Source organism: Eucalyptus grandis, chromosome 7, assembly GCF_016545825.1.
Source record: "Eucalyptus grandis isolate ANBG69807.140 chromosome 7, ASM1654582v1, whole genome shotgun sequence".
In the NCBI taxonomy this organism is placed as follows: domain Eukaryota; kingdom Viridiplantae; phylum Streptophyta; class Magnoliopsida; order Myrtales; family Myrtaceae; genus Eucalyptus; species Eucalyptus grandis.
In genome coordinates this window covers 27393486-27465574 of record NC_052618.1, presented here as the reverse complement: position 1 = coordinate 27465574, position 72089 = coordinate 27393486, and the positions used below count along the sequence as shown (strand labels likewise).

Here is a 72089-nt window from a genome sequence, read left to right as displayed (position 1 = left end):
TGGAGCTTCGAGCTCCAAGCGCAAACGCCCTAACTGGTTTGATAAAGGGAAAGGCAAGGAAGCAGGTCCTTCAGGGAAGAAACCCAAGTTTAACCAACATGAAAGAGGAAAGCGTCCTCGCATGAAGAAGCTAGTAAGGGTGAAGTGTTACAACTGTGACAAGAAGGGTCATTATGCTCGCGACTGTCATGAGCCAAAGAAGGTAAACACCCATTGTACTTTTCAGAACTTTGCTTTTGTGTCGAGTTCTGTGTTCTTAACTGAGTCTAATCCTTTGTGGACTGTGGATTCAGGAGCGACAGACCATGTAGCGAAGGATAAAGGATCCTTCGTGGAATTCCGACGAGTACCAACTGGAACTAAGTGGATCTATGTGGGAAACAATTCCAGAGCTGAAGTGAAAGGAATTGGCACTTGCCAACTGAACATGCGTGGTGGACACACTCTGTTCCTACATGATGTATTGTATACTTCGAAGATTCGTCGGAATTTGGTGTCTGTTTTAGTGTTGGTTAAACTAGGTTTTAATATGAACTTCTATATTAGAGGTGTGGATTTGTTTTTTGATACAAATTACTATGGTTGTGGTTATTTTCTAGATGGTTTCATTGTATTAGATATTGACTATGTTAATGCAAATGTTTATTATTCCCTTCTCACGTCTCCTAATACATATGATAATGATGTGAATGTGTGGCATGCTAGACTTGGTCACATTGGCCAACAACGTATGAATAGACTAGCCAAAGAGAGCTTGTTGGGCAACATTGAAAAAGTCGATTTGCCCATATGTAAGCATTGCCTAGAAGGGAAAATGACAAGGAAACCATTTGGAAAATGTAAAAGAGCTAAATTTCCTCTGCATTTAATCAATTCTAATGTATGTGGTCCAATGAATGTAAGAGGAAGGCATGGGGCTGTTTATTTCATCACTTTTATAGATGATTATACTCAATTCGAATATGTCTATTTGATTTCTCATAAATCTGAAGCAATAAGTTGTTTCAAAAGGTTTATGAACCTAGTAGAAAATCAATTAGACAAGAAAATAAAAACATTGAGATCCGATCGAGGTCGAGAATATTTATCTGATGAGTTCAGAAAATTATGTGATGAAAAATGAATAGAAAGACAGTTGTCTATTCCGTATACTCCTCAACAAAATGGTGTTGCGGAGAGAAGAAACAGAACCCTATTGGAAATGGTTAGGTCCATAATGGCGCATGCTAACTTACCTATTACTTTTTGGAGTGATGCATTGTTAACTGCTGCCTATATACTTAACCGGGTGCCTTCCAAATCAGTTACTTCCACTCCATGAGTTATGGACAGGTAGAAAACCGGATTTAAGTTTTCTTAAGCCATGGGGTTGTGCTGCCTATACACTTGAGTCCTCTCACAAGTTTGGGAAATTGGGTCCCAGAAGAAAGAAGAGTATTTTCATAAGATACTCGGAACACTCGAAAGGGTATGTGTTCATAGGTGAGCAGGAAAGTAGGAGTATAACTGAATTTGAATCACGGGATGTCACATTCTTAGAGGATGAATTTCCTAAGAATGGCGAAATAGGGGAAGATCACTCCCTATTTAAAACATTGGATCAAGATAATGATATTAGTGGAGTTCGTCCAAGTGGGAGTAATATGAGAAGTGATGAATTAAATTCAACTCATTCTCAATTGCAACCACATGATGAGATGACGTCATCATTATCTAATCCAAGTGGGAGTATAATGGGAAATGATGTGCAAAGTGTACAATCTCTCATACGGCGAACAAGTCGCCAAAGTATTTCCCGTCGACGTTTTGACATTGAAGGGGAAACTTTTATGGTTGCTCCACAAGATGAAGATGAGCCAAGAAATATTAATGAGGCTCTGAATTGCCCTAATAAGGAAAAATGGATTCATGCAATGGAAGAGAAAATTGAGTCAATGAAATCAAACCAAGTCTAGGAACTGGTTGATCTTCCAAAAGGACGCAGAGCTATTGGGAACAAGTGGGTTCTCAAAATAAAGCGAAAGGTTGATGGCTCGATAGAAAGGTATAAGGCTCGCCTTGTGGCGAAGGGGTATAATCAACAGGAATGAATTGATTATGAAGATACGTTTTCTCCTGTAATGAGATTTACCTCGATTCGCATTATTCTGGTAATAGTGGCTAGTATGGATTTTGAGTTACATCAGATGGATGTAAAGACTGCTTTCCTCAATGGAGAATTAGAGGAAGAAATATATATGGAACAACATGCTGGTTTCATAGTGAAAGGCCAAGAAGAAAATATATGTCGACTTTTGAGATTGATATATGGCCTTAAGCAGTCATTGAGACAATGGTATATACGTTTTCATAATGTCATAATGGCATATGATTTTACAATGATCGATGAGGATCATTGTGTATATATCAAAAGATCCAAGGATCAATTTGTAATCATATAATTATATGTTGATGATATACTAATTGCCGGAAGTAATATGGAGTTTGTTCATACTGTCAAGAGTTGGTTGTCATCCAACTTTGAGATGAAAGATATGGGTGAGGCTGCATACATTCTTGGAGTTAAGATTTCAAGAAATCGTTCGAAGAGATCGTTATCTCTTTCGCAAGAAACATATATAAACAAGGTTCTTGAACGATTTCGTATGCAAGATTGGAAACCCATAGACACTCCTATTGCAAAAAGTGAAGGATTGAGCCATAGATTGTGTCCAAGGACTTCACAAGAGAATGAACAAATGAAACATGTTCCTTATGCTAGTGCTGTTGGGAGCTTGATGTACGCTATGATGTGTACAAGACCCGACATATGTTTTGCAATTGGAATGGTAAGTAGATACCAATCCAATCCGAGGTCCAGCACATTGGAAAGCCGTTAAGAGAATGCGAGGTATTTGAAGGGGCGTTAATTACAAGTTGAATTACCAAGGAAAGGATCTGCGACTTGAAGGCTATTCAGATGTTGATTGGGGAGGAGATTTAGATGAAAAAAAATCTACCTCGGGATTTGCTTTCTTACTGAACAATGGCGCCATATCATGGAGTAGTAAGAAGCAAATGTGTATAGCCTTATCCACGATGGAAGCTGAGTTCGTGGCATTATCAGCAGCAGTACAAGAAGGAGTTTGGCTTAAGAGATTTTTGGATCATTTAGGTGTTATTGAGAAAGCTGCAAATCAATTATTGGTTAACTATGATAGCCAAGCAACTATAGCATACACCAAAGATCCAAAATATCATTGCAAGACCAAACATATAGATACCAAGTATAACTTTGTCAAAGATATGGTTGCACAAAAGGATGTGAACTTACAGTACATATCTACGCATAGAATGGTAGCAGATCCTATGACAAAGCCAATACCTAGAGATGTGTTTTGTGGTCGTGTAAAATCTCTAGGATTGCGTAGAGTCTGATGTACTGGATTGTAATTTCCCCGAGTTGTTCACATTTATGAATTTTTTTGTTTTTTCATCGTTAATGCCTATGAATCTTTGTTTGATCTTTATGCATCTTGATGCTCAGTGCATTATTTTAAGTTGAGAAAGTATGTCGGATAGATATAAGATTGGCCCACTCACACGGGTAATCGCCTCTATTTACTGTGTGATGAATAGAGATAATATTGTTTTAAAGCTTATTATCTAGGTGATAATCGAGAGCTCAAGCTTAAAATATATTTGTCGCCTTAACTGAGTGTTAAGATGAGGACATAATACTTACTATGTCCGAAAGTAAAATAACCAACATATTTTACTTTATTTGTCTATGATGCCATATGTGAGTTCTGATGAATTTTGTGAATGAATAGATACGTAAACTCAAGTTAGACATTAGGTATGTCTGAACTATCGTCTGTACGGTATTGAAAGTATAGACAGACGCTCCATGGGAAAGGAGTTAATACCGTAATACGTATTTCATATTACGTATGCATGAGACGACCAATAAGAGTGGCAAAAAGTTTGATGTCAACTTTTATGACGTGTAAGACTCTTGAGGAAAATAGTTCCTCAATTTTAGTGCCCTCATGACTTTTTACTTATTCTCAAGATTTCTATTTAGTGTTTACTATCTTAGGATGTTGCCAATGGTCATGTATTGATTCGATCTAATGGGACATTTCTAGAAAAGCAAGCTGAACTGAAATTGAGAGTTTGAAGGGAAGAGGAAGATCAAATTTGTAGAATCACATTGTAGTTTTGTATTCACTGGTCAACCAATTATGACTGTCTTTGTGATAATTATAATTGTGAATACAATAAATATATCATTGTTTAAAAGAGATCAAGAGAGTTATAAATGTGATTGATCGATCTAGGGTACTGCATACTAAATCTACTCAGAGTGCGATGCCCATTATGAGCTGCTATATATTCCTAACAGATTTATAGCAACAAGCTCTCAAAGTATGATGGTCGCACGGATTATTCACCGATATGAATGTTGAAGAGAGGTAAAGAGAATCATGTTCGGCCCACCATGTGCGAGTGGGAGATGATGGTTTTATTAATGTGATGGGCTTAAGGCCCGTCCACCCATGTTGGGCCTAAAAGCCCGGCCCATAAAATTAGGGCCCATGGATGGAGGGATACGATGAAGGGGTATGTTTCTATTTTAGAGGGGACGTATATAAGGGAGGAGAGAGAGGGAGGACGCACCTCTTGGAATCATTAACGTACGTACGTCCCTCTCCTTCTCTCTCTCTCCCAAAAAAGAAAAACAGTAAGGCACAAGGCGATGTTTCTTCTTCCCTTTAAGGCGAATTGGCGTCATCGGATCGAACAGGGCCAAATTCTCTTCCTCTTATCGGCGTCGGTGTTTAATCTGTGGCTATCAAGGTACGCTCGAATCCATTGTGTGCTTTAGGATCGGTGATACGTGATTTTCCCGGACTTGTCTTCCGCATTCGTTTTTAGCGGTTCGATTTAGTGTCGAATCCGATTTTTGGGAATCCGTTAATCCCAACACATATTATTGCAGGCGATGACCATGATGGGCCTTTATGATACTGCCTATTGGCTTTCATGGCTCACTTGGGAGGGCATTATAAACATTCTTTCTAGACATCATTTTGTAGCCAGTGAAAGGCCCACTAAGGCGACATTAAAGGTGTTGGTTGAGAAATAAGATTTACCGAAAGCATTGAGGACGGTTTATCTCCTGGATCTGGTGATGTACTACGTTGTTGCCTACTGTGGAATATACTCGAATGACGAATTCCTACTCTTGAGTTTGATCATGACCAATAATCCATGGGGGTATTGCAAATTCAAGATGCTACTTGTGAAGGGTATAGTTTTAAAAGGGGTTGTTTAGTTGGAAACTCGAGGAAGAAGCAAGGCGCAAATTTTGCTTAATGGTCATAGTAATGCAAATTTTGAGGATGAAATTTCTTTTAAGGAGAGTGAAATGTGATACTTTGATTGTCAAAGGGTAAGCCCACAGAAAAGAGAGAGAGAGAGAGAGACAAGAAAAAGAAAAGTGAAAGGTTAAAAGAAGAGGAAAAGAGTGGAAGCTTGAGCAAAAAGAGAGAGAGCTTTCGGGAGAAAGGAGGGGAAAAAAAGAAGAGGATAGAAAAAAGGAAAGAAAGGAAAGGGAAAAAAAAAAAACAAGAGGGGGTAAAAAGGAAAAGAAAGAAGCACGTTAGGGCAAAAGGAAAAGAAGAGAGGAGAGAGAGGAAAGAGAAAGAAGAAGAAAGAGGAGGAAGAAAGAAGAGGGTTTTATGCAACGGGTCCTCGCCAAGCTAACTCAACTATGTAATGCAATGCCCAGTAAGTTATCGTCTCCCTCGTTCATCCAGTCAAAGTATCTTTTGGGTTTAGGGTCCAAATTCAAAATTTTGGGAAAAATTGAGCAGCGAAGTTCGATTTTTGAGTCATTGAGCCACGTATTTTCATACAAATAATAGTTTAGGGTGTTGTGAAGCCGTAAGATTTTACAAATCGTGATTTTAGTTTACGGTTTGTTCAAAACAAAACTACAAAGTCTCCTGCACCGTGCAACTTCAGGCCCATATTTTTCTGTTTTCAACTTGATTTTGGGATGGTCAAGTTAGGATTCTTATAATATGTTTGAAGAGCTTTTTATTGACTATAAGTAAATCCGGAACGGGATTCGGTGGAGAAAGTTATGGCATGGACAAGTTTTGCGCTTAAATTTCACGTTGCCAATGGCTTAAATAATCACTTTGGATATATGATTTGTTAGTGCATAGTATGAGTGGTTTCTATTGTTGAGAAAACTCCGGCAGAAGTCCAGCACAAATGCCATAACTTGGCACGCCGGGACACTTAAGTGCCACTTTTTTTTTTCGAGTGGGACACTTAAGTGCCACCTCCGGCGACCCTTGCCGGAAATCCTACGTGGCAATATTTTATTATTATTTTTTGCCTACGTGGCTCGCCGGAGAGCTGAGTCAGCTCTCACTCACAGAAACGACGTCCCGCATAATAAAAGCCCCAAATCTTCCAAAAACGACGTCGTCTCCCCAAATGCCCCAAATCTAAAACCCTAAATCGGCCAAAATCCCTATTGAAGTGCTCGAATTGAAGTCTCGAACCCTAATTTTCATTTGCCCAAAATTCCTTCGTCGAATCTTGGAAATGGAGAGCAGGACTCGCAGCAGCACCTCAATTTCCTCTCACCGAAGCGAATGAGAAGGCCAGCGTTTCTGTTTTTGTGGGTTACCGAGTCCAAGAAGAACATCGTGGACTCAAATCAATCCTGGGAGAAGATTTTATGGATGCGCCCGATATAAAGAAGCGTCGAAGTGCAAATACTTCAAATGGATCAATGAGAAGTTCTCTAACCGAGCCACAGAGGTGATATTGGATCTACCTCATAAAAGACAGCAATCTCCATCTGTGTTCGTGGACGACTTGGACGATGTTGACTCAATGCAAGCTCAAGTGTCTTCAGTTAAACTTTTGAAGAATGAAGTCTCAATGCACACTCAAGCATCTTCAACTAAACCTTTCAAGAATGAAGTTCCAATTATGAAAATTGAACGAAAGTGTTACCAAGCGTGTATTATTGTGTTGTTTTGTTGTCTATTGTACTTTATGATGAAATATAAAGTACTTGAAAATGAGAAAAAGTTTCTCCGACTGCCATAGTTAAAAATGGTGTTGTTCTGGATTAAACGTTGGGTTTTTTCTTTTTGAAAGATGCGAAGAAGTTTGTGTTGTGGAACAGGATCATTGTTGCTTTGTTGTTGTTTGTGCTGTCGTATAGACTTGCCATAAGTTTACCATCATCTTCTCTATTTTGATGCAGACCAACATATACACAAGACAAACATGAGTGATTACCCGAGTGCCATAAGTTGTATTTAGTAATCACGTAAGTGCTAGTCGCGATGAAAAAAGGATCACTTAAGTGTCAAGTTATTGTTAAAGTGATCGGTTAAGTGTCACTTGTAGTTAAAAGTGAACAGTTAAGTGCCAAGTTTTTTTAGAATAGGATCAGTTAAGTGCCAATTTTTTTGTGGGTTTTCTGTAAAAATTGCGCCAGCCACCAACACCGGCGACACCACCAACCATCACCACTAGCCACACTACACACTAGGCGCTCCAGCCACCACCATGCTGGTGGTGTTGCTGCACAAGATACTAGTGCAAGCTAAGCCTTGCACTAGTTTGCACCAGTACACATGGTGTAAGATGTGCAAACTGCACACTTGTACCAGGTGTAGGTGCAGTTGCTTAAGCCTATAACCCCCACCACAAACCAATAATCACCAAGCATCACCACCAGCCACACCAGCACCCCAGCCACCACATTAGCACCCCAACAACAAACTGACTACCACCAAACATCACCATCCACCATCACCAGATACACCAGCACTCTAGCTATCACCACAAAACACCAACAGCAGCAGCAACAAGTAAAAGCAGAATCCATGCTAAACAACAACATAAATTGACAAGCAGCGCAAGATCATTTCATTGATATTTCATCAAGTCTGAGTCTGACAACATCAATGAATGACAAACTAAAGAAAAAAACAAAAGATGGTTATCCATAGACTTTCTATATGCACGACAACATCATCGTTTACATAACTGTTTTTACTCCTAAGCTCCACAAATCCTATCACATCTCATCTCATCAATCAATATACACGACACCCCATGTTCGTCCTCCTTTCGATGGGCCTTTCACTTGATTCATAATTCTGGCACTCTTTCTAACTGGACATGCAACTTCTTCTTCAACCTTCTCAGTATCCACTGACTCAGATGGAGCTGCAAATGTCCTAGGCCGAATTGAATCAAAAGGAGCTGAGCCGGGTTCTTTCTCTTATTTTTGTTGGCACGGTTGATGTTGATGTTTTCTTTTTGTTGGTGCAGCCGTCGATTCTTGAGTTGGGCCTAAGATAAGAACTTCTGAACTTCTCCCAGGCTACAAAAAAACAATAAATTGTTAGCAAAAATCTACAGCATAAATTAAATTAAATGCAGCCAATAAAACTTACATTGAGAATGACTGTTCCAGTACGCTCATCTGTATAAAGGCCATAGCCATATTGTCTTAACCTCTTCCCAAGTGCCCCTCTTGTTTGAATAGAGGCGTCACTTTCAGGAACTTGTGATTTGTTGCCCATTTTTCCTGCTTTCTTGGGCCCTTTAACTACGGCTAGGGGCTTCTTCGACCAATTGTGTTGGGCGTCTTCTAGATGGCCTTTGTGTACCTGCCCCTTCACCCGGCCTTGTTCTAGTTGTCCTTTCGTGTAGCCCTTCAACTTCGGTGACACCTCCTTCTATTGGGCCTTCTGGTGGTACTGGTGGTGGTACTTGTGGTGCCCCTTGCAGTGATTCTTCTAGTGGCTCCTGTGATGATCCTTGAGGTGGCTTCTGTAATGGCCCTTCAGTTGGCAGTTGAGTTCCAACTTGCTTTCTTCGAACCTGAGAAAGAGGCCAAAAGATACCATAAATATAATATCGAGACATATAATAATAAAAACTGAATACAAATTGGTTGAATTTAGCATTGGGTATTTCTTTCACTGCTGAAGAACAGTCGACTGCACTGGCCGTGATGCTTGCTTGGGCTAATCCTTCAACTAGCCCCGATCCGCTTGGGTGAATCCTTCACTGGCCGTGATGCCGCTTGGGCCAATCCTTCACCCGGTTTGTGTTCTACCTTGCCTTCTTCGAACAGGCTGTTCGGTTTCATGACTTCGAGGTTCTTCTTGTGACCTAACAAACACATTACATACAAGGCCAAATAGGATATTATGTACATTTTTATGATAAACGACAAGAAAGCAACATAAACATAAAATAAATTTCATGACTTACCGGGGTTCTACTTGTTGACTGAAGAACAGTCGACTCACTTGGCCCTACTGTGTGCATTTCTCCAACTCTCTCTTCACTAGGCCCTTCACCTTGCCTCAACCGTTGTTGCTTCCTCAATTGACAACCTTTAATATTGTGGCATGTTAGGCGACAATAAGAGCACGTGATCTTTGCACCCCGCCTGCTCATTCTTTCTTGACCCGAGACCTCTCCCTCCGCCATTCTTCGTCTTCGTTTTGTCCTTCCAATTGTCTTCTTCAAAGTGCAAAGGTTGAGGTGCTTCATGATTCGTGGGCTCCCAAAACTTGCTACTTCTAATTGGCTGCATCATGAACTGATAGGAAGCAAGATATTTTGATTTATGGTACCAATCATCGATGTAATCATCTGTATTGTCGCCCTTCAACTGGATGGCACATATGGCATGTGCACATGGAATTCCACTTAGGGTGCGTTTGTTTGCGTTTCTGTTTAAAAATTGTTCCGAGAACGAAATAGAAAAAAGTGTTTATTGGGAACAATTTTTGAACAAAAACGCGTTTGGTAAACTTGTTCCGAGAATCAAAAATAAACAGAAACACGTTTGGTAAATTTGTATAATTTTTTTTATTTCTTTTATTTTTCTATTTTTTTCTATTTTTTCCTTTTTTTCTTTTTTTCTTTTTCCTTTTTTTCTTTTTTTCTTCTTTTGGCCGGTCGCCGGCCTCGCCCGGCCACGGCGAGCCTCGCCGTCAGGCCGGGCGAGGCTCGGCTCGCTTGGCCGGGCGAGCTCGAGCTCGCCCAAATCCGGCGAGCCAAGCTCGCCTGGCCAAGGCGAGGCTCGGCCTCGCCGAGCCACCGCCCGGGGGCGACGCCGAGCTCGCCCGGCCGGCCGAGGCGCCCCGGGCGAGCTCGGCCTCGCCCGAATCGGGGCGAGATCGAGCTCGCCCGGCCCCGGCGCGAGGTCGGCCTCGCCGGATGGGCGAGCTCGAGCTCGCCCAGCCAAGGCGAGGCCGTCGACCCTCGTCGGCCGGTCGCCGGCCATGGCCGAGGCCGGCGACCGCGAAAGAAAAAGAAGAAGAAAATAAGAAGAAAAAGAAGAAGAAAATAGAAAAGTGTTCCTCAAATGTGTTTGAAATAAGAAACACAAATTTGTTGTTTCTTATTTCTGTTTCTTTTTTATTCAGGAACAAAAGAACAAAAAAGGAACAAAACGCACCCAAACGCGTTTTTGTTCCTTTTTGTTCCCAGGAACAAAAAACAGAAAAAGTGTTCAAAAACAAAAAAAGAAACACAAACAAACAGAGCCTTACTTGCCATGCTCTACATGAACACTTCCTACTTCCTAGATTGACAACATACTTATATGCACCCTTCATTATCTCATATCCGTCATCTCCATTCCAAATGGGATGACAATGCGTACTTGCAGCCAAGTTCTTATCCAATTTCTTCACAATCCTAGGACCATATTGTCTTGTCCACTTTGCAGCCTCATATCTTTGTTTCGCAGCCGAGTCATAACCGCAACTCGTATATCTTCAAGCATTGAGATGACTGGTTTGCATTTGGCATCTATTATATTCGAATTAAATACTTCACAAATGTTGTTGTCGACGTTATCGCACTTGAACTCCTCCTTTGAAGAATGCCCCGCACCAATGCTTGAGTTCTAGTTGAAATAGGGTAGCACAACCTTCCTTTGTCAACTAAAGCGAGTCCTTCTTTGGCTATTCTAAAGTCAGCCATGTTTGCACTCTTTGCTAATTGCCAAAATTGCAATTGCAGCTTATCCCCTTTATAGTTCTTTGCCCAATTTCCGTATATGTGCTGCACACACATTCGATGTTCAGCATGGGGCAACAACTCAGCTACTGCCGGAACCAATCCCTGCAATAATTCAAAGTAAGAAATAGTAGAGCAAATTACATGTTCATATTACAAAGCAAAGCAAACTATTGACTAAATTTTTCAAAAAGCAAGCATTACCTTCTGTTGGTCGCTCGTGAATGCCCACCCTTCCCCATTTGTTATCTCTAAGTCAGCCATCAGATTTTTCAAGAACCAGGACCAATTGTCCTTGTTCTCAATCTTTACAATAGCCCAAGCTAGTGGGAACATTTGGTTATTCGCATCTCTTCCAATCGCTGCCAACAATTCTCCCATGCACAAGCCCTTCAAGAAACAGCCGTCCAATCCTATAATCCGTCTACAACCAGCTAAAAATCCTCGTCTGCATGCATCAAAGCACACATAGAACTTATCGAACTTGGTCCCATGATCAGGAAGCGGTCTCTCAATCACCTCTACATACACTCTACTTGTAGGGTTTTGCAGCCTACACTCCCAAGCATACTCCCACACCTGCCCGTATTCCTTAGCATACTGACCAATAAGTACCTTTATCAACTTTTGCTTTGCTCTTTTGCACTGATTCCTAGATACATTGATGCCTACACGCTCCTTCACCAGCATCCTAAAGTTAGCAAGTTTCAAGTTGGGCATCACCTTGATCAGATCGAAGAAGTGCTTGGACAACCATGCACTTGTTACCCTTTTGTTTTGAAAATTAATGGAACAAGTGTGTTCCTCTTGGTAGGCTCTAATCTGAAAAAACCCACTCTTCTTAACAAACGCATCGTAAATCGTCCATGGACAGTTTTCCTGCGAACACCTAGCTCTTACAAATTTCTTGGTATTTCTAATGAAATCAATATTTCTTTGTGCAGCAATGGAGTTCTTTAGTATAGCTTCCCTAAATTGTATCGCATCATGGAATTTCATACCTACTGACAAAGTAAGAGACGCAACAGATGGATCATAGGAAGGAAACTTACTTTTCCTTCTACGCACAGCTCGTTGATCTTCTTCAACTTCGTCCTGGGAAGTTGCGATGTCGATGCTTTCTTCATAATCTGTCTCTAGGACTGGCCAGCAACACCAACATCGGGGCCTTCGTCTGTTTGGATGAACAACTACATGCAAAGTTGCAAATCTATCGACAAAAAGTCCCTTTGTTTTTTCCTTGGTGTAAGCTCCTCATCGTCGGCGTCACTTAAGATTAACAAATTTTCAGCTTCAGCAGCCAACCCTTCATCGTCATCGTCATCATCACCGTCACTGGATTAAGCTACTTCCCAATCTAATTCAGTGATTGTGACATCACCCATGTCACAATCGCTCTGGTGAACAGCATTTGCGCCCCTCTCCTCCCCATCCTGTCCATCATGACTTACTTCATCTCCTCCTTCTCCTACTTTGGGTGGTATCTCTTTCCTCATCTTCATCCTCACTATTGTTTTCAATAAACACTTTCGCCTCTTCGCCATGAAGATAATGATATAAGACATCCCTAAAACCATTATCATCTTCCAAAACTCTCAAACCATCTCTCAAGCCTTTCCCAGGAACACGGTACAGTAACTTTTGTACTCTGCAAAGCAAAAATGTCACTATATCCCTAACAAATCCAATATAAGATGACTTCTTTATATCTACAAAGATAGTACCTTCATTCCCCCTCATACTCCCACTCATCCTCCCCAATCACAAAATCTCCACCGTAGTAAACGATGACAGCAACATAGTCTTTATGCGCCATTTCTACAACAAAAGATGACAAATATACAATTAACTTTTTGGACCACATTCACAAAGAACAGACAATTGCAAGTGGAGGTCCCTACACTCTTTATTAAAGAAAATAAAAGAAAAGAAGAAGAGAGAGGGAAGATGCGGTCGGATGACAACCTGAGCTTGAAAACAAGAGGCCTCGGGACAAGGACAAATAAAAATAAAGATGGGACCCGACAAGCTGCTTTGATTATGCCGTCGCATTTCTTTAAAATATGGAGAGATTCCTCAGCATGGGTCCTCAAAAATGCAATTTATTAAAAAAATATCCAGAAGTCCCCATCCTCACAACCTTCGATTTGAACATGTGCAAAGTCCAATACTCTGAACCCTAACAATCACCAATCATTGCACATTTCACATCCGACCACTACAAATTACTTTCGCACATCACAATTCAACACCCTGAATGAATCACACATCACAATGGATGAGGCGACGTCGAGCCCTACACTGAGCCCTACACCGAGCCTATATTTCAATGCCGCTCCTAAACTGTCAATTCGAACCCCCCCAATAGGATTGTAGCACTACATCTCAGCCATAAATCTCACATCAAGCCTGACCTTTCCCAGCCGACCCCCAAATTTGAAGTCCGAGCCCTAATAAACGAGTCGGAGCCCTAATTTCACCACGGGGAGAGGAAAAAGAGAAAAACCTGAGCAAATCGACAACGGCGAGCGATGACGGCGCTCGACGATGGCGAGCAACAAAGGCGAGCGACGACGGCGGCGAGGACGGCGCTCGACGACGGCGAGCAACAAAGGCGAGCGGACGACGGCGAAGCGATGACGGGCTCGACGACGGCGAGCAACAAAGGCGAGCGACGACGGCGAGCGATCACCTGCAAACGGCAAGCTATGAACGGCGATGGATGGAGAGGACGTCAGACCTAGTGTGAATTGACGAAATGTTCAAATCCAAATAAACCAAATGAGGTCGTTTAACACTAACGAAAAACGATGTCGTTTAGTTTGGCCAAATGCACAGTGGATGGGGCGACGTCGTTTTCCTCCTCCACGTGTGCTTTTTTTAAATAAAAAAATTGCCACATCGTTAAGCATGTTGCCGGAAAATGCCACGTCTGCATTTTGGCCGGTTTTTGGCCGGATTGGCACTTAAGTGTCCCATTTTACTCCGATGATGGCACTTAAGTGTACCATTTTAAAGTTATGGCACTTAAGTGTCCCGGCGTGCCAAGTTATGGCACTCCAGGTGTCCTCACCATTCCTACCAGGTTTTGAAGCTGACAAAATTTTCTTGTTCTTGTCCTTTTTCTGAAAAATAATGGAATTCTGAAGTCATATTGCAGACTCTTGTCAAAGTTTATCCATTCCAAAAGTCTTTCCCACTCTGACATAATCCAAATTGAAACCAAGTCCAGAATGAAGATATAATCATACTCAAATTAATCGATCTTATAACAAAGATTCAGTATAAAGATAAGGGATAAGTGTTCGAAGTCCTACAACTTGTCACGAAAGTGCATTTCAGTCCTAAAACTTGTCAAATTGTTTCAAACGAGTCCTAAGATCGACGCCGTTAAATATGCCGACGTGGCATTTTAAATAATTTTTTTATCTTCCACGTGTATTTTTTAATTATTTTTTAAAAAATTAGATTTAAAAACTAAAAATATCAAATTTATTCATTTTATCTTATTTTTACCAAAAAATTTAAAAAAAGTTAAAATATTTATTTAAAAAAAAAAAAAACAGCGGCTCCTCCCCGCCGCCGCCGCCCATCGCCGAAGGGGGCCAGCGACGGTCGCCGGCTCAGGCGGGGGTGGCCGGGCCTCGCCGGCCCCTGGGCGAGGGCCGGCGACCATCGCCGCCCGGGCGAGGCCTCGTCGGCCCCGTGAGGGCGGCGACGACTCACCCAAGGGGGCGGCCGCCGGCCCCGCGGGGGCCGGCGGGCCCAGATCTGGGCACCCGCACAGAGCCGAGCGAGGGTGCCCCGATTTGGGCCCGCTGGCCCTCGCGGGGGCCGGCGGCCGTCGCCCCCTAGGTGAGTCGTCGCCGGCCCTCACGGGGGCCGGCAACCGTTGCCCGCCCTCGCCTGGGGCCGGCGAGGCCCGGCCACCCCCGCCCAGGGCCGGCAACCGTCGCCCGGCTCCGGCGACGGGCGGCGGCGGCCGCGGTGGCGGAGGAGAAGAGCTGCGGTAATTTTTTTTTAATAATTTTAAAAATAAATTTTTTAACTTTTCTTTTTAGTTTTTGTTGAAAATAGGATAAGAATAAATTTAATTTTTTTAGTTTTTAAATCTATATATTTTTTAAAATGGATAAAAAATAATTAAAAATACACGTGGAAAATAAAAAAATTTATTTAAAATGACACGTCAGCATATTTAACGGAAAAGGCTAACGGCGTTGATCTTAGGACTCATTTGAAACAATTTGACAAGTTTTAGGACTTAAATGCACTTTTTGCAAGTTTTAGGACTGAAATGCACTTTCGGGACAAGTTGTAGGACTTACGGAACACTTATCCCTAAAGATAATAGAGATTCATTCTATAATATCTGGCTTTCTGGCGAAAAATCTCAATTACCTTTTATGAATACATTGATAGAATCAATTACAAATTAATGAAATCAATCTTGAAGACAAATTCATTTTTGGGAAGCATCTACTTATGGAAACCTAAATTCTAAGGGCGCACATGACAACGTTTCTATTTCTCTATTTCTCTATTCCCCGGGAGAGGTTTGGAACAGAAATCTATTTGATAACGCAATTTCATTTTTCTATTTCTAAAACAAATTTCAATTCCATAAATAGATTTGGAGTAGAAATCAGAAATTGAAAATTTTAACTTTTCTATTTCTGGAACATAAATGAAAAATCAAAACTTTTTCATCGTTCATTCTCGTCATCGTCCATCGCCCACTCGCCACCTGTGGGATGCTGAACGCCGTTGTTGATCACCGATCGCTGACTGCCCGCCACCGGCCCCAACCATCAGCTGCTCACCACAACCGTCGGCCATTAGCCGCTCACCACAAAAACCGTTGGCCACGAAAAGCTGGCCGTCAGCCACTGGACTCTAGCCACTCATCACCGACCACCAGTCGTCAGATGTTGGACGCTCGTCAATTGTTGGCCACTCATCACCAACCACCGAACACTAGTGGCCCACCTCCAACCACCGAACATCCCCCACCAACCGCCCATTGATCACCACCGGCCGTCGAATGTCGACCGTCAGACTTCGACCATTGGCCACTCACTACCAACTACCGGTTGCCAGCTGTTGGCCACCTGCCGCCGATCGCCGAACTCCGCCGTTGGCCCCCCGCCACCGGCCGCCGAACTTTGACTTGGCCACCCGCTTCTCTCACGATCACAAACGTTTAAACTCACGAGAGACAAGTGTATGATCGAAGTTCGCTCAGACTTTGGAATTATAAATTCTACGCTCCGTCTCTTACTTACTCATCAGTCCTTGATCTCCTTAAATACTCTCCACTTCCAAACTAGCCATTGGACAGTATCTAAATAACCCATTAGACAGATCTATTTCAAGAAAATTTAGTAGCCATTGAGTGACAAAAGTAGAATCCCAAAATGATTTTGATCGCTCATACAATCAGAATCTTGGTTTCCATAAGTAGAACTTCTTCATTTAGAATGTTATTGTCTTCATAATCCAATTGTTAATCAATTAGATTGAGTCAATCAAATCTATCTTGATGTAGAATTCAAACTAGATCACTAGCCGTTATATGTTTGGGGCTTATGTTACATTCTGTCAAATTATCTCGTTCTAAACATGCTTTTTTTTTAACCTTGTCACGTTCTGGACTCGTGTCTCATTCTGGATGTAAAGTCTAAGAATATTCTATATGAAGTCTAGTCTAAGTGTCTTCCGTCTAAAGTAGAGTTTGAGTGTCTTCTGTCTGAAATAAACTTTACAATCTGGACGTAAGTCTGAACATATTCTACTTCTGAACATATTTACCCTTAAGATTTGGACACAGTTTGAATAAGTTCAACTTTATCATAAAGTCTATCTTCTGGTTCTTCTAAGTATAGACTTCAACAATATCATTTATACATTTTATCATCTGCATAGTTTACTACTCAACCATTAAACACATCAATAGTCTTTAATTTATTTTGTCATCTTCAAAACATTATAAGGGATTTTCCTTATCACCTCTATGTTATGGAAACTTGTGAATCTGCTTCTAATCCTACACTAAGATATAATTTTTCCTATTTGTTTATTTTGATGAACCCTTTTGAGTTTTCTGCTCAAGCGATTGAAAAATCACTAACAAAGGTTAGACTAACAAAAGCAGGCAAAGTGAGAACTAAGAGCTACAGTGGAGGAATGAAATGCGCTTAAGTGTTGCTATAGCCCCTATTGATGACCCCAAATTAGTGGTTTTAGATGAATTGTAGGTGGATGACATCTTATTATCTTTTCTCTTCAATGGACAAATTTGGGAAGAAGTACAGCTTAAGTACCAAAACTTGACATGAGAGGATATTTAAATGTCAAAAATTAGGAAAGTAATACTTAAGTACCACTTCTTCTTTTTTTAAAGTTGGATACTTAAGTACCACTTTTTTAAAAAAAAAAGTTGGATACTTAAATGTCACCTCCGACGAACCCCGCTGGAAGTCCTGCATTATAATTTTTTATTATTTTTGCTCGCTTACGCGGCTTGCCGGAGAGCTGACTCAGCAAAAAAACGCAAAAACGACATCGTTTTGGCTTGGATTTGAATTTTAATATAAAAATTAATTTAATTAAATTATGAAAATTTTAATATTTAAAATATTTAAAATAAAAAAACAAAGAGAGAGAGAGAGAGAGAGAGAGAGAGAGAGAGAGAGAGAGAGAGAGAGAGAGGGAAGAAACCACACGATTGAAGGCTCAACCCTCACCCCCTTTGCCTCCCCGTCGTCACTAGGAAAGGCCGGCAATAATGGGGGAAGAGTCGGCTGGGGTCGGGGGCCTAGCTAGGGGTTGGCGACCCCAGCCAACCTAAGGCGAGGACTCGCGAGCCCTTGCCCAAATCTGGGGTAAGGGTCGCGACCCTCCCCAGATCCGGCGAGGGTCAACGACCCTCACCCGGCCCAGCCAAGGGTCACCGATGGCTGGGGTGACCCCAACCGACCCTCCCCCACGGGCCAGCCCTTCCTCGACGAAAATGAGGACTCAGCCTCATCGCCCACAATCTCCATCTTTTTCTTTTTTAAATTTTTTTAAATAAAATTACTTTATTTAATTTTAATATTAACTATTTACCCATAGTAGCAACAAAACAACGTTGTTTTTGCACTTGTCTAGCCACGTCAACGTGCAAAATAACGTCATTTTACACTTACCTCGCTAGAAAATCATCACATTAGCATTTTGGTCAAATTTTCTCACTGCTGGCACTTAAGTGATTCATTTGCTCCGTTTTAACACTTAAGTATCCTTCCATGCCAAGTTTTGGCACTCCAAATGTCCAGCAGTCAACAAATTTGTGTTTGTGTATGTATTCTGAAAGGTACTTTTTTGCCAACAAGCATTGGTCCAATTACAAGGAGGCATGTCTAGGACATGATAGAGGATGCCAAGAAAGCACGTGTTATCATCCTAACAACACTCTAAGGAAGAAGCTGATATTTAAAGTGACCATATAGGAATAATGGCCAAGAGCAGACTTCGCTGCCGTGGAACCGCAACCAGGCTCAAATTAATCCTATGACAAAGAAGAACAAGGCCTTTCTGACTTCTGTTATATCCCATGGTAGAGAAGCACTTTTGACGGTAATTAATCATATTGCTGACTCCTATCCTTTTCAGGCTTTTTTGTCTTTTTAAATGTTGCAAAGAATTGGAAACAGTGCTGGAGATGCTATTACAAGTTCTGTGAGATGTAGACAGCTACATTCCTGGTCTAGCAGGATGAGGTTCTTGTAACTCTTATCTCATTTGACATATGCATGGATATTGTATTGTCGCCGAAAAGTCAAAAATGCTTCTTTCTTGGAAGTTAACACCCTTTTTATGAAGCATCATCAGTGCCAAAATTTTCCTTGTCCTTAGTCAAGAGAATGGTTTGCCAATTGTACCAGATGTATGTCTTTGGGTTGAAAATGGCAATTATGCTAAATATCATCATGGGAGCACTGAAATTCATTTGAGTGTTGAATTTTAACTTTTGTATATTAAGGAGTAATCGGTCACTGTCATATAGATTCAACCAATATTTCAAATGCTAGTTTTCACATCTACTCGAGAACTTTTTATCTAAAATGTTCTCATCGCAGTACTCCCTTTTGGCTTTTCCTAACATAGCTTATTTGCTTTCAACAGAAATTTTTTGCGGAGCTCCAGGATAAACAGGGAGAGTTTGGGATAGCAGATATCCAGCTTGGTTTGACGACTCTTGAGGAAATTTTCCTGAAAATTGCAAAGCAAGCAGAGCTAGAAAATGCTATGGCTGAACAACGATTGGCAACACTAACTTTGACATCAGGGACCTCAGTCCAGGTGAGAAACTAATTACTAGGAATTCCTTATAGAGTATAGGCTACAACATTGCTGAAGTTACTTTAAAATGTCATTTGTCCTCATGAACTGTATTAGTCAATCTATTAAAGTTCTGAGCGACTAGTAAATACTGATTAAAGGTTCATCAGCCTGACAAAAGCTTTTGTTCTTATTCTGCGATTTGGTTCAGATCCCAATGGGAGCTTGATTTGTGGGGATTCCAGGAACGGAATCAGCTGAGAATTCTAGAGGCGTCATGGTCGAGGTATATTGGCAGCAAGATGATTCCAATGCGCTTCGTTTTTCTGGACACTCTTCGGAAATGCCTATCCCTCCATCCGTACAACTACCGGCTACTTCAGTACCAAATATGGGTCATAGTTTCTTGGGGCATGCAAATCCGGTTCATGGGATCATGCTGGACTCCTATTAAATAACAGCTGCCTATCCTCAACAACATATTCTTTTGTAATTTTTATCAGAGTGCCTATAGAAGTTTGCTTCTTTGATTTGGTGCTACTGTTAGTGTTTGTTTCGATAAACAAGTATTCGTGCATAAGTAAATTAAAATTAGAAGTCTAATCACAGTGGAAGTAAAAATGCTTATACACATGTTTTCAAAGCATTTTTCATGCATTTTAACAAAAACGCATAGAAGAGCTAAAGGGGCTAATCATATTAACCTTATACCGTGCTCCAAATTTGGTTTAGAGGTTTCTTCGGGTTTTGAACACGAATGTCTGATATTCTCACAGCAGTAGTTCTGACGTTCTTCTAACGTTCTTTAGACTCTGATCACGAACGTCTAACGCCTTTTAGTAACACTGGTTCTAACGTTCTTGAATTCTTGACCACAAACGTCTGACGTCTTCCAATAATACTGGTTCTGACATTCTTCAGATGCAAAACATTTGATCTCTTCACAAGCTCTGACATTCTTCGAATCTAGCCCTAGTGTCGGGCCTCTAGTTCAGACACATCACCAATTCTCACGTTGAATAGAATAGTGAAATTGAGAGCTCTCACAACTACAATTGTGCTAGCAATTGTTCTCGTGTGAGTGACTTTGTTGATCAATATCAGCACTCTCAATCGTCCATCATCCGATGATCTGCTCTCTATATTTATTATTATTATTATTACTATTATTATTATTATTATTATTATTATTATTATTATTATTATTATTATTATTATTATTATTATTATTTTGTGACACGGGGGAACCGTATAAATGCCGGCGGCAAAGCATAAACCCAAGGCGATCCGATGGGACCCACCTCCCCCAAATTGCGAGTGAGTCGCACAAGCGACCACAGGAATTTGAACTCGCTCCCTTCCGGTAGAGGGATTGAGCGCAAAACCACACGACCACCAATGGGGTGGGTTTTGCTCTATGTATTGCCTTTTATAGCCAATGCAAATCACATTTAAATCAATGCATTAACTCTAAACCGTTTTAGAATTAATTCGGCCGTAACTCCTAATGTAGTTTTGATACCATTATAGACACTAATTCGAGCATTAATTAGGTAACTGTTACAGAGCACTATTCCAGACATTTATTTGTAACTATTACAAGTCTTTATTCTGGGTATTAATTTTGTAATGGTTACAAATATTTAATTTGACCATTATTTCAGAGCATTAATTGATCATTAATCTGAAACCGTTTCAAATCATCCAACTACCCATTTATTCTAAAACTGCTTCAGATCATTAATGTGACCGTTAAGTTCTGAAACCATTTCAGAACTTAATATGACTGTTAAATCCAAAAACCGTTTCAAATTTTTACTTTAGCATCTGAAACTGTTTTAGATCATTAATCTAGCTACTGATTCTGAACTCACTTCAAATCATTAATGATGCGATTAATTGTGAACTCACTTTAGATCATTAATGTAACTGTTAATTCTGAACTCACTTCGGATTATTAATTCAGTCTCTGAATCTAAACACGCTTTAGATCTTTGATTCGCCCATAGAGTATGAAACCTACTTCAGACTTTGTAAACTCTAAAGCCCCTTCATCAGAACTTTTATTTCTAACCTGACTCAATCTAGTTGGCTCAATTACAAACACATTTGCAATATTCTCTCTCTCATTCAAACGTCATTCTAATTGGTTATGGTATCTGACATCTCTAAGTTCATCAGTGAGCTGACAGTAGGATTTGTAATAACACATTCGCACAATCAAGAGAATAATTGTCCAAATCAATCTCATATTCCTGCAAACCATGAGTGACATCTAACAATATATCATGGCTACCTAGTCAATGTGAAATGTTTTCAAAACATAATGAACTTGTCAACTTTAGTGACTGTATAATTCAATCATTTTGTCTCATCATGTCCCAATCGAATAAAGGCCATAGAACTATTGGTCAAGTCACCAATTCGATCATATGCTCAAATCTAATTGGCATGTATTTCTTCGAGACATGAATCATTTATTCTCGATTGCAACCCCAACCGAGGATTTCAATACAATGTCACGATTAGATTGCATTGAACATCAATCTTGTATATTTATATATAACAAGAAGACATATTCCATATTGCGCACACATGTACCTTCGTATGTGAACAAACTATGACCATCAAGTACAGAGACGATTTAATGAATCATTAAGATGCGCACTTATGAACCATAGCCATCCAACATACAAGTCGGCATCGTGCCTCAGGTCTAAGGATCTTACACCTGACCAAAGCATGAACAATCAAACATTGCCCCACTAAAAGCTTCCATGTCCCCAATTTTTCTATACGTTCATTGAACTTGTCCAAGACAAGCACATGTGTTCTAGCTCGGATATCACAATCTCCAATGACTTGTGACTCATCATCCCCTCAAATATCCAATACTAAAGTGAAGTTTGAGAACACATCGGTCTCAACAGGATCATCAATATCCTCTCAATGATCTATTGATCATGAACTGTTTAAAGATTCAGCATAATTGTAAACTTGTCACATATATTCTCAACACCTTAAGAATAGGTTCAGTCATAGCTGATCTTATGGACTTCATTAATATAAATTGGATGATAAATGAAAAAATTATTTGCCATTGAATAATCCCTAATATGTAATTATTACATGGTTACTTTAGGGCATACAACTAATAGCTACAACTACAATCAGCACTATTAAGTTCAGCATCCTATAAAGTTGCTTCAGCTAGTCGCTCAATTGTATGGCTTTACGAAAGGTTTCTCGGTCAATGTATTGAATTATTCTCCATGAGATATAATGAAGTTCAATGTAGTTTCTCAATATTTCTTTTATTGTAAGGAGACGTGCTATTTTGGAATATATTTGGTTCACATTTAGGCAAAAAAATAAGCCAAAATTACTATAACAGAGAGTATGGTATCTATTCAGTTTAGTCTTATCAAGGCCCATTAAGAAGTTATACTGATAGTTGTGAATGTCATATTGGCTTCAAATTAACTCTATCTTTCTATTAGAGTATTTAAATAGGGTTAATACCCTTTAGCTCTGATACTATGTGAGAATTAGTGAGACAATTACTAACTATTTTAAAAGCTTAAATTTTTAGATGTAGGCGTGATTTATTATTTAGGGTTAATACCTTGAAAAACCCCAAACTGGTACACATATGACAAATTTACCCCCAAACTATTTTTTTGACCACCAAAAACCCCAAACCGGTATACCTTCGACAAATTTATCCCAAACTGATACATTTGTGACAAATTTACCATATGTTAGTTTTTGATAAATTTTACTATCAAATTATTAAGTTAAATGACATGTGACAATTGACTGATATATCAATTTTGGATTTTACGCTCAATTTATCATAGTTTACAATTTTTGTGATTTTTTTGTGGTATTAATCCAATTTAACGAAGGGTATATTTGTCACAAATTTACTAGTTTATGATTTTTTACAGTTGAAAAATTAGTTTTTGGTAAATTTGTCATAAATGTACCAGTTTATGGTTTTTTGTGGTCAGTCGGGGTAAATTTGTCACAGGTATACCAATTTGGGGTTTTTCGTAGTCGAAAAAATAGTTTATGGTAAATTTGTCACATGTGTACCAGTTTAGGATTTTTCAGGGTATTAACTCTAAATAATAAATCACGCCTACATCTAAAAATTTAAGCTTTTAAAATAGTTAGTAATTGTCCCACTAATTCTCACATAGTATCAGAGCTGAAGGTTCTAAGTTCAAATCTTACTAGGCTCTTTTTGTCTCCCCATTTAAATCTTACTAGGCAAAAAGACAAGACCAAGCATGAGGGGGTGTAAAAATATTTAAATAATGGCTTCATTTAAAAGTTTAAGCTTTTAGAAGAGGGTGTTAGAGTATTTAAATAATAAACTATGCATTCATCTAAAAGTTTAAGTTTTTAGAATAGTCAGTAATAGTCCTACTAATTCTCACACCTCTATGCAAAAGAGGACTTGGCCTCTAGATTCCGAAAAGGGTTAACTAACAAAGATTAAATTCCTAGGGGCTAAGCTGAAGATAAGAAGGTCAGACACCGGTTGTGCATTGTATTTTTACTTTATGCTAGCTTAGAGCATGCTTATGGAATCTGGGCCTACTTGTGCTCGCAAATGATTTTATAAGCCGCACTTATTGACACATCAGTTATACTGAGAGAATTTATATAGATTAAAATTAAAAAATTAAGGGAGACAGCAACCATCAACAAGGAAAATAACTAAGGATATCAAGACGCAAACTCAAAACCTTAACTTTGAAATGGCAAGAGTCAGTTCTACGCGCATCATCCATTAATCAAGAGGACAATAAATACACCCAATCACAGTCGCAACGAAACTAATCTAAGGGTGCTTTTGGGAGTGACCTTGAGAAGCCACTTTGAACCCCTAAAGATCCTTGGGCCAATGTAGGGGTGTTTGGTAAAAAAATTTCAAACCCCATTTGGAAAATGCCAGCCTTCGCAAGGTTGAAAGCTCAAGGCAAATTGGGGGCTATCTTGGGCTTTCAGCCTTCTCGACATGCTATGTTGAGGGAGTAAAATAAAAAAATTTCTTCCCAAATAATTCTCATTGGTTTTTCATTTTTCCAGTTTTGCCCTCACTATTTATCATATTCTTTTTCTTCTCCATGAGCAATAGCCTGTGAAGGGCAAGTAGTCACCGCCTCCGTCATCGGGGTGAGGCACGACCGTCGCCAAGGAATGGCGCGACTGCCGGGCCATCTGGGTTGTGGCGAGGTCTAGGTTGCCGACCTCGCCGTGACCCAAATCTGGGGCAACAGGGTCGCGGGAGGACCTTGCTACCCCCAATCTGGGTCGCATGACCTCACCACCCCAGATCCAAGGGCGGTAGGGTCGCGCAACCCCACGACCTAGATCCAAGGCGGCGAGGTCCTCCTACAACCTCGCCACCCTAGATCCGGGTTGCGGCGAGGTCGCCAAAGGTTGCGGCGACATCGCGCAACCCCACCGCGACCCAGATCTAGGGGTGGCGAGGTCCCAGGAGCGACCTCGCCACCCCAGATCTAAGTTGCCGGAGGTTGCCCGACCCCAGACGGCCTTTGCCAATGGTCTTCAGGGGTCGCTCGACCCCGGGCAGCCCTCCTCAGTCGTCTCCGGGGCTACTTGAGTCAAATGTCGGCTGCCGACAATAAATTTCGATCGTCGATGGCCCCTATCATTGCCAGCCAATTTTCTTTATTTTTCATTTGATAATTTTTTTTATCACAAAAAGTCCTCTATAAATATAGTTTTTCCAAACACTATTTTGCACAAAGGTACTGCACAATTAACTTTCATATTACAATTTAACAAATAGAATTTGTATTCTGAAAAGTCTCTTTAACCCAAAGTCTTTTGCATTTTCCCAATGGCTTACCCCAAAAGTCCAACCAAACACACCCTAAGTATTATCAAGAAGGCTTAAAATGATGCATACAAGATCCTAATCACCTGCTCACTAATGCCAAACCGACACACCCTCTCGCTGCTCAATGCTGGAAAACAACCGGCACAAAGAAAAGACGCTCAGAGGACTTGAGCATGTCCTTAAAAGGCTTAGTCACTCCAGGGAGAACCTGGCAGGGGTGGGAGTCCCCAAGTGGCTGGTTCCGGAGATCCGTCAAAAACCTCCCCCAAGGGCTCCGCGCGCCAATCCTCATGGTTCGCCCAAAGGAAAGAATCCCACCAGTGAGCCCGCGATGCCTACCCCCACCAGCTAACGACTGGTCACGGTACAGGCAATGACCTGGTCCGAGGGTTAACAGCCCCCGGTTGGCGCGCGCGATAATAGTGAACCTGGGAAATCAATTTCTTGCGAAGCAAAGCATTGGCCTGGGTCCAGAGGCTCGCCGGACCATGTGGCAGCTCCGCCATTGAATCCGACGCTATACTCAGACCGTTAAAGCTTCTCGAGGAGTAACAGAGTTTCAAAATTCGACCTGCAAAACAGAGTACCTTCTATTTCTGGGTGCGTCTTCTTGAGCTGTTCATGAAAGATCTTGGGCCATGTCCCTCCGACGATCTTGCATGGCGTCAGACGCAGGCGTCATTGGGCGGATACACCCCTCCCAACGGTGTTAATTTCGGTTTTGGTACTAAAGCGACTGTTTTTGTTTCGAGCGGTGTCCCGGATTTTCCCTTGGTGAAGTGCCCGTTTCGCCCTCCACCCGCTTTGACTTTCTTCCTTAGTTCGAATCGAATGTTCAAAAATGCCCCTGGGGGACTTTTTTTCTCACATAAGTAAATTACATATTCACGGGTAATTTGATGAACAGGAGCCACACCCACGAAATAAATCCGATTCCAAAATTATGTTAGGATTTCCAATTCAAAAATTTAAACCAATAGATGGATAGAGACTGCATATATTATATAATATATATATAAAATCTCGTAAACAATCCATGTACATAAATATTTTCATACTTTTAAAGGAAATTGAAAGATACCATGTTGAATAGGCAAATGGAGATGGTCAGAATCAATCCAAGCAGCAAAAGATATGGGGGGATTTCTTAATCTGAGCACAGCTATGAAAGAGGTTGACTATCAATACAGTATGCCAAAACGTGGTTTTCTTACAAGACACCATGAAGGACTTACTTGTTTACTGAAACCCACAAGAAAGAATTCTCCCGGTAGATCACCCCTGGACTGAAGAGCCGGATTAAGGGGTCATATCCGGATTGAAGTATGAACGTGCAATTATAAAACAAAGATTACGCTACCTACTCCATTAAACTACCAGTAAATTCCGGCATTTTTGCTTACAAACTTCCACTCCCAGGTGATATTCGCAGAATTCCACACGCTTTGATACTAATCAACACTTTCTGCTGGCCTAGAGCCAAAACAATTGACAGTCTGACCATTTTCTCTAGCCAGAAGAATAAGCCTGTCATTTTCAGTAACAAACTGAAGTTAACATGATTGAAGCACACAGCAACAAGCTGAGAAGCAAATTGAGTAATACAATTATTGATTTGTATATTCAAACAAATAAATTAAACAGGTGGCAATCGGGCATTGGATAACAGCACCTTTGGCATTCGCCACTTTGAGAGAACCTAAACAGCAAATATATCTAACAGATTAGACAGTGATCCAGCCATCAACCAGGTGAGTATTTACTACTCCTTAACTCCTAAGGAAATGATGGTCAAATATCAGCTGCAAACGCAATAGAATGATGTTCAAGAGAGGAAAAAAAAATAAGTGTATTGTCTCAAGAGTTGAGACTCCTTTTAGTCAAAGATATTGATTGTGTTCAAGCAGAATGATGGACCCGTACCCAAGGTAAAGTACTAGATAAACACTGTGGATGATGTCTGACCATGGAGAAACACCCAGAAATGAAGACGGGAATACATTTCTAAGTCACCAAATCAATTTGAATAGATATTTTATTTGGTTAGCTGAAAGTCTGTACAATAGAGTCAACATTTGCGACAACAGACATTGAGCATTCACATGTTAATTAAATGGTGCTTAATGGGAGAGCATGTTTTACCTAATCATTTCAACATAACAAGAACACCTTCTGCAAAAGCACTTTAAAGATAACATTTGAGGTTTTTCTCCTGTTTGACGTATCTGGATGGGAAGGAAAATTTCAGACAGGGAAAGCTGTGAGGTTCCATTTCTACATGTCTGAATGGCAACTGCATTAATCGATTGTACAAACGAGAATAAAGTGTATATATATATATATATATATATCTGTAACAATAACAACTTCTCAGAATGTACAGAAGAAAAGAATATATCAGCCAATTACCTTGAATAGTGTCTGATATGATGTAAACCTAGAGTGATTCAGCTTCATACCATGAAAAATGCAAGGAAAAAAAAAAGATAGATTGTTAATAAATCATGAAGAACAGCAAATTTAGCAACTAATTTCGGAAATATATATACACTTTAGCAAAAAAAGATAGATTGTTAATAAATCATGAAGAAAAAAAAAAGATAGATTGTTAAAAAAAAAAAGATAGATTGTTAATTTCGGAAATCTAAGTTTCACAGGCTTTACGCAGAACAGCAACTTTAGCAACTAATTAACTATCGTGACAATTAGCAGTGGCACTGGCATATTTCTGATAAGCCTAAAGTATCACCTCACCATGCAGCATGCAGCATAAATGAAGGGCTTGTTGAGATTAAGCAGTGACTGCAATACATTTTCATGGGCAATTCATGTGCTCCAAACCATGAGGCATTTCTTACTTTTCCTTTCCTCCCGCACCAAACTTGTAGGCCAACTGTCGCATATCTGTCTGTCATCTCTGCCTTTAAGTCAAGGTGTTCAAAATTTTTCCAAGGTTTAGGCAATGTTCCTCATTTTCTTAAGAGTACCAGATATTTCTTCAACTTTCAACTTGGACGAGCAAGCAAGAGCTGTTTATGCAGAAAAATGGTCTCTTTGCAGTCCAGTGAGATCTCCAACTGCCTCAGCTAAATGAAGCATCTTCAAGCATTTTAAGTGAAAAATATTACAGTCCTAGGCCAGAGTCAAAATCATGATCAACCCATGTGGACTGCATTGCCAACCCATTGACAGTACCGTAGACCTCAGTGTTTCTAGGGTGAGACGTATCACCAACTAAGAATCTATGCAGCTTGTTATCCACATCTACCCAACTATAAGCTGCTACTTTCTGCACTTTCTTACCCTTCATCATCTTTTGCACATTTAGGGCTTCTTTCCAGTGACCAGTACTGGAATAAATGTTTGATAGAAGAACATAATACCAAGAACTATCAGGATCTAGCTTTGCCAGCTTCTTAACTGAGAGCTCAGCAAGCTCAATATTCATGTGGATTCTAGAAGCACTCAACAAGGAGCTCCATATCACAGCATTTGGTTCTACCTCCATCCTGCATATGAAATCATAGGCATCTTTCAATCTACCAGATCTGCAATAGAGGTCCACAATGCAAGCGTAGTGTTCTATTTGTGGAACAATCTCATGATCAATTTTCATGTGTCCGAAAATTTCAAGCCCCATTTCAACAAGACCTGCATGACTGCAGGCAGCCAAGAGTCCGATGAATGTTATATCATTGGGTTGCCCTCCAGTTTCAATCATTTGCTTGTAGACAGCAAATGCATCTTCTGAAAGTCCATTCATAGCCAGGCCAACAATCATTGAGTTCCAGGTGACAGTGTCTTTCTTGGGCATATTAAGGAATATTTGACGAGATTTGCTTATATTCCCACACTTTGAATACATATCCAGAAGCGCAGATGCTACAAAGACATTGGAAGCCATGCCTTGGCTCTCTACATAGCAGCCAATTTCTTCACAAGCTTTAACAGAACCGGAATCGGCACAAACTGATAAAACGCTAACCAGTGCTACGTCATTGGGTTTGATATTCTCATTCTTCATGTTCTCAAAGAGCTCCAAGGCTTCATCTGGTCTCCCATTTTGAGCGTAGCCAGCAATCATGGCACTCCATGTAACAACATCCCTTTTCTTCATTTTGTCAAATTCTCGACGCGCTTCTCCAACAGCCCCACACTTTAGATACATCTCCACAACTGCAGTAGAAAGTATCGTATTTCGGTAAAGGTTGTTACCATCAATAAACTTCTTTGCACTCAACCCAGCATTGAGGTCTCCAAGCTTAGCACAAATGGAAAGAACTGAAGCCAGAGTGATTTCATTTGGAGTGCATTTATCGTCCTTCATCCTTTCAAAGAACCTCAATGCCTCTCGATAGTCCCCATTGCGAGCATAACATGAGATCAGAGAATTCCAAGAAGCAGTGGACTTTTCGGGCATTTCATCAAACATCTTTCTCGCAGCTAAAACGTCACCCGACTTCGAATAGGCAGAAATTAAGCAGTTATAAGCAATGGGATCCTTCGTATCCATCTTCTCGAAAATTCTTTCAGCAGAAGCTAATTCTCCACCCCTGGAATAGAAGTTCATCAAAGCAGTTTGGACGAAGACATCTGTGTCTAATCCACAGCTAATTGCCAGACAATGCACTTGTTTTCCTAAATCGAAGTCCGCCACTGATAAACAAGACTTGACAATAGGCGGGACCGTGTAGGAGTCTATACAAACACCATTCCGTATCATCGATCTGAATGCTTCTATAGCTTCTTCATGCGACGAAAGCCGAGAGTACACCGAAATCAACGAGTTAGACAAGCTCTGCTCTGGTTGGGGAATTCGATCAAACACTTCCCGGGCATAGTCGACCATAGGCACGCTCAACAGTCTTCTGACCAGAAACGAAGCGAGAGAAGGGAACGCAGCGATGACCAGAGCGTGGATCTGCTTCAAGTGGCTTGGGTGTTTCACAGAGCGCATTAGCTTCATCAGATCGCGATCCATCCTCTCACTCTCACTAGTGCGAGCACGTAAAGGACCAAAGGTAGCCGTCGGGTCCGGTCGAGTGTGGAGGTTGGTGGCGGGAATTTCAAAATTCAGTTGGTGGTTACCGTTTAAAAATTTCAAACTTTTGCGAGGCGCAGTATAGGATATACAGGAGCGAAAAATGAGGACAAAAACTGTGGAATTTTAAGTATGCACATAACTCATTCGTTTAAAAAAATTTCAAATAAAAGTGAATGGAATTGCACAATTCATTGAGTTATTGATATTTACGTACTTTACATGAATTAGTTACCTGAAAATATATATATATATATATATAATATATATATATATATATTAGTGTAAGATAAGAAAATTATGCATGTCCTCATAGGACATTATCATCGGTCAAGACATCGTCCATCGAATTTCTTTGAAATCGTTATACTCACATAGCTCAACTTGGCCGGTGAAAAGGATATAATTCCACATTCAGCTCTCATCAACGGCAATGGAGGCCGCTTGTGGATAAATCATTCACCATTGAGTAGAACAATATTTCTAAATATAATCCTTTTGTATATAATAACAATAATAATAATAATAATATTAAAAACCAATATTTAATTAGCAGTCAAATGCGACATTTTCAGTCAGATTAGACTACGGTCAATTGCTTAGCCATTTGGATTTGGTGACCATACTTGACAACATTTTTTTTTTCCTTCCATTATGTAGTTCCTGAGAAATTTCTCGTGCCATAACTTAGTGGGTATGATCAATTGTGATGGCATAATACTTCTCTCTTACGCAAACGAGCTTTTATTTAATAACCCTAAGTTTTCCTTTGACTAATCTAATAGTCGTACTTTTGCCTACTCTGATTAGTTTGGACCATAATTATTTAATTCTTACTTTTTACTTTGAAAAATCCTGTCATTTTCGGATTCTCTTCTTGGTCAATTTATTGGTGTGTCCCTATCCCAAATCAATAAGATGATTTCACTATGATCCATCAAGAGAAGATTGCAATCACTCGAAATGCTTACGCTCAAGTATCTTCCAATCCTAGGTAGTTGTCCAATTGGTCCTAACCCTATTATATGAATGCTAATTCAATTATAAATTTTTCAATATTGTCAATTTAGTTCCAAATGTATGCATGAAATTGTAATGCAATCATTTTGGCTGATTTTCCTAGAAATCGTTGATGTGACAGTCCAGTTATTACTAACTATCCTACATGACATATTGTTATGTCAGCAATTTCCAACAAAAGTTGGCATAAAGACCACATTGTAATTTCTAGGACTAATTTGGCAAAATGAAAATGTTTAGAATTGAATTGACATTTGTACAATATATCTAGGACAATGAGCCCTCTCAATCTTGTATAACACTTGAAGTCATAGAAGTTTCTCATGTTCTCAACTCCTTTAAGTGATAGCTCTCAAAAACCTTCTAAGGTTCTCACAAGTTTCTAATCTAAGATAAGCTCTAAAAATTACAAGCCTGGAATGGGGCCGCGTCTGGGACTGGGTGCTTGTATAAATAGTCTTGAGTACCCTACTACTGTGCTGAAAAAGAGAATAGCAACTTGGTAATGTGAGACCCCCGCTAGCTTTGTCTAGGCCAAGATATGGCTAGTAGCCTAGCCACTCCTTGTTGGTGCACTCGCCGAGTCGCCTCGTTAGTCCAGGCACCAAGCAAACCATTTCCTTGCATCTCAAATCATCAACCCCTGCCCCTCTCAAAATACACTTCGATAGTCTCAAAAATCACGAGCTCGTGTTGATTTCGCTTTAAAATGAATTAATTTTAAGCCATAATCAACAGTTTGGGCGCACACCCAAAACATATGTAAATAAGTGAAATTCAACTATTCAAATTAGTATCTTGTTATCCTTTAAAGTTGTCGTGAGTGCTTGGGCTAGTTTTTGTGTACCTCGATTGATTCACCTCTCTAGTTGATTTAAGAGTGCACTCCCCTCACATCAATCTAGTTCCTTTGAGTGCTCCCAACAAGGGTTACATCCAAGACAACAAGAAGAGAACTAAACTCTTTTACTATCTAAATCAACGCTTTAACGAAATACCGTTAAATTATTAAATGATGAAACGTCACTCCTTTTAAGATATTAACTTTTCTCGTAGTAAATGAAAAAAAAATCTCAATATTATGTTATTAATGACTCATAACTCCACTTCTTAAAAGTAGATACACATCCCGAACGATTAGTTGGGCACTCTACATAGGCCCTTTATGAAATTCAATCTACCTTACCATGATACGTCTATTACTTTAATGTGATGTCATCGAGTTTATTGTATGATTTCACTAAACCACATTTGATGGATCAAAAGACCGGCTTATATAAAATAAAACACGATCTGAAGTTGACCCCCTTCTATATCGATCGGGGTGAGACTCAGGGTGCGCAAGTGAGACAGGCGCAAAGACCATTCCACGAAGGTAAAGAATTCACCGGGTTGATCTTTGAGTAAATATTCTTATGGTGGGAACAAGCTATTTTTCTTGTACGACCAGCTTCATCCGGCCCCTCTCCCGCTATTCATTTTTGTCGGACTTTCTTGAATGTCAAACCACAAGAAAAGACAAAAAAATGTACTTAATTCGTCCCTCTATCTTGTGCAGTCGTTTGATTCTCAAGTGATCCTGTGTTCCGACGTCATATGGAATTACATGTTTCAAATCAAGTTTCGTTGACAAAACACAAAAATTTATAGCGATAAACACCTCATTTTCAAGACAAAGTCAAGGCGATAATTAAAACCCAATTGACTAATTGGCGATGCACGAGCGTAACTTTTCGACCAAAAGAGACTCAAATTGATATTGTTCGAGTAAAGGATCAGAAAGCTGTGAACCACCAAAGGATGTTTTTCTATGGGTTTGCGAAGGGATTGACTCACCCCTTTTTCCAAGAACTTGCTTATCAAGAAAAATAAAAAAGAAGTTCTAGGTTAAAAGAAACTTAATTCGACATTGCTCCAGTAAAAATGGATGGACGAAAATTTGGGATGGACGAAAATTTGGCCAAAGCTGACCTAAAGAAAGGAGAGTTGGCGAGCGGAAAAGGGAGTGACGCTACCCGCTACAGATGACAATTCAACTGTTGATTGATGGAGATTGAACTGTCCAAAGGGACTGACCGTTTTTTTAACCGAAGCCGACAGAGACATTATTGGACGACTACTTGCTGTGCAAGAAAGCGTGGCCCCTGCCACGTTTTCGGCCACGCTTTCTCACGTCATCTTATTTTTAGAAATTTTGTTTTGTTTGACTTGATCGATTGCAGAGTTTAGTAATCCCGCGGGTCATCGAGGTTTCAATACCCCTTCTTCACCTTCGGACGAGTTTGCCCTTTGTGCTCTTCGCCTCCAATTACCAAATTAGCCTCGCTTGCTTCAATTATTCGGTCTCGTTCTCGACAATGACTATGCATGGAAATGGAAAATAAAAATAAAAATACGTTTCTTCCATTTTCGTTTTCTTTGCTAATATCACAAAAAATTCTAAACATACACGTCTATAATAAATTTATTCTAAATTAATTTTTAATATAAACCAGTATACTTATGACAAACAGATGGTCAAATCCAAACTAATATATCCGTCAATTATCATATGTTATCTAACTTGGAAATTTGAAAGTAAAATTTAATATAAATCAACGGGTGATATATCTATTACAGATACATTAATTTAAGATTGATTTAAAATTTTTCATAATATTAATCATTTTTATATGATTGTGGATGTCGATGGCTATTAGAGCACCAAATGGATTGCGACAACTTCTCCTCTGACATGTCAACTTTCAATCAGCTTTACTTAATTATCGAGTTGCACATTAAATAGAGTTTGCGGGTAACATCAGAACTCTCAACCATTCAACTACGAAGAGAGAGAACATGAATGACGTATACGCGAACGAAATAGTCGCAAGAAATCTTTTATTTCATTAAAGAAAAGATAATGGAATTTCGGAGCTCCTTTCAAAGGAGACGCTTCGAAGGTTCCTAACTTCACACCCCAACCAACCTACGATCAACGGCTACAAGTCCTCCGTACGGAGCATCGCGTCACATCACATCGACGTCGTCAGAAATCACGTTCAGACCAACCAGTGGCACAATCCGTAAATTCCCGCAACTCTAGACCCCATTTCGACCAGGCCGTCACTTTCCCCGCAAATCCCCCCCCGGCGGAAACGCGCCATTTTCAGTCGTACCTCCCACCTCCCCAAAAATTCCGTTATAAAAAAGCACGCACGCACGGCTTCGGCTTTCGATCGTACAGCCAATCGAAATGGAAATGGAAATCGAAGTCGAGAAATCGAAATCGAGGAATCGAGAATCCGATGGATCCATGGCGTTGCAGAGCGGGGCGGCGCTGCTGCTGCAGCAGTACAAGGCGCTGTTCGCGAAGAACCTGCTGCTGTCGTGGCGGAACAAGCGGGCGACCTTCCTCCAGCTCTTCGCCTCCCTCTTCTTCATCTTCCTCATCTTCTGCATCCAGGAGGCCATCGACGCCCGCTTCGCCCGCTCCTCCGCCTACAAGACCGTGACCGACCCGGTGGCCCTGGTGGACCCCCATCCCGCCCTGCGAGGACAAGTTCTACATCCGCTCCCCCTGCTTCGACTTCGTCTGGAGCGGCAACGCCAGCGCCCAAGCCGCCGCGATCGTGGCCGCCATCCGGAACAACAACCCCGGCCGCCCCATCCCCGAGAGCAGGGTGCGGTCCATTGAAGAATTTCGTTTTTTTTTTTCCTTCTTTTTTCTTTGGTTAACGAAAGGGACGTGATCAGTTGACGAGCTGTGAGTTGTGTGTGTTTCTCAAGGTTTTGTCGTTCGGAACGACCGAGGAAGTGGACGCGTGGTTGTATAGTAATCCTTTGCGGTGTCCCGGAGCTTTGCATTTCCCGGTGACGAATTCCAGCTTCATCTCGTACGGCGTACAAACTAACTCCACTCCAGTCACGAAGCGAGGTCAATTTGAGGATCCCACTTTCAAGTTTCAGATACCTCTCCAGATTGCGGCGGAGCGGGAAATCGCGCGGTCTCTGCTTGGAGGTATCCCGTCCGTCCCCTCACCGTCGCTTCGCTGAATGATTCCTGCATGCTTTGATGAGATTGGACCTGTTCCTCTGTCGACCGGTCATGCGTCCTGAATTTTCCCTTTGCAGATTCGCAGTTCAGTTGGGTTGTTGGGCTGAAGGAATTTGCACACCCTCCAGTCGAGACGTTCTCTGCAATTGCCAATGTGGGGCCGGCCTTCTTCCTTGCAGTCGCCATGTTTAGCTTCGTACTTCAAATCAGTTCTTTGGTCACGGAAAAGGAGCTGAAACTCCGCCAGGTATTATTGCCTTTGAACACTACTGGCTTACAGAAACATCGTTACGCACGTATAGAGCCTTCACCTTTGCTTTTTTTTATGATGTTGCAGGCGATGACCGTGATGGGCCTTTATGATACTGCCTATTGGCTTTCATGGCTCACGTGGGAGGGCATTATGATCATTCTCTCTTCATTGTTCATAGTCCTCTTCGGGATGATGTTTCAGTTTGATTTTTTCTTGCATAACAGCTTCCCTGTCGTGTTCCTGTTGTTCTTCCTATTCCAACTCAACATGGTACGATACGCCTTATGCAGCGATATAATGGATTGTTTATTTGAGGCTACATAGTGAAAGGCCATGGCCTTATATCTTGACATATCTTCTGTTACTAGGTTGGCTTTGCCTTCATGTTGTCAGCCTTCATTAGCCAGGCCTCTTCATGCACGACTGTGGGTTTCTCCACATTTATAATTGGCTTTCTCACTCAGGCAAGATATCCTGACTACCCGATATTTTGGCAATGTATTCAGAGTGATGTTTATTTTGAGAATCTTTGCTTTTGGCTCTTGCAGCTCGTTGTCTTGTTTGGATTCCCCTACAGTCAGAGCTTCAGTAATGTTTACCGAAGCATCTGGTCACTCTTTCCACCGAATCTCCTCGCTGAAGCTCTGAACCTGCTCTCTCAAGCAACTTCCACCCCCGACGATCCTGGAATTAGCTGGAGTAGGCGTGCAAAATGCGCACCAAACGATACAGAATGCGTGATGACAATTGTATGTAGTATCTCTGCAGTTCAAAAGTTTCTCTATTAACAAACGGTCATTCAAATCTCTGCTGAGCTGCTTTCGCTTTTGATTTCTTGCTGTCTTACATCATATTAAGGCACACTCACTTTTCTTTTTTCCTACTCTTGTCTAACAGAACGACATCTATGAATGGCTTGTGGCAACTTTCTTTGTGTGGTTTATTTTGGCTATCTATTTTGATAATATAATTCCAAATGCATATGGAGTGAGGAAGCCAATGTTTTATTTCTTAAATCCTGGCTACTGGATGGGGAAAGGAGGAGGCAAAGTGAAAGGTAGAGTTTGAAATTTCCAATGCGAGGGCATGCTTCCTCCTCCTTCATGATGTTTAGTGACATAATCATTCCTGTCTTGACAGAGGGTGGCATTTGTAGTTGCATCGGTTCAGCTCGCCCACCAGAGCATGGTACTCCTGATGACGAAGATGTTCTCCAAGAGGAAAGTATTGTGAAAGCACAAGCAAAAGAAGGCTTAGTTGATACAAATGTTGCAGTGCAGATTCGTGGCCTTGTGAAGACTTATCCTGGGACTACCCAACTTGGTTGCTGTAAATGCAAAAGGACATCCACATATCATGCTATTAAGGTAACTAACCGATTCCAGTTGTATGCACTTTTTTCCTCTGACAATTGGTGACCAACTTATGTGAGGTACCATTTCAGTACAAAATTATCAGATAACAGATGCAACACTAGACACAACCAGTATAACTTGATTTATGCTTGGATAGGGTAAGCATTGTTACTTTTAAATTATCTGTAGGGGCTGTGGGTAAACCTTCCTAAAGATCAGCTGTTTTGTCTTCTTGGACCCAATGGCGCTGGAAAGACTACAACGATAAATTGTTTGACAGGAATCACCCCAGTTACAGGGGGAGATGGTAATAGCTTTTAGTGGGCTATTTTCTTTTTGGCGTAGTACAAAAACTTTTGTATCAATAACGTGGTGCATAATGTCATATTGCGGTCTTCTCTTAACAGCTTTGGTGTATGGTTACTCGATCAGAAATTCGGTTGGCATGTCAAACATCAGAAAAATCATTGGAGTTTGTCCTCAGGTTAACCTTTCTCCTCCATTTTTATCACCTTTGCATCTAAGTACAAACGGCAGAGGAGCATAATCCTGCTACATAGGTTTGGCTGTATTGCAATTATTGTCCAAGCAATTACAGTTAATCATTCGGAAAAAAACAAATGAACATCTGTCCTAAAAGTTTATTGTCGACTGCAGTTTGATATCCTTTGGGACTTGTTGACTGGCAAAGAGCATCTCTACCTTTTTGCAAATATCAAAGGGCTCCCCCCGGCTACCATCAAATCGGTACTTGCTCCTAACTTCCTTTATGTTATTGGAACTTGTGAATCTGCTTCAAATCCTACGCTAAGAGAGAATTTTTCCTGTTTGTTTATTTTGATGATCCCATTTGAGTTTTCTGCTCAGGTGGTTGAAAAGTCACTGGCAGAGGTCAGACTAACAGAAGCAGGCAAAGTGAGAGCTGGGAGCTATAGTGGAGGAATGAAACGTCGCTTAAGTGTTGCTATAGCCCTTATTGGTGACCCCAAATTAGTTGTTTTAGATGAACCTGTATGTGGATGACGTATTATCTTGTTTTCTCCTTGATGAACAAATATTGCGTGTGTGGAGTATTATTCTGAAAGGTACTTTGTTTTCTACTGCAGACGACAGGCATGGACCCAATTACAAGGAGGCATGTTTGGGATATAATAGAGGATGCAAAGAAAGGACGTGCTATCATCTTAACAACACACTCTATGGAAGAAGCCGATATTTTGAGTGACCGTATAGGAATTATGGCCAAGGGCAGACTTCGCTGCATTGGAACCTCAATCAGGCTCAAATCCCGCTTTGGAACAGGCTTTGTTGCCAATGTGAGCTTCACTGCCAGCAATGCCACAAGTCCTCCTGGAGGAGATGTGTTTTCAAAGACTTATCAGGAGGCTGTGAAACAATTCTTCAAAACTGTGAGTGAGCAGAGAGGGCAGCTTTTTGTTATTTGTAGTGCAGCTTTCTCTTCTTTCTAGCGCCAATTTCTGACTCTCCTTTTCCTTCACAGCATCTGGATGTTGTACCAAAAGAGGAGAACAAGGCCTTTCTGACTTTTGTTATACCCCACGATAGAGAAGCACTTTTGACGGTAATTAATCCCATCCCTGACTCCTATCCTTTTCGGGCCCTTCCAAAATTTTCTTCTTGATGTTGAAAAGAATTGGCAAACAGTGCTGGAGATGCTGCTACAAGTTATGTGAGATGTAGAGAGCTACATTTCCTGGTCAAGCAGGATGATGTTCTTGTAACTTCTATCACAATTGACATATGGATGGATATTGTATTGTTGCCGAAACGTTTGAAATGCTCCTCTGTTGGAAGTTAACACCCTTCTCATGAAGCACTGTCAGTGGCAAGATTTTCCTTGTCCTTAGTCAAGCAAATTGTTTGCCAAATGCACCAGATGTATGTTTTTGGGTTGAAAATGCCAATCAAATGCTCAAGATTGTCGTGGGAGCCCTGAAATTCTTTTAAGTGTTAACTTTTAACTTTTGTATCTGAGGAGTAATACTGCCATATAGATTCAACAAATCTTTGAAATGATAGTTTTCACATTACTTTTGGGGCAGAACTTCTGTATGGAGATTATCTAAATTATTTTTCTCATAACTCCTTTTTCACTTTTCCTAACTCAGCTTATATGCTTTCGACAGAAATTTTTTGCGGAGCTCCAAGATAAACAGGGAGAGTTTGGCATAGCAGATATCCAGCTTGGTTTGACAACTCTTGAGGAAGTTTTCCTGAATATTGCAAGGCAGGCAGAGCTAGAAAATGCTGCAGCTGAACGACGCTTGGCGACACTAACTTTGACATCTGGAACCTTACTCCAGGTGAGAAACTAAATATGGGGAAAATCCTATAGAGTATAGGCTGCAGTGTCGGTAAAGTGACTTTAAAATGTCATTTGTCCTCGAAGACTGTATTAGCCAGTCTATTAAAAGTTCTAAATGACGAGTAAAAAACTGACTTAAAGTTTATCAGCCTGACAAAAGCTTTTGTTCTTATACTGCAATTTGGTTCAGATCCCAGTGGGAGCTCGATTTGTGGGGATTCCTGGAACGGAATCAGCTGAGAATTCTAATGGCGTCATGGTTGAGGTATATTGGCAGCAAGATGATTCTGGTGCTCTTTGCATTTCTGGACACTCTTCAGAAATGCCTATTCCTCCATCTGTTCAACTACCAGCTACTTCAGCAGCAAATACGCGTCGTGGTCTCTTGGGTCGCACGGGTCCAGTTCATGGGATCGTGCTGGACTCCAACCAAATAACTACTGCCTATCCTCAATAACATATTCTTCCGTAATTTTTATCAGAGTGCCTGTAAAATTTACTTCTTCGATAGGGTATTACAACTACAAGCAACACTGTTAAGTTCAGCATCCTTTAAAGTTTCTTCAGCTAGGAATTAGTGGCTCGATCATATAGCTTTACAAAAGGTTTTTTTTTATCAATGTATTGAATTATTCTCTATAAGATATAATAAGGTTGGATGCAGTTTCTCGAACATTTATTTTGTTGTAAAAAGACAGGCTGTTTCGGAATATATTTGTTTCACATTTCGGCAGAAAATCAGCTCCATTATCTTCTTTGAAAAGAAACAATTTTTGTTCCTTCATCAATCTAGCAGTTGGTTACAATTCGTCTTTCTTTTGTTGTGGGTAATTTGTCCGACTTCGATTCTGTCAACAATCCTGACCTATGTTTCTGTGACAATTTTTCTAAAACCATGAACGGAACAAGAAGCATAGCTTCTTTCTTCATCTTCTTCATTGAAGAACTCAAGAGTAAGCTCTTGAGGGGAAAAATGAAAAGAAAAGAAAAGAAAAAATACAACCATAACATGTGATTTGATATGAGTTCCAGATACATTCGTCTCTTAAATTGTGAACAAGAACGATCTCATGCAAATTTGGAGGCCTGAACTCAATGCCTGCTACTAAACCAAAATATTGGCTGGGCCGTTTGGTGTGCCACTAAAATATAAGAAGGGCCTAACCCTAATCATTGAGAAGGTTTAACTTGGGAAAAATATAAAAAATGTTTTAAACCTATTACATTAATATCAATTCAGTTCTGAGTCTTTTTAATCTCTAATATTAGCTATATTATGTGACATGGCCAACATTAATATTGATAATTTTTTAATAAGTTTTTAATTTTTATTACTTCATCTTCGTTTCTTTTATTCTTTTCTTTTATATTTTTTCCCAATTGTGGGCTAGTGAGGCTTACCTAGTCTGGGCAAGGGCATCGCAACCCTTGCCAGTTAGAGGTGAGAGCCTCCATGCCTTTGCCAATCACAAGCGAGGGCTTGCACCCCTGGCTCAAATCCAAGGTAGGGCACCACAAGGGAAGTCCTTGGGTCTCTCCTATTGGTTGTGATGCCTTCACCTGGTTTGGGTGAGGGTCATGACACCCTCACCTAGATCTTGGCAAGGGCATGGAGGCCCTTGCTTGTGGTTGGCTATGGCCTAGACACCCTTACCAAGGCCAAGTAAGGGCATTGTGGCCCTTGTTAGTCAACAGGAGTGAGTATTGGCCCTTTCTTGGATCTAGGCGAGGGCCCAATGCCCTTGTCTTTTTCCAGCAAAGGCCACAACGCCCTCACCCTTGCCAGTGGTTAGCTACTCAACTAGTCGCGGCTAAGAGTTCTAAAGAAAAAACAAAGAAAGAAAAGAAAAGAAATTGAAAAAAAAAAAAAACTATAAACTATGTCTAGTCGTATTACATGAAATGAGTTCTAATCAAAATTGATTAAATGGACTATATTAGCAAAAAGTCGCGGCTAAAGTTCAAAAGAAAGAAAGAAAAGAAAAGAAATTGAAAAAAAAAAAAAAAAAACTATAAACTATGTCCACATCAGAGCTAGTCGTATTATATGAAATGACTTACATTCATGTCAGCAATTTCTAATCAAAATTGATTAAATGGACTATATTAGCAAAATATTAAAATGTTTAAGACTCAATTAGTATAATTTAAAAAGTTTATGATTGAATTGACATAAATACAATAAATTTAGAATTTTTGGGTACTTTCCCACTTCAACTTGTTTTAGATTTTTTTTTTTTTTTTTTGTGTCCTGTCCTTTCTTTTGGTAAAAGCTGCAGAATTGGCCCTAAGGCTGCGTTTGTTTCACGGAAAATGGACCATTGATGGAAAATATTTTCCCGGAAGTTATTTTCCAGGAAAATGGCTATATTTTTCCGGTGTTAGGCTAATTCTTAAATTTTGAGTGGAAAACATTTTCCATTGTTCGTTAACTAATTTTTTTCTTTTTCTTTTTAATTTTTTTAATTTTTTCCTTTTCTTTTCATTCTCCTTCCTCCTTCTTCCTCCTCCTTCCTCCACCGCCGCTCCTCCTTCTTCCTCCTCCTTCCTCCTTCCTCCGCCGCTCCTCCTTCCTCCTTCCTCCGCCGCCGCTCCTCCTTCTTCCTCCGCCGCCGCTCCTCCTTCCTCCTTCCTCCGCCGCCGCTCCTCCTTCTTCCTCCTTCCTCCTTCCTCCTTCCTCCTTCCTCCGCCGCCGCACGCCCGAAGATGGTGAGCCGACCAAGATCTGGCCGACCAAGGTCCGGTCGCCGAAGATCGGCGAGATGGGCGGGGCTCGCCTCGCCCGAGCTCGCCGAGGTCGGCGAGCCGCGAGCTCGCCGGATCGACGGCGGAGCTCGGGCTCCCGATCAAGGCGAGCCCGAGCTCCGCCCAGCATCCGGCGAGCTCACGGCTCGCAGGACCTGGCGAGCTCGAGCGAGGCCCCGGCCCGCCCAACTCGCCGGATCTGGTGAGGCCGAGCTCCGCCCCAAGGCGGCGAGGCTCCACCTCGCCCGATCTGGTGAGGCTCGAGCTCGCCGAGCTCGGGCGAGCCGAGCTTCCATAGATCGGGCTAGGCGGAGCCGCACCGGCCCGAGGCGGAGCTCGCGCTGGCTCGCGACCGCGCCGGCGGCCGGTCGCCCGGCCGCCGGCCGCTGTTGGGGCCGGCCACCGTCCAAGCTAAGGAAGGAAAATAAAAAGGAAAGAAAGAAAAAAAAAAAAAAAAAAAAAGGCAAAGGAAGTTGTGGAAAATGTTTTCCACTTTTCAGAAGTGGAAAACATTTTCCATAGATTTGCATGTAAATTTTATTGTTGATGGAAAATATTTTCCTTGAGTTGTTGATTTTCCGTGAAACGAACACCGGAAAATTCGGAAAATATTTTCCTGGAAGTTATTTTCCATGAAACGAACGCAGCCTAAATTCAAAACCATGGCTTCATTCCAATGCAGACCTCCATGCCACCTTCTCTTCTTGAAGTATAATATGTACTCTCTTCCACTAGTAACAATCACAAATGCAATTATAAATTTTCCAGGGTCAACGGATCAAAAAGTTTTCCAGGAATCTCTGGTTTCGGCCTCCAGGTTTTAAACTCGATGACAACATCAGCAGTTTTAATGAATCAAACCATTAGCTTTAGTACACAAAAGAAGTTGAAAAATTAAAGACCCTCCCAAGAAACTCAGCTATAGGTAGTTGCTGTCACTTGGAACAGCAAAACAAATTAGTCCCTCCCTTTAAAGATCAATACCCACAAAAGAAAAGAAGTTGTCAATGGATGGAGTGCAAACGGGGTTGCCACTGTTTTACCAGCAATTCTGGGCACTCGTGAAGAAGAACATGTGGCTCTCATTGAGGAGCAAGAGGTCAACTTTCCTCAGGCTCTTATCTTCCCTCTTCTTCATCGTCATCTTTTTCTGCAGAAAGAAGGCTTGGGACTCTCGCCTTCGCTCTGTGACCATGTTGAGGAATGAGTTTGATCCTGAAACCCTGGTTATGCCTCCAATCCCTCCATGTGAGGACAAGTTCTTCATGAGACGCCCATGCTTTGACTTTGTTTGGAGTGGAAATAAGAGTGCAAGAATTGCGGGCATTGTGAGTGCCGTCATGGCCAATAATCCTGGCCGTCCAATCCCTTCAAGCAAGGTAATGAAAAATTATCATTCCATGTTCTTGGCTGTCTGCCAAAAAAATTTTATTGGGAGCGTACTCTTTTTTCCCGTGTATACACATCCTCTGACAAACAAATGTTTTTGGCACACATTCTGGGAGGACAAAACTAATCTTGGCAGAGATGGTTATGTAATGACTAATGAGAACATTGGTTTGAAAGACACCACAAGTGCCATAATCTCAAGACGCCGACACTTAAGTCTTGTTATAACTTCAAAACAGTGTACACTTAAGTCGCCACTTTTTTTCGAATGGGACACTTAGTCCACCTCCTATGCGACCTTTCAGGAAATCCTACGTGTGATATTTTATTATTATTATTTGCCTACGTGGCTCGCCGGAGCTCAAATCAAAGATAAAAATTAAAAAAATTAAAAAATTAAAAGTTTTAATTTTAAAAATTGCAATTTCAAAAAATTAAAAAATTTAAAAAAAGAAAATTTAAAAAATTTAATTTTAAAAGAATTTTAAAATTAAAAAAAAAGAACTTTTAAAAATTTTAATTTTAAAAATTATAAAAATTAAAAAAAAAAAATTTAAAAAATTTAATTTTAAAAATTTAAAAAATTTAAAAAAAAAAGAAAATTTTAAAAATTTTAATTTTAAAAAATTTAAAAAAAAATTAAAAAATAAGAAAATTTTAAAAATTTTAATTTTTAAAATTTTTAAATTTTTTTAAAAAAAAGTAAATTATAAAAAATTTAATTTTAAAAAATTTAAAAATTTAAAAAAATAAGAAAATTTTAAAAATTTTAATTTTAAAAAATTTTAAAAATTAAAAAAATTTTAATTTTAAAAATTTTAAAAATTAAAAAAATTTTAATTTTAAAAATTTTAAAAAATAAGAAAATTTTAAAATTTTAATTTTAAAACATTTTAAAAATAAAAAAATAAAAATTTAATTTAAAAAAATTTTAAAAAAAAAATAAGAAAATTTTAAAAATTTTAATTTTAAAACTTTAATTTTAAAAAATTAAAAAAAATTTTAAAAATAAGAAAATTTTAAAAATTTTAATTTAAAAAAATTAAAAAATTTTAAAAAATTAAAAAATTTTAAAAACTTAAAAGATTAAAAAAAGGGGGGCGGCGGCGGTGGAGGTGGCGGCGGTGAGGGAGCCGTCGGCGGCGGTGAGGGAGCCGCCCGTTCGGCCTCCCACCCCCCTTTTTTATAACTTTTTTATAATTTTTTTATAATTTTTCTTAATTTTTTAAAATTTTTATAATTTTTCTTAATTTTTAAAATTTTCTTAATTTTAAAATTTTCTTAATTTTTAAATTTTTTTTAAATTTTCTTATTTTTTAAATTTTTTTTTTAATTTTCTAATTTTTCTTAATTTTTAAAATTTTTAAATTTTTCTTAATTTTTAAAATTTTTAAATTTTTAAATTTTTCTTAATTTTTAAAATTTTTAAATTTTCTTAATTTTTAAAAATTTTCTTAATTTTTAAAATTTTTAAATTTTCTTAATTTTAAAAATTTTCTTAATTTTTTAAATTTTTTAAATTTTTCTTATTTTTTTAAAATTTTTGAATATTTTAAATCTAATTTAATTAATTTATATACTATTATTTACACGTAGACGTTGAAACAGCGTCGTTTTGCATTTTCTCCGCCACGTCAACATGCAAAACGACGCCGTTTTGGACCGAGCTCGCCGGAAAATCGCCACGTCAGCCATTTGGCCGGATTTTCGCCGGAGTGGCACTTAAGTGTCCCATTTTACTCCGATGATGGCACTTAAGTGTACCATTTTAAAGTTATGGCACTTAAGTGTCCCGGCGTGCCAAGTTATGGCACTCCAGGTGTCCCGCACTCAGAACATTGGTTTGAAAGAAATGTTGAAGTAATATTTGCGCCTTCCCAATTTGGTGATCATGTATACTTGTTTTGAAATTGAAAATTCGTGTTTTGGTACAAAACCTGTATGATCAGATGACGAGATGACGAACTGTGCATTTTGTGTATCCGAAGGTTCTATCATTTGGAACGACTGAGGAAGTGGATGCGTGGTTGTATAGTAATTGTATGCCTTGGAGCTTTGCATTTCACGGATGATGTTTTTATTATTGTGATGGGCCTAAGTTGGCCCGTCCGCCCATAATGGGCCTAAAAGCCCGGCCCAGAATATTAGGGCCCATGGATGGAGGGATATAATGAAGGGACACGTTTCCTTTTGAAGGGAACGTATTTAAGGGAGAAAAGAGAGGGAGGAACATACCTTTTGGCATAACGTACGTCCCTCCTCCCTCTCTCCCTCAAAAACGCTCCAAAAAGAAAAACAGTAAGCAAATGGCCGACGCTCTCTTCCCTTCTAGGCAAATTTGCGTCATTGGATCGAACGGGACCAATTTATCTTCCTCATATTGGCGTCGATGTTTAATCTGTGGCTAACAAGGTACGTTTAATTCTGTGATGTGCCTTAGGATCAGTGATGCATGTGTTTTTCCCGGGCTCGTCTTCCGCACAAGTTTAGGGGTTCGATTTAGTGTCGAATCAGATTTTAGGAAATCCGACAATCCTAACATTGGTATTAGAGCTGTAATTCTTGTTTCCCAATCCTTTTCCATGTTTTTCCCGACCCCTTTTATGTTTATGGATGATTTTTTTATTAATTTTCGTGAAATTAATCGGCCGACACCGATCGGGGCAAAAAATCCCGACACCCGAGCACTGTTCATCCATTTTTTTTCGAGTTTCTGTAACTCAAAATCGATTTCTGATGGCGTTGGGTGGAAGGTCTCATCGAGACAATCACGACGAGTGGTGGAACGCCGCCAAAGGCCGCCGGACGCGCCCCCACGCGCAGCCGAAACGAACCGGCGTCTTAGGCGCGTGCGTTGCACGCGCCGATTCGCAGGGGAAGGTGCGTGCGTCGCCCCCGCGCGCGCAACTAATGCGCGCACATGCGAAGTGCGCGGTCGACGCCAGCTGACGTCATCGTGACATCAGCTGCACGCGTGCCGCACATGCCGGTCGATCGGTCCGACCCGGCCCAACCGATTCGATCAGACCGGTCCGACCGGCCCGCCCGACCCGACTAACCATTGATGACCGTTGACTACCGTTGACCGTTGACTTTGACCGTTGACCAAAAAAAAAAGGAAAAGAATGTGTTTCTTTTTCCAAATTAAGTCTATGAGGATTATATGTAATCCCTTATTTGTTCTGCATTTGTTGCAGAAACAATGCCTCCCCTTAGGTTGCGCACACCTGTTCGCGCAATTACCGATGAGCAAAAGGAAAGGCTTTCTAAATTGATAGCTGAGCTAACTAATCATCGATGGGAGAGTGGTGACTTAATTGATCACGTTATTGAAGTCAGCGGGAAAATTCAAAAGGTCATATAGAATAGTCGTCCCATGCCACAGTCTGAGATGGTGCGATTTTTTATAAACACCTTTCCACAAGAATAGCAAGGAGTGTTGAATCGCATATGGGATGTCAACAAAGCCGCTTCATATAGGAAAATTGTGATGAATTTTATAGATGATTATTATTGGATTGTTACAAGGGAAAAGATCAAGAAATTGAACAAAAGAGTATCTTTCCCAGTTCGTGTATTGACTTGGTGTTAGATGTATTGGCTGGTCTTTGTTTAGTGTGCTTTGTGGACATCTTATGTAATGTTTACTACCTGATTGTTGTTGATGCGGCAACTGATATGTTAGTTGTATTGTGTGAAAGCATTATTATTCTATTGGATGTCAAATATTATTTACTTTCTGTTAGTGTTAACTGCTGTGGGTAATTCATAGAAGTTTTTTGTAAATTCATAGAATTTATTTTGCATAAGACAATTATATTAATGATAGTTTTAAGTTAGGATTTTTGAAGGATGATTGGAAACATGTGACCTTTTGATTCTGAAATCTTACTTGAAATTGTTCATTAATATGATGAGTCTGTGCAAAATGAATGCATAAATGATAGGCATTAATAATTCGTGCATATATGTCTAATGTGTTCAGATCAATGGCTTCAGCCACAAATAGCATAGTTGTCGAGCTGAGCAAAGGTGCAAAGCTCAATGGCGATAACTATGAAATATGGCACATGAAAATCCAATATGTGCTGGAAGAGCAAGAGGCACTAGAAGTTCTTAACCTGACCATGATAGAACCTGAAGAAGGAAACACTGCACAGCACAAGAGAGATAAGGAAGCATTTACTGCCTGGAAAAGAAAGAGCTCTCTTGCTCGCATTACGTTGCTGAGTAGCATGGAAAATGACGTCATGCGAGAGTTCAGGCGTTTTGAGAATGCCAAGGAAATGTGGGAAGCATTGGCAGCAAGATTTAGTCATACTTCGGTGACCATACTGAGGCAGCTCACTATTAGGTTTGACTCTTATAAGAAGCCTCATGGTCAGACCATGAAGTAACATCTTAGAAAGATGTCAAACATGATAAATGAGCTGAAAGATGCTGGCCATGTCCTGACTGATGAATAGCAAGTGCAAGCAGTAATTCGTTCCTTGCCTCAGAGTTGGGAGCATATGAAGGTGCACCTAACCCATAATAAAAATATCAAAACCTTTGAGGATGCAGTGTGTCATCTTGAGCTGGAAGATGACCGCCTCTTGGTGGCTAAGCCGGAAGCTGAAATCTATCATGCTGGTTCTAGATCACATGGAGCTTCGAGCTCCAAGCGCAAACGTCCTAACTGGTTTGATAAAGGGAAAGGCAAGGAAGCAAGTCATTCGGGGAATAAACCTAAGCTTAACCAACATGAAAGAGGAAAGCATCCTCGAATGAAGAAGCTTACAAGGGTAAAGTGTTACAATTGTAACAAGAATGGTCACTATGCTCGCGACTGTCGTGAGCCAAAGAAGGTATACACCCCTTGTACTTTTTAGAACTTTGCTTTTGTGTCAAGTTATGTATTCTTAACTGAGTCTAATCCTTTGTGGACTGTGGATTCAGGAGTGACAGACCATGTAGCGAAGGATAGAGAATCCTTCGTGGAATTTCGACGAGTACCAACTGAAACTAAGTGGATCTATGTGGGAAACAACTCTAGAGCTGAAGTGAAAGAAATTGGCACCTGCTAACTGAACATGCATGGTGGACACACTTTGTTCCTACATGATGTATTGTATGCTCCGAAGATTCGTCGGAATTTAGTGTCTGTTTTGTTGGTTAAATTAAGTTTTAATATGAACTTCTATAATAGAGGTGTGGATTTGTTTTTCGATAAAAATTACTATGGTTGTGGTTATTTTCTAGATGGTTTCATTGTATTATATATTGACTATGTTAATGCAAATGTTTGTTATTCCCTTCTCACGTCTCATAATTCATATGATAATGATGTGAATGTGTGGCATGATAGACTTGATCATATTGGCCAACAACGTATGAATAGACTAGCCAAAGATGGCTTGTTGGGCAACATTGAAAAAGTCGATTTGCCCATATGTAAGCATTGCCTAGTAGGGAAAACGACAAGGAAACCATTTGGAAAAGGTAAAAGAGCTTAATTTCCTCTGCATTTAATCCATTCTAACGTCTGTGGTCCAATGAATGTGAGAGGAATGCATGGGGCTGTTTATTTCATCACTTTTATAGATGATTATACTCGATTCAGATATGTCTATTTGATTTCTCATAAATCTGAAGCATTGAGTTGTTTCAAAAGGTTTATGAACTTGGTAGAAAATCAATTAGACAAGAAAATATAAGTATTAAGATCCGATCGAGGTCGAGAATATTTATCTGATGAGTTCAGAAAATTATGTGATGAAAAAGGAATAGAAAGACAGTTGTCTATTCCATATACTCCTCAACAAAATGGTATTGCGGAAAGAAGAAACAGAACCCCACTGGAAATAGTTAGGTCCATAATGGCGCATGCTAACTTACCTATCACTTTTTAGAATGATACATTGTTAACTGCTGCCTATATACTTAACCGAGTGCCTTCCAAATCAGTTATTTCCACTCCATATGAGTTATGGACAGGTAGAAAATCGGACTTAAGTTTTCTTAAGTCATGGGGTTGTGCTGCCTATACTCATGAGTCCTCTCACAAGTTTGGGAAATTGGGTCCTAGAGGAAAGAAGAGTATTTTCATAAGATATTCCGAACACTCGAAAGGGTATGTGTTCATAGGTGAGCAGGAAAGTGGGAGTATAACTGAATTTGAATCACGAGATGTCACATTCTTAGATGATGAATTTCCTAAGAAATGCGAAATAGGGGAAGATTACTCCATATTTAAAATCTTAGATCAAAATAATGATATTAGTGGAGTTCGTCCAAGTGGAAGTAATATGAGAAATGATGAATTGAATTCAACTCATTCTCAATTACAACCACATGATGAGACGACATCATCATTATCTAATCCTAGTGGGAGCATAATGGGGAATGATGTGCAAAGTGTACAATCTCCCATACGGCGAACAAGTCGCCAAAGTATTCCCCGTCGACGTTTTGACATTGAAGGGGAAACTTTTATGATTGCTCCACAAGATGAGGATGAGCCAAGAAATATTAATGAGGCTCTGAATTGCCCTAGTAAGGAAAAATGGATTCATGCAATGGAAGAGGAGATTGAGTCAATGAAGTCAAACCAAGTTTGGGAACTGGTTGATCTTCCAAAATAACGCAAAGTTATTGGGAACAAGTGGGTTCTCAAAATAAAGCAAAAAGCTGATGGCTCGATAGAAAGGCATAAGGCTCGCCTTATGGCGAAGGGGTATAATCAACAGGAATGAATTGATTATGAAGAAACATTTTCTCTTGTAGTGAGATTTACCTCGATTCGCATTGTTTTGGCAATAGTGGCTAGTATGGATTTGAGTTACATCATATGGATGTAAAGACTGCTTTCCTCAATGGAGAATTAGAGGAAGAAATATATATGGAGCAACCTATTGGTTTCATTAAAGAAGGCCAAGAAGGAAAGGTATGTCGACTTTTGAGATCGATATACGGCCTTAAGCAGTCATCGAGACAATGGTATATACGTTTTCATAATGCCATAATGGCATATGACTTTACAATGATAGATGAGGATCATTGTGTATATATTAAAAGATCCAAAGATCAATTTGTGATTATATCATTATATGTTGATGATATACTAATTGCCGGAAGTAATATGGAGTTTGTTAATATTGTCAAGAGTCGGTTGTCTTCCAACTTTGAGATGAAGGATATGGGTGAGGCTACATACATTCTTGGAGTTAAGATTTCAAGAGATCGTCCGAAGAGATCGTTATCTCTTTCGCAAGAAACATATATAAATAAGGTTCTTAAACGATTTCGTATGCAAGATTGTAAACCCATAGACACTCCTATTGCAAAAGGTGAAGGATTGAGCCATAGACTGTGTCCAAGGATTCCACAAGAGAATGAACAAATGAAACATGTTCCTTATGCTAGTGTTGTTGGGAGCTTGATGTACACTATGATGTGTACAAGACCTGACATATGTTTTGCAGTTGGAATTGTGAGTAGATACCAATCCAACCCAGGTCAAGCACATTGGAAGGCCGTTAAGAGAATACTGAGGTATCTGAAAGGAACTGCTGATTACAAGTTGAATTACCAAGGAAATGATCTGCGACTCGAAGGCTATTCAGATGCTAATTGGGGATGAGATTTAGATGAAAGAAAATCTACCTCTGGATTTGCTTTCTTACTGAATAATGGCGTCATATCATGGAGCAGTAAGAAGCAAATGTGTATAGTCTTGTCCACGATGGAAGCTGAGTTCGTAGCATTATCAGCAGTGATACAAGAAGGAGTTTGGCTTAAGAGATTTTTGGATTATTTAGGTGTTATTGAGATAGCTGCAAATCCATTATTGGTTAACTATGATAGCCAAGCAGCTATAGCGTACACCAAAGATCCAAAATATCATGGCAAGACCAAACATATAGATACCAAGTATAACTTTGTCAAATATATGGTTGCACGAAAAGATGTGAACTTACAATACATATCTACGTATAGAATGGTAGCAGATCCTATGACAAAGCCAATACCTAGAGATGTGTTTTGTGGTCATGTAAAATCTCTAGGATTGCGTAGAGTCTGATGTACTAGATTGTAATTTCCTTGAGTTGTTCACATTTATGAACTAGTGTTTTTTCATTATTAATGCCTATGAATCTTTGTTTGATATTTATGCATCTTAATACTCAGTGCATTACTTTAAGTTGAGAAAGTATGTCGGACAGATATAAGATTGGCCCACTCACACGGATAATCGCCTCTATTTACTATGTGATAAATAGAGATGAGACGGTTTTTAAGCTTATTATCTAGGTGATAATCAAGAGCTCAAGCTTAAAATATATTTATCGCCTTAACTGGGTGTTAAGATGAAGACACAATATTTACTATGTCCGAAAGTAAAATAACCCACATATTTTACTTTATCTGTCTATGATGCCAGATGTGAGTTCTAATGAATTTTATGAATGAGTAGATATGTGAACTCAAGTTAGACATTGGGTATGTCTGAACTATCATCTGTACGGTATTAAAGGTGTAGACATACGTTCCATGGGAAATAAGTTTATACTGTAATACGTATTTCATACTACGTATGCATGAGACGACCAATAAGAGTGGCAAAAAGTTTGATCTCAACTTTTATGCCGTGTGAGACTCTTGAGGAAAAGAGTTCCTCAATTTTTAGTGCCCTCATGACTTTTACTTATTCTCAAAATTTCTATTTAGTATTTGTTATCTTAGGATGTTGCCAATGGTCATGAGTTGATTCGATCTAATGGGACATTTCTAGAAAAGTAAGCTGAACTAAAATTGAGAGTTTGAAGAAAAGAGGAAGATCGAATTTGGAGAATCAAATTGTAGTTTTGTATTCATTGGTCAACCAATTATGACTGTCTTTGGGATAATCATAATTGTGAATACAATATATATATATATAATTATATATTTAAAAGAGATCAAGAGAGATATAAATGTGATTAATCAATCTAGGGTACTGCATACTAAATCTACTCAGAGTGTGATGCCCATTATGAGCTGCTATATATTCCTAACAAATATATAGCAACGAGCTCTCAAAGTATGCTGGTCGCACGGATTATTCACCGGTATGAATGTTGAAGAGAGGTAAAGAAAATCTTGTTCGGCCCACTATGTGCAAGTGGGAGATGATGTTTTTATTATTGTGATGAGCCTAAGTTGGCCCGTCCGCCTATGATAGGCCTAAAAGCCCAGCCCAGAATATTAGGGCCCATGGATGGAAGGATATGATGAAGGGACACGTTTCCTTTTGGAGGGAACGTATTTAAGGGAGAAAATAGAGGGAGGAACGTACCTTTTGGCATAACGTACGTCCATCCTCCCTCTCTCCCTCGAAAACGCTCCAAAAAGAAAAACAGTAAACAAACGGCCGACGCTCTCTTCCCTTCTCGGCAAATTCGCGTCATCGGATCGAACGGGACCAGTTTCTCTTCCTCATATCAGCGTCGGTGTTTAATCTGTGGCTAACAAGGTACGTTCAATTCTGTGATGTGCCTTAAGATCGGTGATGCATGTGTTTTTTCCGGACTCGTCTTCCACATAAGTTTAGGGGTTCGATTTAGTATCGAATCCGGTTTTAGGGAATCCGACAATCCCAACAACGGAAATGAACATCAGCATCATCCAGTATGGCATACAAACTAAGTCCACTCCAGTTAAAAAGTGAATTATCTTTGAGGATCCCACTTTTAAGTTTCATATACATATTCAGATTGCGGCTGAGCAGGGAATTGCGCAGTCTCTTATTGGAGGTATCCAATCCTTGCATTGCTTCAATGTGTAGTCTTTTATTCTTGAAGAGATTGGACCTGTTCTTTGTTATGGCTCCTGAAATTTCACTTTGCAGATTCAAACTTTAGTTGGGCTGTTGGGCTGAAGGAATTTGCACACCTTGCAGTTGAGCTTTTCTCCGCAGTTGCCATTGCAGGGCCAACATTCTTCCTTGCAATCGCCATGTTTAGCTTTGTAATTCAGATCAGTTCTTTGATCACAGAGAAGGAGCTAAAACTCCACCAGGTCCTGCCTTTGAACACTATTGGGCTTACAGAATCTTAGCATTGTTTTGCACCTATAGAGCATTCACCTTCACTTTTCATTTATTTGTTTGTTGCAGACAATGACCTTGATGGGCCTTTATGACACTGCATATTGGCTTTAATGGCTCACTTGGGAGGCTATTATAACCATTCTTTCTTCATTGTTCATACTCCTCTTTGGGATGATGTTTCATTTTTATTTTTTCTTGAATAACAGCTTCACTATCGTGTTCCTGTTGTTCTTCCTCTTCCAACTCAATATGGTATGATGGGTCTTATGCCACATTATATTGCACTATTTATTTGAGGCAACAGAGTGAAAGGACATGGCCTCATATCTTGACATGGTCTTCTCTGTTACTAGATTGGCTTTGCCTTCATGTTGTCAGCCTTCATTAGCCAGGCCTCTTCGTCCACAACTGTGGGTTTCTTTATATTTATTATCGGCTTTCTAACTCGGGCAAGATATTCTCACTACCCGATATACTGATATTGTAGCAGAATAGTTATTTTTGGAATCATCGCCTTTGGCTCTCGCAGAATGTCACTGCATTTGGATTTTCCTACAGTCAAAAGTTTGGTTATGCTTACAGAACCATCTGGTCACTCTTTCCACCTAATCTTCTTGCTGAAGCTCTGGTGCTGCTTTCTGATGCAACTTCCACCTGTGAAGATCCTGGAATTAGCTGGAGTGGGCATGCAAAATGCGCACCAAGCGACACAGAATGAGTGATATCAATTGTATGTAGTATCTCAGAGGCTTAAAAGCTTTGACATTAACACTCGGTCAGTTTAATATCTGCTGAGCAGTTTTCGCTTTGTTTTCTTCTCATCTTACATCATACTAAGGCACATTCACCTCTTTTTTCTACTCCTGTCTAAAAGAATGACATCTATATATGGCTCACAGCAACCTTTTTTGTGTGGTTTATATTGGCTATCCATTTTGATGATATAATCCCAAATGCATCTGTTGTGAGGAAGCCAATGCTTTATTTGTTAAATCCTGCTCACTGGACAGGGAAAGGTGGAAGGTAAAGTTTGAAATTTCTGATGTGCAGGCATGCTTCCTCCTTATACTTGTTTTATGACATAGCCTTTCCTGTCTTGACAGAGGGTGGCATTTGTAGTTGCATTGGTCCAGTTCCCTCATTGGAGGATGTTACTCCAGATGACGAAGATGTTCTTGAAGAGGAAAGTATTGTGAAAGCACGAGCAAAAGAAGGCTTAGTTGATCCTAATGTTGCAGTACAGATACATGGCCTTGGGAAGACTTATCCTCGGATTAGCCAATATGACTGCTGTAAATGCGAAAGGACATCCACTTACCATGCCATTAAGGTAACTAAGCACTTCTAGCTATCTGTGCCTATTTCCTTTAATAATTGCTCAACTTATGCTGTACCATGTCAGTACGAAATTATCAGATGACAGGTATGACACTGGCCACAAGTATCCCGTGTAACTGGCTTTATGCTTGGATAGGGTAACCGCCATTACATTTATATTATCTGTAGGGGCCGAGGGTTAAATTTGCTAAAGATCAGCTGTTTTGTCTTCTTGGACCCAGTGGCGCTGGAAAGACTATAATAATAAGTTGTTTGACGGGAATCACCCCAGTTACTAGGGGAGATGGTAATAACTTTTACTTGACTTTGTTCTTTTGGTGTCGTACAAAAATTTTGTATCAATAACTAGGTGCATACTGTCATATTGCTCTCTTGTGTTAACAGCTTTGATGTATGGTTACTCAACCAGAAATTTGGTTGGCATGTCAAACATCAGAAAAATCATTAGAGTTTGTCCTCAGGTTAACCTTTCTTCTCCGTGATTGTCACCTTTGCATCCAAGTTCAAACAGAAAAGGAGCATAATTATGCTAGGTAGCTTTGGCAGTATGGTAATTATCCTAGAAACTTGTTGATTGCAGTTTGATATCATTTGGGATTTTTTGACTCGTGAAGAGCATCTATCCTTCTTTGCAAATATAAAAGGGCTCTCCCCTGCTTCAATCAAATCAGTTCATGCTCCTAACTTCCTCTATGGAACTTGCGAATCTGCTTCTAAAATTGTCTTTTTTAAGGGTCCATTCGTTTCGCGGATAATGAGTCATTTCCGGAAAATATTTTCCTAAAAGTCATTTTCCAAGAAAATGATAATATTTTCTAGTGTTCGGCTAAAACCTGAAAATATTTCGGAAAATATTTTCCGGTGTTCGATAAGGAAAATATTTTCTGCTCCCCAGATTGGCGAGCACGAGTGTCAAGCTTGAGATTCGCCAGATCGATGAGCGCGAGTTTGAGATCAATGAGCTTGAGGTTCGTCTAGTCCGACGACTAGCCAAGAAAGAAGAAAATGGGAAACAAAGAAAAGAAAAGAAAAAAAAAAACTAAAAAAAAAAAGAAAAGAAAGAGAAAATTAAAAATAATTTGAATTAAAAACGAAAAAGAAAATTAAAAAATAATTCGAATAAAAAAAGAAAAGAAGAAATGGGGATTGTAAAGGTGTGAGATAGGAGAGATCAAGTGAGGAAAATGTTTTCCACTTTTCAAAAGTGGAAAAGATTTTCCCCTACTTTAGAAGATTTTTTTTCCTTTGATGGAAAACATTTTCCCTAAGGAATTCATTTTCCATGAAACGAACACCGGAAAATTCAGAAAATGTTTTCCCAAAAATTATTTTCAGCGAAACAAACGGAGTCTAAATGTTGAAAAGAATTGGGAGAGAGGGCTGGAGATTATTTGGAAGTTCTGTGAGGTTTAAACAGCTACATTTCTTGGTCAAGCAGGATGATGTTCTTGTAACTTCTATCTCATTTGACATATGCATGATATTGTATTGTCACCGAAAAGTTAGACTTGGTCCTCCTTTGAAAGTTAACACCATTCTATCTTATGCGGCACTATCAGCGGCAAGATTTTCCTGGTCCTCAGTCAAGTGTATGGTTTGCCAATTGCGCCTGTTGTACTTTTTTTTTCTTCTTCTTCTTCTTTTTTTTTGGTTGAAAATAGCAATTAACTGCCCAAGATTGTCATGGGAGCACTGTCATTCAACTGATAACTTTTAGCTTTTGTATCTTAAAGTGTAATCCATCACTACCGTATAGATTCAGCCAATCTTTGAAATGCTAGTTTTTACATTGTTTTTGGTGAAGAACTTCTCTATGGAGATATCAAGATTGTTTTCCTCATAATACTCCTTTTTCGCTTTTTCTAACACAGTTTAGATGCTTTCAACAAAAATAATTTGCGGAGTTCCAAGATAGACAGGGAGAGTTTAGCATAGCAGATGTCCAGCTTGTTTTGACGACACTTGAGGAAGTTTTCCTGAATAATGCATGGTAGGCAGAGCTAGAAAATGCTGTAGCTGAACGCAGCTTGATGACGCCAACTTTGACATCTGGAACCTTAGTCCAGGTGAGAAACTAACTACGAGGAAAATCCCATACGGTATAGGCTACACCGTTAATGAAGTCATTCCCTAATGCCATTTGTACTAGAAGACTGTATTGGCCCCTCTATTGAAGTTCTAATCGACTTGTGGAAAACTGACTAAAGACTTACTTCATCAGCCTGACAAAACCCTTTGTTCTTATACTGCAAGTTGGTTCAGATCCCAGTGGGAGCTCGATTTGCGGGGATTCCCGGAATGGAATCTGCTGAGCATCCTAGAGACATTATGGTTGAGATGCATTGGGATCAAGATGGATCCGGTGCTCTTTGTATTTCTGGACACTCTTCAGAAATGCCAATTCCTCAATCGGCTCAGCTACCAGCTACTTCAGCAGCAAATTCGTGTTGTCACTTCTGGGGTCGCACGGGTCAAGTTCACAGGATCATGCTGGACCCAGATCGAATGACTACTGTAGTTTTGATTGAGTTCCTCAATGACTTATTCTTCAGAAATGCCAATACCTCAATGACTACTGTAGTTTTGATTGACTACTCTTCAGAAATGCCAATTCCTCAATGACTTATTCTTGCAGTTTTGATTGAGTTCCTGTAGAAGTGTTACTTCTTCGGTAGGGTTTTCCAATCAGCAGTGCAATTTCAGCATCCTATAGAGTTGCTTCAGCTTAGGAGATATTCGGTCGATTGTGTAGCTTTACAAAATGTTTCTGGATCAATTTATAGTACCACTCTCCACAAAATATAATAAAGTCGGATGCACTTTCTCTACATTTTATTTGTTGTAAAAAGACATGGTGGTCTAGTCATTCTCGAATATTCTATGTGACACACAGCCGCATCAACGATTTCTGACGAAAATTAATCAAATGAATACTATTGAAATTTCGTGCAAAAGTTTAAAACTCAATTGGCAAAATTAGAAAGTTCATGACTCCATTGGCATTCATATAATAAGTTTAAGACTAATGAAGAAATTCCCCCCATTTTCCATCACAAGCATGTATATTATCCTAGCTATGTTGGCGACAATGAGCGAGACATTTGAATGAATTAAGGTGACTAATACTTACATATAGTCTCATTAATTTAAATCTATGTTGCACTTGGTAGATATTGTTTCCATGGAAAAGATATGCAATATGATATCATTAATTTTCTGAAATTCGCATATATGATGGTACTTCCAGGTCAACGATTTGACTCAACTTTCCCTTATTTGCGTCAACAATTTCGTTTTCATCTAAGTTGGTGCGACTCATCGGTCTATGGCTAACACTAGATCCATTGAAATGCTTGTATCACTCCGAAAAAAGAAAATGAAATGGCTCAATTAACTCAGTAGATCAAGTCACTACCAACCCACTTAGGGGGAACTATACAAACGGTCTTTAACTTATTGTACGACAACAAATTCAGTCATAAAATTTTTAATTTGATCAATTAAACCTAAACCTTTTTACAATTTTCCACTATCATCACTCGAGCTAATTTTGAATGAAAATGGCTAACGTGGTAGTCTAATCAACACCGATCATCCTATGTTGTATGACTAGCTCTAACATGAAATATTTTTGTAATTTTTAAAAAAAATTGCTTTCTTTCTTTTTTTCCTTTCCTTTTCCTTTTACCTTTTTTCCTAATTCCCTTTTCTTGTCGCCAAGTCTTGAAGATGGCCAGCAGAGGTGGACGGCCACAATCAAGAGCCTCAACACCTTGGCTGGCCCTCGCTAGATTTGGGTGAGGAGAGGGTCCTAAAACTCTCGCTTATAACCGGAAATCGGGTAAGAGTGATAATAAAAATAAAAAAAAAAGGAAAAAGAAAAGGATAAAAAATGAGAATTTATTTGATAAAATTGCAAAAATTGACAAAGGCATTGATATACAGCTAAAATTGGATGAAAAAAGCTACATTGACAAATTATTTAAAAATGTAGAACTAAATTGGCCAAATTGAAAATATTAAGAATCTAAATTGACCGTCGTATAGTAAATTTAAAATTTTTTGGACAAAATTTTTTTACTCACATAATACTTTCTAAGTATATGTACCAAACGGAGAAGACAAAATCAAAGGGCATGTGAGTTAACTGGGTTCCTCCTCATATGGAAAATTATGTGCAAAGAAATTACTTTTTGTATGGATAGGGCGATTTCTAAATGGACATCATGAGCCGACAAGCCATGTGAGTAAATGAAATTACAAAAATGAGTAGTGATTAATGAGGATTGAATATTTAGTGATTAATGAGGATTGAATATTTACACAGATCATTAGATTCATCGCTACGAGACACCTACAAGATAATCAATTAGGATAACTATTAAAATTAGTAAATGTAGAACGAACAGTGAATGCACCTGCATTTTCTTCTCTGATCCCTCTTTTTCTTCTTTCCAATATGATTAAGATCTTTGAAATTGACTTCTCAACCAAACGAACATTATAACCCTAATATCTTATCATTCACACGTCTATCTCATCTCATAGAAATGTAATTAATCTCAAAATCAAACCCTAAGATTATCTTATTACACTCCCACGCGTCTCGACCGTAAATTTCTCAGCCGGTGTCGAAGCAATGATTACAAGTCCGTACAAAAGTAGTAATGGCTCGATAGCTGTGCAGTTCCATCGATTCCCACGATAATCACGGGATATAAAGAAGGTTTAATCAATCTATTTTCTTCCTAACATCAGCTGTAATTAGGTGAGCATGCCTATGGTGTCTTCTTAATCAATGCATTCACATAATAGAAAGTCCCTTACACCGTAGTAAATTAATAGATAAAGAATCATGCTAGGTATATTAAAACCGATCCACAAAGCTTCTGTGCTAATATATAACACAATAAACTCTCATTGGGTGTCGAATATGAATTATATCTATAGTTATTTGCTTATGATCTATCATATTATTTCATATATTGATCTATAACCTCTGTAACCAACCTTAATATTCTAAGGGTCCATTTATTTAAAGGAAAATTGTTTTCGGGAAATTGTTTATTGAGTTTCGACGTTTGAATGACGAAACACTAATCGATTTATGAAAAACTTTATCCATGAACTAAAAACATTAAGTTTAGATTTGGGAAAACAATTTCCTCTCCTAGCAAAAAGAAAATTAATTTTTTTTAAATCAGTAAACAAATGAAAACTAACCACTTTACTTGATATTGATTTTCATTATATATTCTCAGTGAAACAAATGGACCTATGATTATGTTTTGTTTCACACGTAACAGAAACCTCACAATTTTCCTAAGTTATGTAAGCTAGGCTGGGTTGTGGTTCGGTCGACAACATGCATATGTCAGATATTGACTTTGGTGGTGCAAATAATATAGACTGCAAATGTATTGGTAAACTTCCTCTAGCTTCGTGTATATCATGATTGATGGGGAAAATTATTTTTAAGTACGTGTATGCACTCATTTTATAGATCATGCAGGACAAGATGTGGATTGCAAAATATGTACAACGCAAGCTGGATAGCCTGAATCTATAAGACAAAGTAGATAGAAATTTGATCATGCACATCGATCTCTCCAATGCACTCACAACTTTTTAAACATTGTTGTTTATATGTTGAGCTGCACACAACAATCAAAATTTCGATTCGAATAATCACTAAACTTTCCTTTTATCAACAGGAAATGCGGATCAATGTGTTCTTTCAGGTATACAAAATCCACGGCAACGAGTTGAAAACTGAGAAGCAGCTTCAAAAGTTGCAGGCCACGAAGCATTCAAATGTCCTCTTCAAAATGCTAAAGGGTCGAGTAGTGATCCCACCTTCTAATTTCTGAAATGATCAACGCCTCCCTGGTTACTATTTCCACCTCCACCATTACCGATGATCGACTTTAGAGCTGCCGCCAAAGCAGATTGGAAGCTCGGATCGGCAGTGATCGCCTTTGTGGCAGCAGCAATGGATTCCGGTAGCGCTTGTTGGGGAAGGCTCGACATGTTCTTTTGCGTGTAGGACTGATGGTAACTTTCTTGAGCCTGCTTTGCAAGGTCTAGGGCTTGGTTCTTGTTGAAGAGTTGAGAGGTGTTATAGTTCATCAGGCCACCATTTGAGGACCCCCAAGGCAAGGGAAGGGCACTAGACTCGAAGGAATTGTTAAAGCTTAGGCTTGTGGAAGAGAACCTTGTTGAAGGGTATTGTAAAGGAAACCTATTGAACAGAGAGGATGATGAGGAAGATGATAATGGGTTTGACGTGAGATCAAGAGTGATGGTTGGTGTGGATGAGGATGCAAACGATGTGGTAGGCAAATAGAATGGCGATCTTGCTTTGGAAGCTTCCGATTGGTAAAAGCTTAGGCCTTGGAGATTGGCAGCCATGGGTGCCATGGTGAGGCTCGATGAGCCGTGACTGCTAATGTTTTGAGAGGTCGATGAGCCGGATAGAAGCATGTGGGCAGCCGCGGAGGTGGTGGAGGCCATGGCGGTGGCTGACATAGGAAGCGGGTGGTTGTGCGTGCCCTCGTAGGTGGTGACCAAGATGGACATATCCTCGGCACATCTTTGAACCTAAATGATTAGGCCATAATTTAAGTTTAATATGAGTTGAAAAAATGATTGAAAGGATAGGGAAAATAATAGATTATGTTTCATATAAGATTATGAAATGATCTTGATAGATTATAGCTAGATTTAAAGCCATCCTTGATCAGTCATTCAGAGACACAGAAAAATGCTATGGAGGAAGTGGGGACAGAGAGAGAGAGAGAGATAGTTGTGTTAAATTTTATATGAGAGAGTTAATTTGTGTGAGGTCGTGTAAAGCACAAAAATTTAATATGATCTAAGTTAGTTTAATCACGTCTTAATGTAGGTTGGCCTACTGTAGTACATGCATGCATGATAACTCATACCATTTTAGTTATATATAGGCTGGTGCATTTTCGCTTTTAGGTACATTAAGACTTCTTAACTTAGTAAAGTGACCATTAAGTGTCCGATTCATATAAGTTGTTCATCTAATGTATCCATTCGCAATCGAGTGAGGTTAATTATGGTATATGAGTACTATCAGAAGGGACAATTTAAATAAATTATTTGGAATCATTGAGCGAAAAAATCTCCTTATAGTCAATATGGCTAGCTGGTTAAAGGATTGACATATACCTGTTTTCTTACTGGGCAGGATGGCGCAACAGTGCAACGATAATATGCTCGAGGACATGGATTTCCTTTCGCGATCTTTTGCCCATATTTTCTCCATTGACATCCATCGTTCATCTGCAATGGTTAGGAAGCTTTTCTATTAATAGTTTTTTAAATAATGACTTCATTAATGAGATGTTACACATTTGACAAGTTAAATTGATTATCTTCTCTTCTCCTCCAATATGCTTGAGATGAATTAATTTAAATGATACTAACCGTTGGAGTGTCACATCTAGCTCTCACAGAAACCCTAGCCTTTTTCACAGGATTTTGCTGGGAGACTTCATCATCACAACTGGTTCTCATTGTCTTTTTGACTATGCCTGGCGGCCATGTCTCTCCAGCTTCCTCCTTTGCTTCCTCAATACTCGTATCTGGGCTCGGGTTCGGCAACGATTCTGTCGTTCCAGATGTCAACAGTTCCAACTTGTAGTCCAGTCCGAAGCCCAAGCCTTCTTCAAACTTATGATCATTAGTATTGTCTTTCACTTGGGCAAGTGATTTATTCTTATCCTCTAATGATAATTTCTTCGAATCACTTGTTGCTCTTCCTAGGCTGAGAGAGACAAGTTCATCAGATTCCTGATCAATCTCTCGGCAACTCCCCTTGGTGGCATTGGCCGATTTCTTATTGTCATCTTCTTGCTTGACAGCATCGAAGAATTTCATTTGGAGTGTCCGATAGTCTCTCATTATTTGATTCAAATACATCTTCAGTTTCTGGTTCTCCTCTCTTACTTGACTCATTTCAGCTCTCGCAGATTCAAGCTGATGTTGATCTTCCTGCACCAAGTGAATATAAAAAAGATGACAACCGATGAATGACGAAGAGTAAATACAGATAAATCAAATCGATTATCAGGTGATAATAATATCCAGAAACCATACAAAAACTTCACAATCAGCAGTAGCTTGATTAGGAAATTATTGACCGATATTGGATCAATTTTCTGTGGTGTCCAATGTGCAATCGTCTAGTTGCGGAGCATTTTGTTTGTATTAGGGGGTGAACAGAATCAACTAGCGATCAAAGTCATCAGCCGTCATTTTTATCAGGCAATTATGGTCAGCATTAACTGATCAATGATATTGACCGAATCTTCAATACAGGAGAGATCCAAGTCAATGATCTCTGCGGCACATTTTGAACCATGAAGTATCATGCATTAAATTCTCCCTTATTTTTAGTCGTTCAATGCATAAGATAAACAAGTCTGCATCTACCCTTATTCAATCTCCATCTGCGTTTTTCATCAATCCCATCTATTTGTAGCATAATATTTCTGATATCAGGTTTTGTGGTTATGGATTATGCGAGAAAAAAGTTTCCAGATTAAACAAGTCGAACTTTATTTAATTGTTAACTAAACTCTTATAGGGGAACTCAAAAACGAATGATAGGAATCCGTCACTAATCCTTAACGATAATCAAGAATATACATCACTTCTGGAAGTGCAAAGCTGCATATCTTGAATTTGGAATATCTTTATAAGTTTGTGCTTGCACACACTATTGAGATCTATACTTTTACGCAAATATTGGGAAGATACTTCTTTTCATGTGAATTTTATTAGGTAACATCGAGAGAACGGGCACAGTGCAAAATTCTACTTCTTTACATACCTTTCTTCTTGGGGACGAGATCATCTGGTTCGGAGAAGACGGCTTTGAATTTTCGCTTTCTTTTGGTGGCATTTTATTTTTGACCTAAAGATGAAAATTAAAAATAGGTGAAGGATACAAAAGAACGAAGCACGAGATCTCCACTACCGGATAGGTGGTGGTTCATTCTTGAAGCCAAGACATCAAAAAAGAAGAAGCGATTCACTTGAAAAGGATCAAGTACTTAAAAGAATGAACTCTCTTGACTACAAATGGAAAAAATTAGAATTATCTTTACTAAATACACAAGCATTTAATGAGATTCAGGAAAGAAATTCAGATCGGAGATAGTAAAACCAAGGAATATTTGTTGTAATTAAATTGAAGAAATAGAGTGAGAGGAAGAGACATGATTCCATACCTCTTGAACAAGCACCACTTCTCTGCTATACTGTCCACCACCATCATGATGATCAGAATTTTCATCATCAACTCTCTTCTCTTCCTTGACAACATCAACACCTCCATGACCAGACCTTTCAAAAGCATCCTCCATACCTGCTCGTTCTATCTCCTTCTTGTCTTCTTCTTCTTCTTCTTCTCCTCCTCCTTCTGCGTTTTCCTCTCTAGGTTCGACTATAAAATCAACAAGAGCATCCCAGGTAAAGCACGTCCCCCTTCTTCTGTGTATATATATGGCCTGCAGTATTTGACTACAAGCCCAGAAATGAGAAGAAAAGAGTTTCAACTCTTGCCCTCTTGCATAATCAGCACGCCCCCCCCCCCAAACACACAAAACACACGGAAATGTCAACAACTCCCGTCCAATTGTACTAAAAGAAATACTACTGGGTTTTAATAAATAATCTTGTTTTAAATATATTTTCAGTTATTGTTGTAAACAATTGGAAGAATTCAACTTCAACGTTTGAGATAACATGTCAGGGAGAGAGAGAGAGAGAGGTAGGGAGCTTCCAGCCGCAGAGATCGGACCCCACCTAATGTCGAGACAACATCGTTGAAGTTTCTTACATTGCAAAAGTCATAAGTCCTCCCTTTCTTTTTCAACATTGTATTTTCCCTCTCTTTAACAGCAATATTATTTTTTTCATGCTGTCCAATTTCCTTTGTAAATGCCGCACATGAGACAAGTTCATTGATTCTTATGTGGCAACACATCAAGAGAAAAAAAAAAAAAGGAATCGGTACGCGTGCATTCTTTTTAATTCATGCGAAATAAATTACCATGTCAATTTTGCCTTGCACCACGTGCTTCATAGCTAATAGTTGGGATTCAAGTTCCACAAAGATGGTCAACATTGATTTTTCATATGAACATACGTACATGTCTATTTTAGGGGCTTAGTATTCGAAAAGAACTACTCAAATTCATTTATGTGTTTTAGGCTTTTCTTTTTTCCTTTTTGGGAAGGGGGGTGTCCGCAGGCCACGGTCTTCCACCGTTCTAAATTTTGCTTTCCGGGGACCGAAACTGACTATATTAGCAACACCTACAAAGACCGTAGTTTAATCCGAAAGGGCAGGCCGTTTCATTTCATGGAATTCAATATGATAAGGGTCAAACAAGGGTACGATACGTGGGTACTCAGCTTTTGTCGACCTTCGCATTGACTTGTATATTAAAACTGTGTTTTTCAGAAAAAAAAAAAAAAAAAAAAGGATCGAACTCCGATCAGGCGCAGAGGCATCCCGATCCAGTTATGCTGACCCGTCCTTCATGGCAAAGTCATCGGCCAATATAGGAATATAATTTAGTGTTTCTTCAGAATCTAACCTATCATTTTAACTCCATAAAAATCGATAAGATACATCGGGTGCAAGTCTTCATATGGGCAGTCCGTTTAGACTTAGGGAACTTTATATTATCTTTTAAATTCTCCCCAATAGCCAAGATTGATTGCGTGATCCATTGCTCATGCTTATATGTAACAAAGACTTCATTTTTTCATTTTTTTTCAGTTTAGTAAGTTTGGAACGATAAGTAACTAGTTAATGTATAGGTGTGGGAAAGCCACGGATGATGATATCAATCGACAGAAAAATTATCCTAGCATATGTTTTTGTCTAATCTTAGTTCATTTTGATACGCTAATTAACACGTGATTAGAAACATATGAATTTTGTCTATAAGTGATAAACTGGTAAAAGCAACTTTGTGCGGAATTGTTCGCAAACAAAAGATTTATTCGCGTGCAGCGATGTATATAGCATAGTATTTGTTAGGAGTGGACGGTTCCAGATTCCATACATGTTCCACTTAGAACCTGGAACCTACTCATTAAAATAGATTTCTCATGTTTTGAAATCTGGAATCTTTCCCATATACCCTAAACCTTTGAACCTACCCTATCACAGGTTCCAGGGTCGGTTCCAAGGTCTACGAGGTTCCACATAAAACTTTAATTATTACTGTCTGTTGCTACAATTCACTAACCATAAAAACACACGAAAAATATGGACATTAATAAAGTAAAAGTCTAGGTAATAAAATGGAAGCTCAAATTAGTGCTTCTAGAATATATTCTTATCATCAAACGATATAGAATATTGTAAGATTGTGTAAAGATATGAATCAAGAAAAATATTAAAATTTATTCGAGTTCTAGGTTCTAGATTCCAAGTTCCAAGTTCCAAGTTCTTCAACTAAAAATATGGAATTTAGACATTGAAACAAGTTCCTCATTTTTTGAAATCCGGAATTTATCCTGCATATCTTGAAACCCGGAACCTATAAATTCCTACCGGTTGAGTTCTCAGGTTCTAGGTTCTACCTGAAACCATGCTCACCCCTAATATTTGTTACCTTCTTGAGATATAGATGATCATAAGTTCGATCTGTAAAAACGTCGTGGGAGTATAGTCAAATGCTCTAGAAATTTAAGCATTAGAATAAGGCGTGATTTTAATATCTAAATACTTTTAAAAACAAGAAGACGCCACGAAATTTCGCTAGGGAGGAATAACCCTAGCTAGAACTGTGACAATCACAAGACATTGGACATTGACTGATATATTGGGACCAACAAAAAGAAAGAAAGAAATTGACTGATAATGGATGCTAGGTATTTTAGACAACTTCTATATTCAAAGAAATATATACAATCTTTTTCCATTAATGGTCATACATTCTAATGGTCCCCTTGGAATTCCCATTGTTTTCTTGCTGAGGCAATTTTGATAATGTCATCAATGGGTCACATCTGGAGTATTCCAGACAAGCATGTGCCTATCTTTAGGGATGATATCCGCGGAATTGAACATTCTCCATTCCGCGTCCATCAAAATAAGCCAGCCTAACCAAGCTAAATGGGTCGCACATATTGACGGATTGATCCATTGACGGATTGATCCGATTTCCGCCGATCGCGGCCTTAGAAATATTACTAGTTCCAAGACACATCTTGTTCATCGATTGAACGATTATTATCGAAACCCTTCTTTGCGCGGTCATAGCATGTTCTCCCATTGAACGGTTTCTATTGAAGTTTCTACTGCGAGAATTACGTAAAGGTGGAAGTGACCAAAGGATTTGGCTAGAGTTAGACCGCCATGCCTTGATCGTTTATGTGGTTTGGAGGGCCTTGATATTGATGTTCACCTGAATGCTTGAACTTTCGAGTTCAATCCTTTAACCAGTGAAAAAGAAAAGGTGCTTCTGTATGTCCATTGAATCTATAGCCCTCGGGTATTCTTAAATTTAATCTAAGTAAGAATGCTTTATATGAAATGTTTATTCGATATTTCGACACGACTAATCTTGAATGGTTTTGGTGATTAGAAACATATCAGCGTTAAGAAACGCTTTCTAGTGGAAAAGAGCAGAAGTGCATGGAACCTAGGGATAGAGCAGATTTAATAAGAGAATATTATTCAGGGACATGAGCAAACTCTTGCCAGAATTCATGACTTTTTCGCAAGAGACAAGGGCGCAACTATCCTTGGCATCCTCGACGCAGTTGTCGTGCGTGCTTGGGCCAACAATTGATGATGTATGTGGAAAAAGGTTTCAGAGCGAAACGAGACTTGGACCGGACGCGCACATGCCGGTCAGTTTGGCTGAGCAGATCTGGAAGCATGATTATCCTCTCTCTCTTCATCTTACTTTCTCCATTCAAGGTCCACTAGAATAAATTTCATGATCAGGAAAAAAGGCCAAGATTAGTAGCGACATAATGGGCAACTAGTCATCCTATGATTCTTTTTAAGTGTCCTTATCATCTAGATAGACTTTATGAACACGTAAAACTCCTCCGAATTATAACTGAACTCGTTTAGATAAAATCCTTCAATATAACATCAAAATCACGGATTATCTCTATGTAAACAGTACTTTATAAACACTATGCTACATGTCATTCATTTCTTTAGCTTTATAATAGTATCATTTGCCCCAACGCATATATGTCTTAAATCATTATCAAGTGTTTCTTGATACTTACGAGAAAAATGCTACAAAGATTTAAAAAAACGGTTATATATAATAGCGTTAGAGATTCTTACTGGGTTTAAATATGAATCACCTATTGTGAAAATTCTCTTACTATATCTCACACATTGGATAACCATACATTAATTTTCTGAATTGGTTTTCACATACCTACCATTACTATACCCCATATTGTAGGGTGGATCTCGAAAGATATGAAAGAAAGATCTCCGCTTAGCCCTATCCCCTTCTAGGGGTATTTTAGTGATAGGTTCTATAGGAACTGGATGATCCTATTTGGTCAAATATCTAGCGACAAACTCCTATGTTACCTCGAAAGCTCAACCTCCTTTCGTAACAACTTCCTTGGTATGACCTTCACGAAGAATAGAATCTCAATGCGGTGAGAGTCGCACGTATGGTAATGAGGGGGGTTCGCGTCTATACGTGTAGTGTGGTGGTTGGGCCTACCCATTTACTTGGGTTGAATTGAAATAGTATTTGAGAGCACCTCATTTCCTTAGCCAAGTACGCCTGGAGAATAGTCCAAGATTAGGTACAATGCGATCTTCCTGACTTAGTAACACAGAAAGAAAAACAAGGAAAGAAAGTTAGCCCAGTTGAAAAAGAATTCCGTCATCTTCGAGGAATATAGTTGCGATGCCACATAGATGAAGACGACTTGTCTACTTCTATTATACTCGCACAGGATCAAATTCAACGGTGATGAATCGGCATTGCCACATGCCATATAACATTCGCACGACTTAAAAAAACCTTTGTGTTACAGAAATTATTGGCAGATTTCAATCAAGTGACAATAAATAGATCAGCATGGAAGACCTCAAAATGGTCAACGCTTTGTACATGCATCTTACTTGTCGCGGCTTCCAAGCATCATTCGTGTATTCTTTTTTATTCTTAGTCCAGCGATTAAAAGCTTTCACATCTCAAAAGAGCATTACCCTTATTCATTTTTATTTGATCTAATCTACCCTCTTATTATATAATTATTTCTTCTCAAGAAGTCATGGTTAAGAAATGGGTTTCGAGCCAATCATGTCCCCAATTTAAGAATGCAACACAAGAAGACAAAGGCTCAGATATCGTGCGGTCCAATTGCACCGGATTAGAGATTAATTAGGTTAATCTGCATCCTAAATAAATCTCACGAAAGTTTCGATGGCTTTTTCATAGATTCTGAGGTTGCAGAAGTCAAGTTGAGCTTATTCAAATCGAGTTAGTCAACGATTCCGATCAAGCATTTGAATATCGGCTATAATATACATTACAATTCTAGCTTCTCCACACAACTGAGATTCGGTCCCTCCCTCCCTCCCTCCCTTCTCTCTCTCTCTCTCTCTCTCTCTCTCTCTCTCTCTCTCTCTCTCTCTCTCTCTCTCATTCGCGTTAAGTAACGTTGATGCTTTCCAGCTTGCAAGAGTGTGATTATACATCTGAACCTTCTTCTGTAATTTAGCTTCACCAAGAAGACCTTCCATACGCAGTTGGACTCCATGAGAGATGGATAACCTATACGCTTATACAACAATCGGCTCTAAACCCTAAACTATACGTATATGTACTTGATTCTCTCTAGTCTTCAATCCAAAATAATTGAAATTATTCATCCTTTTATTGTAAGATTGTATGGTTTTGGATCTGGGTAAGTTTTTAAAAGGCTTAAGGAAGAAACGAGGGAAAGAACCCTGAGGGGTAGGACTCTCTGCTGTCTTCCTTATTCCCACTCACCCGAGAAGAAAAAGCTGGATGGGAACTTGGGGTGTAAGACGTCTGGACACTGGGATGCTAAAATGAGGAATGTGGCCTGACAGGATTTTGGGTAAACCAGACTACAAGTGGCCCTCATAGATTGGAAACACCCATCGAAGATAGGATGCTAACAAGGTTAACATTAACCTGACCTTGTTAGCAGATGACTTTTTATTTGAAATATTTCGTCATTTCCTTGTAAGAGGGTATAGTTTCCAATTATTTCCTCTTTTTTATATGCATGCAAGTGACAACTTAGACGGCAATAACTTGGGGTAAAGTAAAACCTTGTTTAGAAAATAAAAGAAATGAGACTAAATTTTGTGACACTGCCGAACATAATTAGAATATTCGAGTCACCATCTACTCCTAATCAAAAGGAAGACTTTATACATCAAGAACAGGGAAAGAAAAATCTCAGTGTAGGATTAAAAAAAAATTCGCTAAAGATGAACTAGTCACCTTCCTCAATTTAAAAATACCTCGTTGCGTATAGGTATTATCTCCGGATTTCAAAAGTAGAGCGCAGGAAGTACTTAGAATATTATACGTCAAAGTCAAATTTCAGTCAGATGAAGCACATGATGCGGTACCTAGACACCTTATTTCGCGTTTGGTCGTAGTGTTAAATACACATTTGGGGGCATGGATCTGGTGTTTTCTTTTGGTGAGTCAACTATCTTAATGAGTTCAACCACATATTACTTAACTTCTAATAGATCAAAAATGCAGTGAAACAATGCTAATAATTCTCATATATAGTATATAACAACGCTTTCTCTAAGCTAGGTCGATACTAGTCGACAATTCCTGTTATATGCCTTAATTCCCAAAGAAATATTTTGTACGTACATTTTGTTAAAAATATGATCCATGTACATGTTCTTCAAGGGTCTTTTTTGGGAGGGCTCTCATGAAATTTGCTGTTTTCACAAATAAGCGGAATTTTTATAAATATAAAAAATGAAGATTACAATTTCTTCAAAAATGAAAACTTGCCCATTTTTAGAGAGATACATACTGTCAACACTGTGGCGTGAGTGCAAACGAAATGTTCTGATTTATAATATTCGATGATTTTTTTACCCTCTCTCTCTCTCTCTCTCTCTCTCTCTCTCTCTCTCTCTCTCACTACAAACAGAAATGAAATTAACCATAGTATATAAAATACCGTGGAGATGAGACCAAGTATTGGGTTGGGTCCAAGTCAGCCCCTTATCGAGATACTTGGGCAATAATGACAATTAATTAATTTCATCCCAAGGAACACATTCTCCGTCCACTACATATGACCGAACCTCTTGTCGTTCTGTCTTTTTTTTTTTCTTTTTTTGCCATAAAGAAGTTGCGATTCACATCATCACCTACTAGATGGGAACATGTTGCACCCACATCTGCAAGCGTTATGGCTTGAACATGTCTTCGACCACTGTGGAAAAATTAGCCCAATTGTCGTTTTTTTAACGTATTAATTTGAACACTAGACGGTATCGTACAATGTGTACTTTTTATAATAAAGGGAAAAAATACCAAAAACAAAAATTTTAAACTCATTACATATGTGCCAATTTAGTTATAAGTTTTGATGGGAGAATAGTAACAATCAAAATAATATCAGATTAATGTATCGGAATAGAATAATCTCCTCTTTTATGTAAACCTAATAGGAACCGATATAATAGAGCAAAATAAATATGAAAGACGCAAACACCAAACGATTTTTTTTATATGGAAAACCTCCTTAGTGTGAGGAGATAAAAAAAACCACGGGCCCAGAGTCCATCCAAAAATCTTCACTATCAACACAATCGAGTGAACAAAGTTCTTCTCTAGTAAATACTAGAGGCACATAACAACAAAAACCTCAATAACATCATTTTTGGCAATACACATAAATTTTGTGTTTTGATCAATATATGAAAAACCTAGTGTAGGAGTTTCAAAGAAAAATCAAACCATCCATATTTAAGAAGAGTGCGCTTTGAACAGATTGACAAAATTTCAACTCAATAGGACCACGAATCGACCTCCAATGTCAACTTGATATAAATTAGACTAATCCTCAAATCCTAGATTTTCCGTTTTCTCTTTTTCACTTATTACTGCATCTTTTCTAACTTTTTTGCTGCTATCACTTAGAAGATAATGAGAAACCCTATTTCTCTATATAACTTATCAT

At 39.3% G+C, this 72089-nt stretch overlaps 3 protein-coding genes and 1 pseudogene across 3 annotated transcripts; 2 read left to right on the top strand and 2 right to left on the bottom strand.

Moving 5' to 3' along the window:
* Nucleotides 1-27979: 27979 nt before the first annotated feature.
* Nucleotides 27980-30362, bottom strand: LOC104427706 (pentatricopeptide repeat-containing protein At1g08070, chloroplastic). The gene has a single exon (XM_010040758.3). The coding sequence runs from the start codon at nucleotides 30255-30257 to the stop codon at nucleotides 28401-28403; it is 1857 nt and encodes a 618-aa protein (XP_010039060.1). The 5' UTR covers nucleotides 30258-30362; the 3' UTR covers nucleotides 27980-28400.
* A 4178-nt stretch (nucleotides 30363-34540) lies between these two features.
* LOC104425965 (ABC transporter A family member 2) lies at nucleotides 34541-40045 on the top strand. Its single transcript, XM_010038854.3, is given in 17 exon segments — nucleotides 34541-34853; nucleotides 34855-34999; nucleotides 35106-35337; nucleotides 35451-35620; nucleotides 35711-35896; nucleotides 35995-36090; nucleotides 36175-36375; nucleotides 36524-36683; nucleotides 36767-36993; nucleotides 37171-37288; nucleotides 37389-37465; nucleotides 37639-37728; nucleotides 37849-37992; nucleotides 38088-38390; nucleotides 38483-38563; nucleotides 39129-39305; nucleotides 39498-40045. Coding segments are annotated over 17 exon segments (2955 nt in total). The 5' UTR covers nucleotides 34541-34572; the 3' UTR covers nucleotides 39765-40045.
* A 3014-nt stretch (nucleotides 40046-43059) lies between these two features.
* Nucleotides 43060-57470, top strand: LOC104427705 (annotated as a pseudogene).
* Nucleotides 57471-60454: 2984 nt separating this feature from the next.
* Nucleotides 60455-64458, bottom strand: LOC104425964 (WRKY transcription factor 72B). Its single transcript, XM_010038852.3, has 5 exons — nucleotides 64112-64458; nucleotides 63712-63795; nucleotides 62304-62870; nucleotides 62046-62159; nucleotides 60455-61448 (listed from the first exon to the last, which is right to left on the bottom strand). Exons 1-5 carry the CDS (start codon nucleotides 64244-64246, stop codon nucleotides 60708-60710), a joined length of 1641 nt encoding a protein of 546 aa, XP_010037154.1. The 5' UTR covers nucleotides 64247-64458; the 3' UTR covers nucleotides 60455-60707.
* Nucleotides 64459-72089: the final 7631 nt, after the last annotated feature.

Coding starts and splice junctions, on each gene's coding strand:
- LOC104425964 (XM_010038852.3), bottom strand. CDS start 64,246: ATGGAGGATGCTTTTGAAAGGTCTGGTCATGGAGGTGTTGATGTTGTC. Junction 62,871..63,711: donor TCTCGTCCCCAAGAAGAAAG/GTATGTAAAGAA, acceptor CACTTGGTGCAG/GAAGATCAACATCAGCTTGA. Junction 62,160..62,303: donor CTAGATGTGACACTCCAACG/GTTAGTATCATT, acceptor TAACCATTGCAG/ATGAACGATGGATGTCAATG.
- LOC104427706 (XM_010040758.3), bottom strand. CDS start 30,257: ATGGATCGCGATCTGATGAAGCTAATGCGCTCTGTGAAACACCCAAGC.